The sequence below is a fragment of the Pipra filicauda genome, unplaced genomic scaffold (genome assembly GCF_003945595.2).
Source record: "Pipra filicauda isolate LSUMZ 115617 unplaced genomic scaffold, ASM394559v2 scaffold154_size2910363_pilon, whole genome shotgun sequence".
In the NCBI taxonomy this organism is placed as follows: Eukaryota; Metazoa; Chordata; class Aves; order Passeriformes; family Pipridae; genus Pipra; species Pipra filicauda.
The window spans coordinates 2,326,152-2,391,278 of NW_024104040.1; the positions used below are offsets into that span (position 1 = coordinate 2,326,152).

General features: G+C 38.9%; 1 protein-coding gene across 5 annotated transcripts; it reads right to left on the reverse strand.

Annotated features, from left to right (window-relative positions):
* Window positions 1-9,633: 9,633 nt before the first annotated feature.
* Window positions 9,634-58,472, reverse strand: MTR (5-methyltetrahydrofolate-homocysteine methyltransferase). Of its 5 annotated transcripts, none has more exons than XM_027750458.2 (33): window positions 58,400-58,472; window positions 52,557-52,768; window positions 49,973-50,062; window positions 49,091-49,160; window positions 47,982-48,074; window positions 47,787-47,893; window positions 46,467-46,526; window positions 45,866-45,960; window positions 42,083-42,183; window positions 41,670-41,731; window positions 40,799-40,866; window positions 39,683-39,759; window positions 38,457-38,569; window positions 36,971-37,111; window positions 36,150-36,335; window positions 35,390-35,569; window positions 34,292-34,408; window positions 34,055-34,195; window positions 31,357-31,446; window positions 30,566-30,718; window positions 29,891-29,998; window positions 26,155-26,255; window positions 24,121-24,188; window positions 23,142-23,262; window positions 20,124-20,205; window positions 19,234-19,332; window positions 18,439-18,514; window positions 17,073-17,228; window positions 16,191-16,387; window positions 12,770-12,970; window positions 11,908-12,100; window positions 11,072-11,184; window positions 9,634-10,939 (listed from the first exon to the last, which is right to left on the reverse strand). In XM_027750458.2, the coding sequence occupies exons 1-33, from the start codon at window positions 58,419-58,421 to the stop codon at window positions 10,847-10,849; spliced, it is 3,786 nt and encodes a 1,261-aa protein (XP_027606259.2). In that variant the 5' UTR covers window positions 58,422-58,472; the 3' UTR covers window positions 9,634-10,846. The 5 variants fall into 5 exon arrangements, with proteins under 5 accessions (XP_027606259.2, XP_027606261.2, XP_027606262.2 ...); XM_027750459.2 differs by lacking the exon at window positions 58,400-58,472 and adding an exon at window positions 54,163-58,393 and having other exon boundaries at window positions 10,847-10,939; XM_027750460.2 differs by lacking the exon at window positions 42,083-42,183 and having other exon boundaries at window positions 58,400-58,430.
* Between the last annotated feature and the right edge of the window lie 6,655 nt (window positions 58,473-65,127).

Sequence of the window (65,127 nt, forward strand, 5' to 3'; positions counted from 1 at the left end):
TCGAGCTGAATATAGAATTCTCACTCTTTCTAAAGAATATTCATGCAGCTCCACACAAGCATTGGTGATTAACTACACTGTGCTCCTCCAGCCCTGCTTTATCGAGCATAAGGCTGTGCTTGTAGGATGGCACACCTGCTAAATACATATTTATGGAACAAAATCCAATTTATGCATTCACAGTACTTACCTCATTTATTCATATATACTGTCCAGTTATCTTTCTGAAAGCAGGAAATATTTTATGCTTATACATAATTTTTTCTATCAAAAAGTTATTTCTTAAGACTGTTGTGCCTTTGGAAATATAACAAGCTCAGCAATGCTTTGTGTCTAATAATATAACATCTGCTGTTCATGCATTTTGAAATTAAAAAGAATATGTAGCAAATTTCAGATTTGGGGATCAGTAAGAATTTCCCTGGCTAATAAAACACAATCTACAGTACAGTATACCTAGCTTCTGCAGTGTAGCTTGGTAACTGTATTAAGCAACACTTCATTTCACTGTGAAAAAGCAGCATGGTTTCTCTCTACCAACAGAATATATTTTGAAGTCAGACCAATTGCATTCTAAGATGGATCAGGTTTATATTACAAATTGGAGTTCAGCCAATCTTTGAGTTTTGATTAAAGGATCAAAAGATTACAGGGACTACGTTATCTGTAGTATTTCTTTAAGGAGTCATATACATTGGTTTTAAAAGACCCTTCTTGGAGCTCAAACTGGAACACAAATTAAAGGCTGGTAAGTCATATCTCAAGTGCTCTGTTGCATGGTTATCCAGCTGTCAATTCCCCAATCCTATAAGTAGTGGTATCTTCCACGCTGTGCTACACTAGTTGCTTCTACAGGCAGAATTTTCATGACTGTTGCAGCTACTCTGTGGCAAGAATCAAGAATAAAATTCACACAAGCTATAAGAAGAAAGCAGTCTCCTTTTTGTGCTGACACTTTTCCACAGTAACTTCATAGTAAATCAAAGGAGGGGACATATGGGACCCGGATTTCACTGATCCCTAGCCATCAGACAGGATAAGTCCGCATCATTCTCCAAGCGCAAACTTGGCTCTCCTCCCTGCGTACACTTGGGCATAAGGCCATGCTGAAGCTGAGTGGACCAGAAACTTGATGCATCCTGCAGTCAACACTCAGCCCATTTCCCATTGCAGTAGTGTTCACCAACACATTCACCAGGCTGCAGCAAAATCTTGTGGTTTGTGGGGGGTTTTGGGCTTTGGGGGTTTTTAATTAGTTGGAAACAGAAGTGCTGAGGTGTGACCAGGTTGACTCCTGTTCTTACCTTTGCCATCAGAGTGCTTCCAAAGAATGTTTATCAATATAGAGACAGGTGTTTTATATATGTAAATACTGGCTTGTCATTACCAATAGCAAACTAGGAATAATTTCTTTAAAATATTCCCATACAAAGACAACTGTTACAATTTCGTGTATATTACCTAATTGCAGGTGAGGAATTAACTACAATGCAACTGGACTCAACTACTGCAGACTAGCCTGGAAATTAACATTTAAATTTACGGTTGTTTGCTGTTGGGTTTTTTTGTGTTTGGTTTTGGTTGGGTTTGGGTTTTTTTTCTAATCCAAAACTCAGAGCCATTTAAATATGTAGAATTAGAGGCCCTAATGACTGTACTCTTAAAAAAAGTAAAACATATCAGAACTCTCCACCATACTGTGCAGAACTGGACCCAGAAAGTGACTATGAAAGATGGAAATGTATCTCCAAGTCATGAATCCAGTGACAAATTACTGTTCTTAATCTGAAACATTTCCCTACTTATGTGACTGTTTCCAGGGACTGAAAAGCAGATTATGACTGGAGGACCAATCAGCTATACTGAGGAGAACTAGCAGATGACCAAAATAATTATACTTAAATAAAGTGCAAAAAAAAATTTCAGTACAATTCTTGGACAAATCTCACTTTTGATAATTTGGGACTTTCAGCCCTTGAACAGCAATATGTGGGCAGGTATCTTCTATCCTTCAGTCATGGCTGAGAAAGGCACATGGAGTGATTCTTGGGGTGTCCTGTGGAGGGCCAGGAGTTGGACTCGATCCTGATGGGTCCCTTCCAACTCAGCATATTCTATGATTCTATGATTAAATATTGGCTTTTGCCCAATAGACATCAATGCAATAGGCGTACTCCTTACAGCAAGGAAAAATATCTTCCATCACAGATATTAAAAAGCTTGTAATGTTTGAGACACAGATATATGAAGTCCTTCAGTTTCTGCTTCAGAGGAAACAGCCATGCAGCTGCACCCACAAAACATCTTATGGAAAACTTATTTCAAAGACAAAACCAAAACCACTTGTGTTTCTTCTTAAACTAACTGTTACTGCTTTTTATATGTATTAATGCAAAGAGCTACATTTAAATTTAGCAGCAGTCTCATGTTTGATGTCCTCAAACCCTGTAACTGTTATCAGCTTTGTAGTAAAAAATGTAATTCTTACCTGGGAAAGAGACAGAAGCACTGTCCAGGCATTTTATTTTTCTTTTTTTTTTAACAATCAGTGAATCCACTGTTACAAGTTTTGGAATATTAGGACTCCTTCTGGAAAAAGAGACCCCTGTAACCCAACTGCAAAGAGATAAACATTTACCTTTTACATCTTTCACACACTTGGTCTCCCTCATTTTCCAGTGCTCTCAACTCCTCAAGACAATTCTGCAAGCAGATGGCTTAGAAAGAATCCCATCAACAATAAAGCTGAGTGCACAGAAGATATCAAAACACTAAGTCTGACATCCAAGATACTAGGCAAATACACATAAATGGAAGAGAATTGTAACAGTCTAGAAGCCAAGGAAAAACTCCAGTGGCAAGACTGGAAGCAGCAGAAATAGGATGAATGAAAAATAAAAAGTTCCACAGAAGTACAGAGCCATTAAAAGTACCATAAGACAAAAACCTCTCCATTTACTTATCAAGGCATATTTTACTGACAGATCAAGAGATCACATGGTAAGGAGTTTTACATAACATTAAGAATTTCACATCATTACAGCCCTCGTCTGAGTTACAAAAGCAAGAGATTTTGTATACTTCATGCTGACAGTTCTAGAGAGAAACCATAATACAATTCTTAAATTTATTCAGACTGATTAGCAATAGCCATACTAGAGCAGCTGCCTTGCCATTGCGCAGCACTTTTTGATTATTAACAACACAAAAGATGTGACAGTACTGCAATTTTTCTAAAATTTGTAGAATTACATAACATGAAACATTTATTTAAGGAGGAAATTTAACTAAAAGGCAGCTTTTCTTTAAAAATGGTCAAATGAAACTCCAACAGTATATAGAAAGTTAGAACAATGTATATTCACGACTGCCAAGGACTACGAAGCTCAAACTCTCATTAAACAGTATTTGTTTTAAAATCACAAGAGGCTTGTAACAACAAAAACATTTTCAGAGTATTTTCCAATCCTCACCTGTTGGACCAAGGCAGTCTTAACCCTTCCATCATTGACTCTGCAGAACAGGATCAATACCCACACTGCTGGCTCTGTTCAACAATCTCCCTCAAATGTCCCTGACACATATAGTTACCATTGATCACACCAGACCCACAGCTGCAAAGTTCATCTATTCCCAGCTTGATAGGGTATCACTTTCTGTCAGGTGTTTCAGAATGAGAGTAAAAATTACTTCCATAGTCCCAGCCATCTATTTCAATGAAGCTGAGCACTGAACAAGGTTTAACAGCACATCCTGTTAGTCCTCAAGTGTTTTTGACAGGATTTGAACACTGAATATTCTTTCCAGATTACTGCATTAGGACTGATCCCACTTGTGTTTTGCAGAAGTAGTAAGGTCTCCATACACTTTAATAGCAGCTGGATCAGGCACTAGAATACCTGCTAAGAGATGTTTCACCTCACTTCAGCTCTCAAGCAATGAATATGACAGCAGACAGATGAGCTAGTCAAGAACTGAGAATAAAAGAGTACCACAAAAACTTCTTTCACTGATACTCACTCCCTCCTCCAGCATACTTGGAGCTGTGAGGAAATGCAGGCTATTTGATTCTGTTCACTGAGTGATAAAAAAATGCATCACCACCTGGAGACTTTTTAAGGAAAAACAAATATTTTTACAGTTCAAGAACTTGAAATGTTCATGTACAGTGGGGTGTTTTAAAGTCCTTCGGACAAATAATCCTGGAAATGCACATAAAAATCTTCAACAAAATCCATGTCAAACCCTTCTTGTGGAATAACCAGGAATTTGGATGCAGTAGCAGGATTCAGTTGTGGGATACACTGACAAAAAAGGAGGCAAAGAATGCATTATAATGCCTAAAATGCCATGAAATGCTGCTGATTCAACATCTGAAAGGCTAAAATCTTCAGGTACCCTTAGCTGACTGCTGACTCCTGTCTTACAGCATTTTCACCTAATGTTCATCTGAAGAGACAAGACGATAGTCGGTAAGTACCCTGTACACTCTTACCTCATGTTAAGTTTTAAATGTCTTGCTTTAGTACTTCTCACCATATAGATATGTGGTATTATAAAAACTGAACCAAAACTTTTATTCCTTTAGCTGCTCTGAGATGTGAGGAACAATATTTAGAAAAAAGTAAAAGTAAAAAAACGCTAAGTGCTTGCATTTATTTCCTAAATAAAGCACATAAACAAGGTCACGTTTTTGTAAGTAGCAAACTTCTTGACTACTGAGATTGGTCTGCAAACCCTTGACCACATAAGTAAATTTGTTAGATCAGGTGTTGATAATAAAATCTGATCTTATGGGCCTTAGAAAAACAATGTGTTTATTTGCTCTATAATAGTATTCTAAAGCCATCTATTTGGCTACAGAAAGGTTTATGAAAGCCAAAATTATAACGGCAGATAGTGTGAAGCCATTAATTATAAATGCCCGATTAAGCAAAGAGGACCTTGTGCAGTAATTAGCAAAGCATGAGATCTCACAAGTAGCCATTCCCTGAAATAAAAGCAGCTGAGTACAGACAAGATCGAGACAGCAGTTGAACACGCGCCCTGACCAGGCAGCAGTACATGTTGTACTGATGCATCTCAAAAGAACAGTTTGCTAAATAAGTCTTTTGGCCGAACGGTGCAGCTTTTTATCTCCCTTACTTGCCGTCCCGCTCCTGCCCTAATCAACAGAAAGATATGGACGTATTTGTTCTCACAAGGTCGTAGCAGGAACAGAAGTGTGTAAGGAATCCACCAACCACAGAGAACTGACACCTTTTTAGACCTCATATTTGCACTCCACTTCTGAACCTCAACCTAGATTTCCAATTGATGGCCAGATTAAAAGAAATAAAGTTGTCCACTTCCTGGGAAGAGGCCATTTGGCAAGAATGTTGCTGAAATTCAACAAACCCCCAAAATAATATGTATTTTTAATTAAAAAAAACAAACAACATGCAGCACTCACAGGCCAGTAGAGAACTCTGAGTCACATCTCCACATCTGTATTGTGAAGCTGGAGGAGGAGAAACAAGTACGGTCCAAGTATATGGAAGAGTAAAGCAAGAACAAAGTATCTAATGGAAGTTGCACTCCCATATAGAGGAAAAATTGATCTTTTAAACACCTTGAGTAAGGAAAAAAAAATCCATTACACCTACACACCCAGAGCTATTTTATCTACTAGACTGAAGTAATTCTTAGGTCAAAATTGCACTGACACCTATGTGCAGATACAGAGCTGATGCAAAGTTTGAACATCGTTGAAAATCGTGGAAACAACAGGATGTTTTATTTTCATTTATCACAATATTTTGCCAGAGTCAGGGAACACCAGTGTCACTGAAAATTCTGTCAGAAACTATAATCTAAGTAATGAATCCAACAACTCCAAAGAGGAGGAGGGGGTGTCACGGCATGGGATGTCCTTTTCTCAACAGCTTGTTACTTAACCCTAGAACAAGTTTACAACCTAATTATTATTTCTTTCACCTTCTACCACTCCTAAACTTGCAAATATAACTCATCAATCCCAAGCATGCATTAGATTAATGAAAGCTCCTTAAAAAATTTTCTTAAATTGCATTTCTTATACTCTGATGGTATACATAAGGTAAAGGTTTTTATTTTCATTTACCGCAATTACTAATATTGAGAATATCTGGGTTTTTTTAAGAGATGCATGTTTGTCATACCTGTTAGTTATTTAGTGATTAAGTTTTCAACTACCTAAAGAATTCTAAAAGCATTTGTTATAACAGCAAGGCACAAATTCTCTACTTCATCTTAGCAATTCATACCATTAACATACTTCAGTTGAAAATTACATTAGTTTTATTAGCTTATTATTAAGTAGGCTTAAAACAATACACTGATAAAGGATTAAATTAATACACATTTTGGTTTTGCTATCTATGTGAAAACCACTCCATAACTAAAGAGGCAGTTAACACAGAGGGAATTGTTTAATGCCTCTCATGGCCTTCTTCTTAGTTGTTTAGGAATGATTAATATACACAGTACAAGGCTCCTATAGTCTGAGCTATGAACAGCATTTATTATTAATATTTCCCAACACTTGCTAGGCAAAAATTCCTCTTTCTGGAACAGTTAACTGGTTCAGACTGTTGCCTTAAGGGACCACAGAAAACAGGACTCCGAGCCAACTCAGCGTATAAGATAAGATAAAGAGGGTAGGTCCTTTAATTTCAGGCCTGAGGCCCACAGGAATACATATAACGTGCCTCCCATGTCCACGGGGTTCTACAATTTAAGGTGTTAACCCATCCAATCCCAGATTTATCCACCCCCCGGCACCTCCCCCCGGCACACCCCTCTGGAAATTGAGGCAGGGGCTCTGGGACCCCCTCTTCCTCAATCTCCTCTTCATCACAGCACATACAGTCCTTGGAAGCCCTTCAAAGTTCCGGGCTTGAAGGTCGCTTTGCCTGTGTGATATCTTGTTGTCCAGGCCAGGGTGCAGATGTTCTTAAACAGAATGAAGGGAGGGAAGTCTAAACAAGCTGACAGAATTAACGGAATTTTGAGGGAGTGATATGGAATGGGGTAACAATGTTGGGAAAATGTGTAAACTACTGTGCTAAAGGGTGAGGGATATAATACAGCTACTTTAAAATCTACATTCACTACATAACTACTTCTAAAGTCTATAAAAATTTAAAAAGAAACAAAAACTCTAAGGCAACAACTCTTTAGAAGAAACTTATTTCAAACCTTCTACAATTCCATTTTGGCAGAACCTACAAAGGAGCCTGACATGCAGCTAAGGAGCATTGCTGGAGGGAAAAGGAGGAAGAAGAGGCCAATTTGATAGGGAGGTGAGGTAGAAAAGACCATGAGCTAAGAACTAAGATGGGGTAAGCTTGAGTTTCCACGCTCCCTCCACTCACTTCATGCTCTTTCTGTAGAAAGGAATGGCAGAGCCAACCTATCTTGCCTCAAGATCGCTCCTCATTAGCCTTATCAGGAGCTGTAGGCACAGGACACATTGGTGGCTAGGGCACTGAGAAGAAAAGGAAGCCTTTCATTTCGTAGTTGTCATGGTAGCTTCAGGCCAGCAAGGATAATTACAGTTTGCTTTTGCCATTCTGGCTGAAAATGAATCACAAACCCAAGACACCAAGTTTGGTAATCTCTGCTGAGTTCTACTTTGTACAGCTATTTATATCAGGCATGTGGCATGGTCAGAAACCTCAGGATATTCAGACATGGTGGTATTATTAGAACAAACATGGAGGAGAACTCCATTGTTTTTTCAGTTCTGCCTTTAGCTGGACAGTTTACAAACACTGTGGGAAAGCAGGATCGACATGTTTGCGTTCTGTTCACAGTGCACCTTCACTGGCACCTACAGAAGCCTGACAATCAAATCAAACAACTTTGTAGTGGGGCTGAACAGGCTTTGCCATGACAAGGCTATGATAAATTGAGGGCACAGGAATTCATTTCTCCAGTGACTGAGAACACATGCTGTTTCTGTACGGAACCACCCTCCTAAACTAATTAATTATTTCTTTTCTTGCTCTTCAAACTCTTTTAAGACACTGAATCCACTTTTCCAAGGCACACTCAGGTAAATCAGCCCAATATTTCAAAGGGAATGTCACGAAACCCAGCCACAGTTACTAGTAAACAAACCCCTTTCTAAAAGGCAAGGCCCTCAAAGGGCCTATTCCCTCATTTTCTGGACATCACTCATGTTTTCAGAAGCAAAAATTCACTGAAAGGGTGTACTGAGGTTTATGTTAATGAGCAATAAAAGCAGAAGATTCACAAAAAATGCTCAAATATTTGCATAAAAAATAAATGTAAGGTTTGGGAAATTTTCCTGAGGAATGGCATGACCTTGGTAGCACCCTCACCTAAAAATAAACTGCACTAGAATCTTCCCAGGAGTAACAGCAGCACTGAAACAGACCTGATAATGAAGGGGCAGGCTTAGGGGTAGTATTCCCTGACAGTCATAAAATATGTGCCTCAAAACTTAATCTCTGGGCTGCTGGCCTGACTTACAAGAAAAAAATCAGTAACCAAAGTAAATTACTCTCAAGAACTAAACCAAAGTTGTTTACAAAGCATTCTAAATTTTTCATAATTTCTTACATCTTGGATTCTTCTTAGTAGTACTTAGAAAAGTACTGCAAAAAATATTTAACGCATTCTAAAATTGTCAAATAGTCTTACCTGGTACAACTAGGAGACCCTTCTCCTTCACAATTTATCTTTGTTCTGGAGAGAATGAAAACTTGTCTTATCCAAAGTGTCAATTGACGATTTAAAAAACCAAAGTTTTAAAGAAATTGTCCTTGGTAAAAACATTTGCATAATAACAATAAGTAATTCTTCCAAATAGATTCTCCCAATGACAAGTTTTGTAGGCAAAGATGAAGATTTTTCTCAGTGTATGATGCCATCTGTGAAGGGCACACCATTTGAAACCCTCTGTTTTTATGCAAGGTAACACCACCACTGTGAGACAGCGGGACATCTACAGCTCTGTCACTCTGATGCTGCTAAAGCTGTACTCACTGAGCTGTCTGCCACTGATTTCAGGAAAATAAATCAATAAACAAACAAAACTGTGCAAGTCAAACTTTGACCCCATTCACACAATCAAATTTTCAAACTAATATGGCACTCTGCTTCCAAATGTAAGAACATGGAAGAGTGCTGGAGAGGAGAGCATTAAATTGATTTACAAATGTGCAAGGACCAAAAACAAAGCAAAGAGGATTTCAATTTTCGCAAGCTATGTGTTTCAGGAACAAAGTTTCCTTTATATTAGGAATGTTTTACTGTATTTTTGGTAATCTAAATGAGTGTTCTACCATCCCCACAACAAGAATCAGCTGATCAACTAGGACATGTCTCAAGTCCCTTGACATGGATTTGGGGGAAGGTGGGAATCCATATAGAAATTATTTTTGTAAGTCATTAAAGGATGAGCCATTCTAAAACATTCAGTTAAGAACACACTTATGCAACTACTTTACCCCCCTCCCCAAAAAAGCAGCCTTTATAATTTCAGGTTCATAGTACAATGTGCATATTCATTTTGACATTATTTGTTTAGATTATTGTGCACATTTTATTGTTGGCATTTAAAGGATTCTAATGAGATAACACCACTGACAGCTTAACCTTTATTAAACTGTTGATACAAGATGATTCTTTTAGCATAAAGTCAGATGAAGACATTACAAAAATTATATAACTATTCATAGATTGCAATAAACTATTAAAAAGAACATTCTCTTTACAAGATTGGTCTTTTATTTACAATTAGAGACCAGAAAAAATGAGGGGTTTCTTTCACAACATTTTACTAAATTAGCATTTAAATAATACTTGAGGCACTTTTCAGAGATTATTAAAAGCTATGAACAATTAGATCACTGAGAGTTGAATCTGAAGAATATGTCTCTGATATTAACTGCTACATATGACAGTATTACTATTAGTTGCTTTTAAAATCCAGGTATCTGGAAGGTTAAAGAGTTTGTAAAACACTGAAGTTAGCTCCAAGCTTTCTGTCTGTCTATAGTAACAAGTATGCTTCTCATATTTTTCACATACAAATGATTGTTTATGTATGACTTAAGCCTCACAACATAACTCAAAGGCAGGAAGTGCCAGTACCCTTTATGCGGAGTAGAAACAGATTGTGACTTGCTGAAAGAAGAGGAAGCATGAAGCGGACAACTCCATGGGCTCAGTCGTCCCATTTCACAATACAGCACCTCTGATATTGATCCAGCACATTGTATTATTCTAAACACCATCGAGAACAACCTATGTTCCCAATCACAAGACCTAAACACGGAGCAGACAGATTTTAAAAAAGGAGATCTGTTGTACTTCAATTGTTCCTCATCAGTCAGTATAAAACCTTTTGTGACTTTACAGAAAAATCACATCATATTTCTGTCCCTGGACTTGCCAAACACATTAAAATAACACGAGTCAAATTCTGTTCTACGTATATCCACAGCCAATGGGATAGAAATTCTTGCTTCTGATTTCTCCTTCTCCCGCGGACAGGAGAGCTTTGCATTTTCCACATTCCACCCTACATGTAGCTTCTCTACTTTGTGCAAAAAAATAAAAATAAATAAAAGTATGCTGCTACAAGTGAGAGAGCTAAAATGCATTCATGGTCTCAAGCCAAGGGCACAGAGCAGATTTGATTTGAAATATTAAGTTCCTTGATCAAAAATTTAAAATAATCAGACAAGCTATTGGGATGGATGGATGGATGGAAGAAAGTTGTTTTCAGTGGGAAGTCTTTTCTTGTTCCTTCTGGCAAATGGACCATCACAAAAAAAAAGTTCCCCCACAAGTATCAGAGTTGTTCAGTATCATATCCCAAAACGGGTCCAAGCCATTTCTCCACTTCTGCAACCGACAATTTTTTTCTCAGTGCATAATCTTCAACCTGCAAAGAGACCACAAAACATGATGGAGATTTTGGAACTCCAGCTTTTAGTATTTACAAATTTTTTAAGACGTCTGCTAATTAGATGTTTTTAAATGTTCTAACACTACTACAATGAACAGCGTAAGTTACCTGATCTTTACATATCTTTCCAACAGCAAAATATTTGGAATTGGGACTGGAAAAGTAGAGGCCAGAGACTGCAGAAGCAGGTACCATTGCTAGTGATTCTGTTAAACCAATTCCTGGAAAAGTGAATGAGAATCCTCTTATTCTTGAGAACAATTGAGAATAAGCACAAATTCAAAACCTTTTTTGTGTTGGACAGCTTCAAGCAAACTCAAAAAAAACAAGAAGGTTTCAGATGAATTAAAACAAAAACCATTTTCCATTTGTTAACTATTAAAAAAAACCGCAGACCTTTAAATATACTGCAGACTTTCATTATGATTACTGTAAAGTAACTGTACAGTTTGAAGGAAAAAACCTGGGAGATTTTGGCAAGAGGTTTTGAAACACAGGAAGGTACTTTTGGAGCAGTGAAACATCTGACATGTAAAATAACAGAGGAAAACAAATGGAATTCATTCCTTTTTAAGAATTACCATCTCAAGGTTCCTGTGGACCAGGATACACACTGCTGAATTGGCTTTTTTTCCTGTTTATATCTGGAATGTCTTCTTGCAACCATAAGGATGCTAGAAATTTTCTCTGTGCAGCAGAACCCTGTTTGCATGTAATCTGCTACTTAGGGACACAACTCCTTCATCAAAAGCACTGACAGTGTTTTTAAAATTCTTCCTTGAATGAGGCCAAATAAAAATGGCAATGAAAAGGGGAAGAGAGCAAATCCTAGAAGTACATCAGTATTTTATGTAGTTCTGCACCACCCAATTCACTGTATTTTAGGAATGTCAATCTTTCATTCACATAAAAACAGTTTAAGAATCTTAGTAAAGCAGAGTTACCTGTTGTTTCCTCAATGTTTGCAAGTTTCCACATGGTGAGTTTTTCTGTATGGTCAGGCTGGCTTGGATATCCAGGGGCAGGGCGAATTCCCTCATATTTAATTCTGCGTAGGTCAGAGAGATTGAGCTGCTCAGTACTACTGTAAGCCCAGAATTCCCTTCGAACCCTTTCATGGAGCTCCTCAGCAAATGCCTTGGAATAGAATGAAAAGATTTTTTTGTATTTTAGTTTGTACAGAATGATGCAATAGCTATTTAATACAAACAATGTCTTAGAGACTTTCTTCCCCTTCCCATTTTAATTTTTAAGGGAGTTTTTAACATTGGTGAGAAATTTGATAGAATTAAAATTCACATGCAAAACTTATTTTGCTAACTCAAGTATTTTAGTTTCTTCTCTTATTGGTAGATAGGGGTTTTTTGATTGTCCTGCTTTAAAATCCTACATACTCAAAAGATGTGGACAAGTAACCTAAAAAGTAACCTCATTAACCTATGGTAGCAACATATCATTATAGTCACTAGGTCTTGACCATCTGTGTGTCTCATCCAGGTCTAGCTATGGAAGGCTACATCATTCTTGCATCCATGCTAGGATCAGATATAAGTACACACTGCAGCTCTTTTTAGCAGAGGTCCTTTCCTCTAGCTGAAAGTGGGCAACAACTTTTCTGAACTGCTATTTTGCCAGCAACAGTTGCCCTTTAGGAAGAATTCCAACTTCAGTAAATATCTTTAGATGGCAACTAATTATGATTTCTGAAACTGTGCTGTAGCTTGAAACACACACCTAGAGCTAACCCCACTTGCATTGCACTGCAGTGGCTGTAAGTTTGCTGAAAGTTGCAAGGAAACCTCATACCTCTGCCAACCGATCGCCGAGAGCCTTTACCATTATGATGTTGTATTCATCATCCTGTTTCCTAAATTCATTGCATAACTCATCTACACCAAAGCAGGCCACAGCAAACAGGCCTAAGTAGTCACGAATGCCAGAATCCATTGGTGCTATGAAGTCAGAGAGGCAGTAATATGGATCTGTGCAGGCAGAGTCCTTTTCAGCCTAGAGTAACAAAATCAGTGCAATAAATCAGAACACTTAAAAATACATTATTAGTGCACTACTAAGCTAAAGACCAGTATTTTTAACACTAAAGGGCTTAAGGCATTTCTGACAAACACCTAACTAGTCTTTGAGCCACGGTGGTTTTCCTGTAGTTAAATTAGAAGGAAACCACCTCTCTCAGAGCATGTTCAGACCACTGAAGAACAAAACGCCATAGAAGAGATGCTGCGCTGAACACACATATAGAGATATTTTATTTCTGTTTACAGCCAGTAAGATTTATCAGCTTATACTGTAGGTTCAATCTTTGTATTGGCCATTCACTTCAGAGTTGGACTTGATGATCCTTGTGGGTCCCTTCCAACTCAGAAGTTTCTGTGATACAAAGTATTACAAAATAAGGAACACACTTGTGCCAACTGGGTAAGAGGAGGAATAATTACTCTCTACCCCTCACAGATTCCACATTTGCTAGCAAAACTGATGGTTGATAATCAAACTGGAAATTCTTCAGCAATTCCCTCTATAGAGTGGCTGTGAGAGTTTATAAACACTCCTGGTTTCTCATGGTACAAACTATGTGCTCAGTAATCCAGACAAAACTGTGCCCACGATGCAGACCTTACAGCAGTCACACATACAAACAAACAAAATTGATCTATCACTACTGAAAAGTTGAATTCTAAATGAAGTTCAAGTGGGTTTTATGCAAAGGAAAGTGGCCCAGAGGGAAAGGACCTGGGGATGCTGGTCAACAGCTGGCTGAACATGAGCCAGCAGTGTGCCCAGGTGGCCAAGAAGGCCAATGGCATTTTGGCCTTAGCAGGAACAGTGAGGCCAGCAGGACTAGGGAAGGGATTCTTCCCCTGTACTTGGCACTGGTGAGGCCACACTTCAAGTACTGTGTCCAATTCTGGGCCACTCACTTCAAGAAGATCATTGAGGTGCTGGAGTAAGCCCAGAGAAGGGCAAGGAAGCTGGTGAAGGTTGTGGAGCACAAGTCCTATGAGGAGCAGCTGAGGGAGCTGAGATTGTTTAGCTGGGAAAAGAGGAGGCTCAGGAGACTTTATCGCTCTCTACAACCACCTGAAAGGAGGTTGTAGCCAGGTGGGAGTTGGCCTCTTCTCCCAGGCAACAACTGATGAGATGAGAAGGCACAGTCTTAAGCTGTGCCAGAGAAGGTTTAGGTTGGACATTAGGAAGAAAGCCTTCACAGAAAGGGCAATTAGACATTGGAATGGGCTGCCAGAGGAGGTAGTGGGGTCATCATTCCCGGAGGTGTTTAAGAAAAGACTGGATGTGGCACTGAGTGCTATGGTCTGGTGGTGTTGGGTCACAGGTTGGACCCAATGATCTCAAGGGTCTATTCCAGCCCAACTGATTTTGTGATTCTGTGGAATAGGAAATATACTGCTCACTGGATCCTTTTCCAAAAATGGAAAAAAGGTAACAAAAAAGAGGTGACTAAGCACCCAAAAAGAAATTTTGAATCATATCATGTGGAAACATGATTGCTATTTAAGAAGTGGCACAGATCTTGTAAATCTACCCAACTTAGAGAGAGAAAAGTTATTTCATGGCTATCACTTAGCTGAAGATTCCTATTCTATGACAATATTTTAACAATGCTTTCCACTCAATCCCAACTGCATTTTAAAAGCAAATAAAACACCTTCAACCCTGAAAAACAAAGAAAAATGGCCTTTTAACCCACTAGGTTAATACCATAAAGTACTATAAAACCAAAGAAATATCCTTTTTCCACACAGATAAAATCTATGTTAATTTTGAGGTTCTTTTGTAATTATTAGAGTTAAGGAAAATATTAAATGGATCCCCAAGTTTTAGATTTACGTCACATCCTTAACAGTGTCAATGTCATGAACTCAACTCTCTGTACTGAAAGGAAAATTTTATATAAGAAACAGAAGACAATTATTCGCTTCTACTTTGCTCTGGTGAAGACTCTGCTGAATTACTATATACACCAGACTGGAAGAGGTGCAGCTAAAATATAGAGAGTCCAGAAGAGCAGTATGCACAATAGCACAGAGTTTCATGGCCTTAACCTTTGAGAGAAGCCTGAATAACTGGGGATATATAAGATAAAAAAGACTAAGGAAAATAACAGTATTCCAATAATAAAACCCTTTACAAGAATATTATCAAACCAGATATTCTTCTTGGGAGAACCCTGGGAAAAGGCCAGGAAAAGAAACAGTAGTAAACATGATTTACATGGGATATCAAAATATTTAACTAGGCCATAAGGCTCTGGAACAGCCCTGCATGTGTGCTTGTTGAGAGCATTTTATATAAACATCTGCCATGGATTGTCACGATCCATCTCCATGCTTCAGATAATCTGTTCCAGGGAACTGGAACAGAAAAACTTGAGAGTCATGTATTTCTTAGTACAGTCCTGCAACGTTGGCACATGATTGTCCTTATAGAATATGGTACTCCAGAAATTTAGGTAATCGTTGAAATTTTTTTTCTGACCATGTTTGATGACTCTGAATATGTGAACTATGAAGAAGCCAAATCAGAAGACAAGGAAAAAAAAAGGAGAAGCAGAATATCTTGAAAGTTCCATCTATCAAATTAAATGCAAATCTAGGTAAGTATGATTCAAGCATGAATACTTAAAATAATGATTAGCTCAATCAGAATTAGCAGCCAACTAATTCTAAACTGCCCCTCCATATGGTGAATTTTACATAAAAATTAAGACTATCAAAAACACTTATCTCCATTGAGCTTTATTTTCCAGGATTTTTTAATTCTAACTGGGTTTAACCTTTAATACATTCAAGTGGAATTTTTCATCTAAAGCAGAATCAAGGGATATTAGAGAACTAAGGTTCATTAGGTTCTAATTTAGCAACACAAGATCCATGTAATGAAGTTATACAGCACATTGCTTTAGGATATCTTAAATATTAAAATTAAGATGGAAAATGCACATCATTTCGGAAAATATCCAACCTATAAAGCATTTTGTACAACTATTACAGTGCAAAACACTACAAATACTACAGTACAAATACCTGGATCACCACAAACAAGATCTTGTTATTACTGAAAGAAATGGCAAGACAACAGCTGCAGACAGATTACAATGCCCATTTTCTACAGATTTTAATAGAGCACTTCTATTACATTCTTGCAATGCAGTGGAAAAAAAATTCACTTAACAAATGTGCTGTCATTGTACCTGTTGCCTCAAGCCATAAAATTTTGCTATTGGTTCTGAAGATCCCACTGCCTCTTCCACAGCATATAAGTGGATATCATCCTGAACACTTCGAGCTGGCCAGAACCCGACCACACCTCTGGCTTGTAATTTCTTTTGATTAATCAATGTTTTCAGTAGATCTTGCGCATCGTTATAAACTCTCCTTGCTTCTTCACCTAGCCAAAAAAAAAAATTAAAAAAAAAAATCCCTTTAGAAACAGTATGTTTTCACAACTGGCTAAATAGGTTTAAGAATTGTTGAAGATTGATTCACTTTCCACATAATTCTCTGATGACTGCAGTTATCTGTCAGCTACAGCAAATAGGGAGACTTCAGTGTGATCATGTCTATATAGCTGTAACAACATATATTTTAGGGGGGAAAAAAAAACAAATGCACAAAATGTTTCAGCCAGCATGTTTTGGACCTGGTGTGTGCACCTACATTACCACAGAGCAGCAGACCCAGAAGGTTGTTTTCAGTGTTACCCTTGCACTTTCATCATGTATTTCAAGGCCTACTGACTAGTTTCAAAAGGAGGCAGAGCTCTCTTGCCATCTTCACCCACAACGGGAACATAGATATATCAAATGCTCTGCTACCATTTTCTGTCATTAAAATACCCCCCTGTGCTTTGGCAGGTGAATGCTAAATAAGGTCACTGAACATTTTTCCCCATTTATTTTTCAGCCTCACATGGCAACAGTTAGTTCATCAAGCATTGTTTTAAACAAATTATTTCAGTGACATTACTTTCCATGTGTTTTCACTATTTCTATGTATTTCAAAACATTCAGAATCTTAATGCAGCACATCAGGCTTGCTAGGATTCTTTACATGAAATAAATTTCAATACTCACCCACAGTTTTATCACTAAAGATCTTAGGAAAACTCCGGTTGGGATATTTTCCCCTAAGCTGCCAGACATCAAAGAAGGGCTTCCAGTCAATGTATTCCACCAGCCTCTTCAGGTCATAATCTTCAAAGACTTTTGTGCCGATGAATTTTGGTTTAACTGTAGGAATCAGAACTACGATTTGACATGCTGAAAATAATTTAACATTGCTCTTATATGTGCTGCATAACTGATGCTCACCAGCCTCCACCACTGCAAATGACCTCTTCCTAATTAATTGTCTTAGAATTCTCATTGTCATATTGTTCCCAAATCATACCACACTCCATAGTTACAAAAAACATAAAAAGCATATAAAGTTGAAATAGAAAAACTAAGGCCTTTTGTTTTCACATAAATCAAGACTTATTAGCTGTTGGACTTTGGAACTTACTTCAATGGTCAGAATGTCGGCCAAGACAGAACACCGAAAAAAACCTACACAACTTACCAATACCTAACATATTTTATGAGCATATATACCTTTCATATTTACAAATCCCTACACAGAGACATGTTACATGCTATGATACTGCAGAATATTTCTGTAATTTTTTATGTAATTTCTAGGAATTTCTGCAGCCACCACACACCTGTTTAGATGCATCCGCACAAGTGAAAACGTGAGACGGATATATGTGTGCAAAGCCACAAGCTTTTCACTTGTTTTCTCTGTGCTGTTCAATACTTTATAACACAACCTTTATAACACAAGATGACCTATTGAAAGTTAGCATCTTGTTGAGTCTTGTAAATGAAATGACAGAAAGCAGTGTTAATGTCACTGCAGGATGCAACTTCTTGTGGAATGCTGTTTACACTTCTAATCTTTAATTTAAAAGAAGAAAAAAATCAAAGCAACCTAGTACAAAAAACGATGGGGGAAGGGTAGGAAAAAGTGTAAGGAGGAATTTCATAGAAATGCCATGTCACAACCTGTGTGCCACGTCACAACTATAGCACACCAAGTATGGTGTAGTAAGCTTTGCAATGTAATGAGCCAGGCAGACATTATTTTTCAAAGTGGTCATTAGATTTTTCTTTGACTATATCATGTTATGCGTAACTCATTGTTTTAGGATTTTCTTTCCAATTTTTTTATGAAGTTGAAATTTAATTTTTAAATGAGCTGTGAAAAAATAAAGCAGAAACAGATTACTCAAATTTATGCAAAACGATCTTTGCTGAGACAGACCCCAATTTACTCAAGCTGTTACACTGCTATATTCTGAAGTTTAATCAAGCATAATTTAATTAAAAATGTATCTTAAATAAATACATTAAATAAAACAAAGGCACAGCAACAACAAACAACAACATATAAACTGACCCGGTTTATGGCCTGATAACCAGTCATTATGGAAACCTTTTCTTCTAGCTTGCTGTAGAGACAAGTATCTTCTTTCCTGTATAGACGTAAAGGTTAATTTCAGAAAGCCAGCCATCTTTCAGACACATAAACTGTAACTGTTGACTTCGTGGTAGAGTTCAAAATACTCTTCAGGATAAATGTGACAACCAATAATTTCAGTCCCAACAACTCCAAGTTCACAGGTGTAAAGTAAGATTACTCCACAACCATACCATTATTTTTTCCTGTATACTTCTAATAAACCTGGTCTACAAGATTTCTAGTTCCTCTGAACTACAACAGAGGTTCCTTTATTACTTCAAAATACACTAAAGTACAGGTACAGCAAGATATTCTCCTATTGCTCAGATCCCTCACCTACACAAGACTAAGACACTAGGAAAGCATGGTGTTTTAAAATACAGTGTGGCTCAGTACCAGCAAAAGCCACCGGTGCCATTTTCGTTATCCTGGCTGTAGCTTCCCATTTTCAGCTACTGCTCTAGGAGAGCACAAGTCTCCTGTAGGTTGACTGCCAGCTCCAGCCACTGATGACAATCAAGGATTTGCCAAATATGTTAGACTCATGCAGAATTTTCCCTTACAGGTTAGAAAATTTGATTTCATAAGCATTTCTGGAAGTTTTCAATCAATTCTACTGCAAGTTTTAAATGAGAACAAATACACCTGAAGTTCTTCATAAGGAGCTGAAACCAAGAGTAATGAGGCAAGTGCCAACCACTTCAAACGATGCTAAATCAATTACATTTGTACCTTGAGAGACTCATAATGTTCTTGTCTAATTTCTTCATATTCCTCTAATATTTCTTCAAAGAAATCATCCTTTACACTATTGTCTAAGAGCTGGGAGCACTGAAAAAACCAGGAAAGAGAAAGCAGTAAGTACGTACTGTAACATACTGTAATAAGGACAGAGTATGAATTTCAGACTAAGCAGTCTCTTTTGGACTCACTTCCAATTACAATTGGCAACACTAAACTAAGCCTTACCAATAATCTGCAAACTAGATTCAAACTATTCCAACTATCCATATTTGGAATATGAGTACTACTGAGAGCACTGCCCTACTTCACAGGTAGTATTAGCAGAGCCAAGTCTGGCTCTGAAAAGACGTGACAGGAAAATACTCAAAAACTTCAAAAACTAATAGTCACAGAAACAACACGCTGCTTGGCCTACTTCTTTCAAGTAAGTATTTGCCAGCTAAGACCACCCATTTCTCTGAAAGAGAATCCAGCCCAAAAAACTCCATCCGCACGTTTCTCTTTACTAATGTTGCCATCTAACTAACTTCAGAAATATATCCAAATTAGAGAGAATAGCAGTTCATATCTAACTCTATTGCTCTTCACTATGAAATATCTCAAAACTACAGTCAAGGACTCAGAGTTAATGTCACCCTCACTAAAGAAATGTGGCATTTAAATAAAAGTACCTAGTGACAATAACTGACATAAGTCAGGTGAGAGAACCACGTGGTAGCAAAAAAACAACTGAAGCAAGAGTAGTTCAGAAACTTGTCTCTGTCGTGCTTCTTCAATTTTCTGCTACAACATTAAGCCTTAGAGGAAGGACGAGAGGCACAACAGAAAAACAGGGCATGTATTTTTGCATGGATGAAAAACTAGAATTTAGAACTTACAACCACAACACTCTTGGATGCATCCAGGACATGAATTACAGGTGCGCTATATCGTGGGGCAATTTTAACAGCTGTGTGTGTTCTTCAATGAAAAAGAAAAAGAGTGAGCATTTCACAACTGATGCAAAAAAACAACAAAACCAAAAAACCCAACAAAACCAAACAAAACCCCCAGTGAAATAAATCCTGACTTAATCATAGACTAGAACTTCAAAAGAAGAAATTCATTTGTCCATCTGCTACACATGAATCATTAAACACAGATTTTAATAATAGGTACATAAACACTTTTCTTCAAAGAGTATCAGAACACTCCATAAATAACGTGCCAGCTCATATTCCCTCACTGTCTTACCAGCTGAATGAAAATCAGCAACTCATTAGTTTGAGTGTCAGAAAATTTCAGTGACAATGTTCCAAACTAAGCCTACCAAGAACTAACAATTTTTTTAATCCTTTTTGCTCATCTTACATTTTTCCCTCCCACATGCTGGGTCTATAGATTAGCATTAACCTAATTCGGGGATGATTATTCCATTTCTGCAAGGCTCTACTTCAAAATTGGAGGCTCAAGTCCTCTACTCGCCTGAAGAAGGAATTCTGCCAGTGGTCAATAAATATTACAAACTTGCATCTTGAAGATACAGTGAACCTTGCATTATAACTATAGGAGCAATAAAGGCAGGTAGTGATCCTACTTCTCCACTGTCTGTCAAATTATGAGACAATTTGCTAAAGCCATAAATATAAAACATAATAGGTCTGCTACATGTGCTGCTCTGATAAAGAAAGGAACGCTGCTAACAGCTTCTAGTGATGAGAGAACCTCTGCTCAGAGTCCTGCCAAAACTCTGCAAGCAAGTGTAGGAACGAAGACCTTATAGGCCAAAGCCCTGTTTGCTTTCTTGTATGCTAAGGTCAAACACCATTCTTTAAAAAAGATCTAAATCTGAGTCCAGGAAGCAACCTTCCACAGCTGAAATAAGATCTCCTTTTTCTTCAGGTTCTGTCAAATATTTAAAGCACTTGAACACAGAGGTTTACTGATGACTGTGCAACACAGCTGTGTAAACACTGTCCAGCATCTTCTGAATTTGCTGCTAGGAGACACACTTCTGATCTTGGCAGCAATATGTTTTACAAAGATATTGTATCTTCTGTTCTGATAGGAACAGACAAAGGAAACAAAGAGGACATGGTCCTACAATGGCACTGTATCAACCACTACATATTAATTTTTATATTTTTTTAAAAATGAACTTTACCACAGAGAGAATGTCACTATTATTTCTCAGCATCTGAATTTACCAAAGCAGCACAGTAAGAATGCAAACATCATCATTACTGTAAATTATGAAGAAACTCTATTGTGCAGATTCTGGAGACAAAATCCATCCTCTCTCTCTTTCAAACTAACCTCACCTTACACCCTTCAAAATATTTATGGTCTCCTTATTCCAAATAACAACATCTACTTTTCACAGAGAAAAAAAATTGTAGATGGTTCTTCATTAGCAACCTCTAACACATATACAGCGTTTGAGAATGTACACATGAAGTTAAGCTTAAGACTGGAAAAGTAAAATTAAATATATATTATGAATCCAGTCTTCCGTATAGAATACCTTTACTTGACATATATTTTATAGATATTGTATTGTGTCTGGGCACATGCATAAGTGTATATTTATATACAGTTGACATAAATAAAATTACTATTTATGTATTCAAAATTATGTATATATTCTTCAGTAATTTCCATATTCAAAGATAAAACTAGTGCTACCTCCTTCTTAGCTACATTCATCTCTGTGAATAAATTCTACAAAATTGTTTGATGGTGGTTATTTGACATGGATTACAAGACCACAATGCCTCGTGTGAAAACACTGAAATGATCTGAAGAAAGGGCTCTCCTAAGACCTCCACCTAGAATAAAGCCTTCCCTTCACTCAACTCCTGCTTTTTTTTTTTTTTTTTAAGGAAAAACCCTCCATGTTTGTTGTCAGTATCAAAGTCGTAGGAAGAGACTCACAGGGAGAAGAAGAATACAGTGAACCTTGCATTATAATTACAGGAACAATAAAGACTGGTAGTGATCCTACTCTCCACCATCTGTCAGATTATGAGACAATTTCCTAAAGACAGAAATACAGAATAGGTCTGGCTACAATATGTGCTGCTCTGATACCAAAAGCAACACCACTAACAGCTACACAAAAAATGACCTCTGCAGTCTTCTGAGCTGTCACCTACTCAAGCATACTGCAACCTAAAGGAGTCAGCAAAGTGTGACCCAAGGCCATTATACGTGCCCAAAACACATCTGTGGTAATGTTAAGACTAGGTGTCAGTGAGCTGTCAACACTGATCTTCAGGAAATCATAGTAGCTCTATTATTTCATTTGAACAGACCTGAGAGAACAAGATATCAACAGAAAAGCTCAGCCTATCAAATGCAACATGCTAAGTATTTCAAAGCAAGCAGCTAGACTTTATCCCCTATCAGCCTGTTTGAACAGGACTGGAGACTCAGCCCAGTCATCACCTTTCTAAACAACGATCCAGGAAAATACAGTAACTTTCTTAAAGATAATAGCTCCCTGATGTCAACATGATCATTTCTAGTCTCAAAATCCTGCATTTCTGGAATGCTTTGATGAATCAAAGTAGAACATTCAAGCTGTTGGAAGAACAGAACTATATTCACACGTGTATGTGCATGAACTTTTAGAGGAAATACAGTACTTCCACATACAATATACACTTGCAAAATACACACTTGTAAAAATTAAATGTTTAAGATGTCCATTATTTGTTATGTCCTGACTACATTTTACCTCTGTATTCTAGGATTTCTAAGACAAGAAGTAACTGTCAATCATAAGTAAATACATACCAGTATGTATGTTACAGAAAAATGGGGAAAGGGGTAAAAAAATGGCTGTAAATTTTCTTTTTCCCTAGTTAACACTATTTTTACAGATATTGCCCATATTCCCAACTGAGATATCTTACTTAGAAGTAGTTGCTCCTCCAATCAGCAAAGGAATCCTTATTGCCAATCTCTCCATTTCCTTAGCGACAAAAATCATCTCATCCAAAGATGGGGTGATGAGACCAGACAGGCCAATTATATCTATTGCAAATTTACAAACACACATACACAAGGGGTTTAGCAAATCCACTCTAGAAAGACACAGAAATTATTACAGAAAGGTTTATTTCATACATCAGATAACTTCATGTGTCAGATAGAAAATAATGAGATAAAAAGCAGGGTAGTCATGAGCCTATAAGGAAGGTTTGACCCAATTAAAAAGTAAAAGCTTTCCAAGAATGACAATGATTCCAAATCTCCAGTTTAAGATATTTCCCAGTCTTCACAGCTGGTGAACATCTACTGCTCTGGTTTCAACAGTAAATAAACGGTACTTTTGATAAGCAAGCTCCAAGCCTCAGAAGCTCAGCACTGAGGACCGAAATAAGACACAATAATTATAAGCTCTGCTCTTGGAAACGCTTTCAAACTTCACCATCTATGTTCCACACAATTTATCTTTTCCAAGATGCAGTAGACTGTTTCAAAGCAACTGCAACTTGTTTCAGAAAGTTCGTTATTTATTACAACAATTCACACTCTGCTTTCACACTCACTGATCTGGCAAGCCAAATGCCAAGTTCTTTCACTGCTTTAAGACCCAACAAGGAGTTACCTAAACCATTTCAAGGCTCCATTTATCCATCTGTAAAACAAATACTAAAGCATCTCTCATGGAATTGTCCTTTTGATACAGGGTTTCAGCTCCTCGGGCTAAGTTTCACAGAAGTGCCAAATGCTAAATAATTAATATTGTTAATGCAGCAGTTCTGATTTCTCTGAAGATAGTCTGACCAAATCATAGACAGCATAGGAATGCAATAAGCAGCAATAAAAAAATGCAAGTGTGGTTTAAAAATCAAACAATTCAGAAGTACTAATGAAATCTCTCTATACCTGCTTTGTTCTCAACAGCAGCTCTCAATATCTTATCACATGGAGTCATGACTCCTAAATCAATAACTCTGTGAAAAGAAGTGAGATGACACACGATCCTTTAAATAATAAATAAAATATCTGCTAAAGGGCAAATACATTTCCCTTACCGTAAATAACTGACCTAAAATTGAAGTTAAAATTGAGATTTTTGTTTGTTTCTCTTAAGATCACTTTTGGGAATTTTAATATAGGAAACATCTCTTGGTCTGGCAAAATTTTCAATAAGTCAGAGTTCCAGATGGCATAGTAGTTAAGAAAATTCAAGTGTAAGAGGCTTTTTTTTTAGTTAAATAAGTTTTTGTGGTTGCACTAAGTCTGGCTGAGATGAGTTAATTTTCTTCACAGCAGCTGGTATGGTGCTGTGTTTTAGATCTGTGACCAAAACAATACTGCTAACATTCTAAAATTTAACTACTGATGAACAGTGTTTTCCCAGCATCAAGTCTTTCTCTGTTTCTTACTCTAACCCTCCAAGGAATAGACTGTGAGTAGACACAACCAGACAGATGACCCAAACTAACCATAGAAATATTCCATGTCATATGATGTCAAGCTCAGCAATAAAAAAGGAGAGTAAGGGGTTTAGCAGGGGTTAGCCATCTTTGACTCGGGAACTGGCTAGGCACCAGTGTACCCATGGGAGGTGCAAGGGGATTGCCTTTGCATCACTCCTTTTTTTTTATTTTCTCTCTTCTTTCACTTCCTCTTCACTTGTTAAACATTCTTCTCCCTTCACAATTTTTCTTGCTTTCATTCTTCCTTTCCTCTTTCCCCATCCCACTGAGGTTGGCTGTGTGGAAGTGACTGGCTGGTGCTTAGCTGCTTACTAGGGCTGTCAACAGCAGTGGCATTTCTGACATTATTTGGATAACATAAAAAGGTTTTGTGGACATCATATCTTATATTAGGAATATAAGATGATTCACATCAAAGTTGTGCCTTATTAAAGTTTACATTTTATGAAATGAGACACTGCACTTCCCTTATTACCATTTTAATCCTATTAACCCTAGCCATTGCTAAGGTTTTTATTTTTTCAAGTAAGCCACCCCAGCCTGCTGTTTTCATTCAGCCTCACTCACACTACTCATGGTGACAGAAAACTCTATGGCTTCAGTTCAGTAAGTGTAAATAAAGCTCAAGAAAGCCTGAAACCGATCGACAGAATTTCAAGAGGAAATTAAACTGAATATATTGCATATACACAGCACTGCTACTGCCTTCAACACTTTGTGCTTTAAAATAAAGGGATAATTTTGGTTCTTTTTAGAGCAAATGACAACCCAAAGTCAAAGCAAAACTAAAGGAATGAATGATAAGACAGAGTTCCAAAGGTGGTTAAGCTTTGTGCAACACCTGACAGACCCTTGACAAAGGGCACTGATGGGAACGTGACCACTCCTTCCAACACTGTTGCCAACCCTGCTGTGCATAGACAGGCCATGAAAGACCTGACTTTTCTTGAAGTTCTAACTTTTGAAGTTCAGAAACTCACCTCTTATTTAACAAAACATACCCCAGCAAGTTTTTAAATCTCATAGTTAACAAACAGCTTGAAAAACACACTAGAAGTTTCATTCTAATCTTACAAGACTTTCTTTTTTCTCAACGCAACCCACACACAGTACTGCCCACTGCAATTGTTGTATCTCATTTCTTCAGACATCATACTTATAAGACATCATACTTATTACATTTAACTGAAATAAAAAAATACAAAAGTTGATGTTCTTATTTATGTTCCCACTGATGTTAAACTGCATTCACCTCAGATGCCAATTTATTAGGAAACACCGTATTAAAGGAGGAGGCAATACTCCATCTTGCCCCACTCATTAGTAAAGCTGCCATGATCTGTGTTCCCAATCACAGCTTGGGGAATAGAGGACAATTCCCAAGAAATGCCCATCTCTGCTATCACCACAGCTAAAGCTAGTCTAAGGTATTAATTATCTATGCATATACAGTTGTGTTCACAGTTAGTCTCTTTACCTGAAGTTGTTGCAGCCCAGAACAACTCCCACAATGTTCTTGCCAATGTCATGTACGTCTCCTTTCACAGTTGCTAATACTATTGTACCCTGATAAGGATCCTGCAAGTTGAAGAAATAACACAAGAGTTAAATTACTCAGAAGCCTCAGTATGTTTGTACAGATTCTTCAACAGTGCAATCCCAATCCATGTCCCAAATTCCTTTTGTAGTAATTGCAAAGCATAGTGGAGATAATATAGTAAATTATAAAAATTATTTTAAAAGATCCAGGTAATTGAAACTTGCACATGAATTATTCTTGCAAATTGCATGGATGTTATTCAAAAATCTGTGTTTAAAAAACCAAAATAGCAGATAAAACTATTTCAGATCTGGATAGCGTTTTGTGCAGTGCAATAACTGAACTCCTAAGGTACTTCTGCTCCAAATATACACCTCACCAATAAAGAGATTAAAAAGATTAAATATTTAGAACAAAAGGGCATGAATACTCATAATAACATGCCTATCTCTGCATCAAGATCTATCTTTCAATGCAATGCTGAGAAGAACAAGGAAACAGCAACATTAGAAGGAAATTAGCATTAGAGCAACATTAGAGGAATTAGCAAAAGCTAAGAGACCATTTTTTATGCAACACAAATAGCAAGGGAGACATTTCAGTGCAGTGATCACACTACTTCAGATTACCCAAGCTGAACAAATGGGCTGGAAGAAGGATCTGCTTGAAGAAGGGAAGCTGTTCTGTCACAAGAAGGTCCTCGGTTAGATGGCATTCAGCCTGACCAAGGGTGCTACCAACAGTGCAACAGTGAAACTTCCCATAGCAGTTCTCCACCAGGACACAGGACATGGCAATACATTTTTAGTTGTATAATCACTGTTGTCATTTGGAGCAGCTCCAGGCTATAACACTGGTATGTCTGAGCTGGTGCAGAATCAGATGGCAGTAAGCAAGTACTTAAATTGTACAGAGCATATTCTATGCAGAACTACAAAATATTTTTCCAGACAGTATCTCATCTCCTTTGCAGATGGCAGAACCGAATGATTAAATCCTTCTATGAAGCATGTCATATTTCTGGACATCCTGAGTAGCTCTCTCTTTCATGAACCTACATTGCCTTCTGTAGTTGCAATATTATGGGTTAAAAAAAATCTTTATATATTACCAAGAATGATATTAGTATTTCCCATGGTCCTAACACATTTGTTGAATAAAATCCCTGGATCCCCACCAATGCTGCTGTTTACTAAAATCTATTATTTTCCCAGTGCTTCTGTTTTACAGAAGACTGGAGAACAGGGAAGGGAAGATGGAGGTCTGTAAGTCAGCCATCTCAGTACATCAACAAAAATTTTGCAGCTGAAAATAAACTGCTGGAATGTAAGAGGAATTTGGGGAAAGAGATTAATCAAGGACAGGAGAAAAAACAAAAAGTGCTGCCCCACATCGTATCACACCTAATAACAAATGATGATTTAATTAGTGATTGATATAAAAAAAAATTAATACAAATTGGATTTGCATATGAGAGGAAGAAAAATCTGTACTGCGCAGCAAACAGCATGGGCCAGAGCACATGCCACTTTAAATAAACCCTATTTAGGGCACACTGTGATTTCAATTGTCTTAAGCAAGGAGGTCCTCAAGTTCTGGGCACACATCCAAAGGGCTCCTTTTTTTTAATCTTCATAGAGATCTGCAGCCAGAGCTATTTATCCTCAAATGTAACTATCAATGCTTTGCACTTCCTGGCAGTCTGTGACTAAAACAGTCCTGGAGGTTACAGTAGCCTGGGTAACGTCAGACAGATCAGTTACCAGAGTCTGCAAATCGTTTTCCTTCAAGTCAACGTCTAACTTTGGAGACAGACGCAGTTGCTTTTATCTCACTCCCCAATTCTCTACACAGTGACAACATATTTTTGTAAGAGGAAGGCATTACATCCCTTTCCCAGCAGAAGGTAGAAGAAGTAGGAGGACAGAAGTCCTGTCTTGTCCCTCCTGTTCTCCTCAGCCACCAGAACATCTACACTTTCTTTGAGAGTGTTTGCTATCCTTTTAAGAACCTCCCAAATTCCACTTCACTTCTTATAACCAGAGAATTAAGTCCCAGATGATTCAGAGAAGATCCTAATCCAGTGTTCAGGGAAGCAATGGGGTAACAATTTTCAATGACTTCAGACAGCATCAGAACAAACCAGAAGGTGCAAAATACCAGCATTGCCATCTGAATTAAAATAAAAGGGAACAGCATGAGCTGGAGAGAGATGACACATAGAAAGGTAACTCGTGACAGCCAAAGAACAGATCCACTTGACATACAGCAGAGAAGGCATCCACAAAGAGCATGGGAAAAGAGACCAGGCATTCTCCTGCTTCCATTAAGATTAGTCAGGTTTGATTATCAGGTCATTTTTCTTTCTAAATTATTTGCTGTATTTGCTACATTTATGCTGGACAATTACAAAACATATCCACAGCAAGTACAAAGATATCATGTAAGAAGATTTCAAGGGAAGAATTAGGAATCATTCAAAAATGCATAAAAGGGAACCTAAAGGAAATACACAAATATCACAGTTTAGAAAAATTCTGCTGTTCTTCCTTTTTTGTCTGTGTTAAAAACTAGGTTCTGATTAAAGCTTTTGTGTCTCTGAGAACTCATGAAGACAAGGTAAGGTTCCACAGGACTAAGAAAACATAAATGTACATCAAACCTAAATCTGATAGTCAGACAAAGACAAGAGAAGAAGAAAAACATTTAACAACCAAAACCATAAGCACCTATCACATTATAAATATAGTAAAAACAGCAGATACGAGTAATATAAATGGGATTTTGTCCAATTCATCTCAACTCTCTTTTCTACTGAATACAGTCTTGTCAGTATGGACAAACAAGGTACATCCTGTATCTTCATTTTTCTGTTGCTCCTATCACATATTCCATTTACCAAACTTGGAAGCAGTTACTTCAAGTATATTCACAGGTAGTTGATAAAACTACTCTCAGGCATCAGCAACTGGTTGCGAAACAGGAACTGCAATAAAGGTCCACAGCAATCCAAAAATCATTGGGTACTTTAAAATATATTTTACATATCAGATAAAAAGTAATTTTCAGAAACTGGTGGCAAAACACACATGAGAAGACAACTATAGTCAGACCCTGTTTTCGTAACACTTTTCCCCTGCAAGTTGGTCATGGCTACACATGCAGTGAGCATACTATTCTATCATAACAACATCTCTTGAAGTCACAATCTGTGAAGAAAACGGGTGGAAGAAATTGGTTTGTTTAGCTGGAAGAATGATAAGGGCTATGAAATAGGGAAGAGCTGAATAAAGAGAAACATGGTGACAGGCTTTGAACATGGAAAGGGAGTTACAGAGTTCAGCAAGGGCAGAAGTAGTAGAAGCAAGTGGCAGAATCTGCCATGAAGTTAGAAGTATCATGAATAAGTAACACTAGAACTAAATGCCTACAAAATTACAAGAAATTAAGTTACATCAGTATAAAGGGCCTAAAAAGGCTTATGGCACCGATCAGGAAACTTGTGATAACACAAAATCTGCACTTTATGAATTTCAGACCAACTTCAAATTATGCCAAGATTGTCAGTTTGCGTAAGACTGCATCAACTCTCCAGGCAGTAAAAGTAATTAGTAATAAATAATTCCTATATTTGTCAGAGCATGCTGTGACAGAGTTACAGACTGTATCTTGCCTCTTCCTCTATGCTGCCTCGTTTGGCTCTCCTTTCCTCTCTTTCTTTTTCCATATAGGGAATAAGGTGGCCAACTGCTTTCTTCATAACTCGAGCAGACTTTATCACCTGCACAGATAAAGGAGGGGGGGCAGAATAAACAATAAAGACAAGGTATAGGAATAGTTTCAGTTTTCCCCTAGCTTTCTCTTATACCCATTCAAGCAACAAATGAAACTTCATTTGCAGACTCAGGTTCCAGCTTTGCAGATTATTCTGTGGCAGCAGGCTGCTGGTTGGGCTAAGGATCTACATGACACTTTCTTGCACAGTGCAGCCTCCTGGACCACTCACAACAGAACTGAAAGCTACAAACAGGTCCAGACTTGGAAGGCGCTAAATGCAGTAATTTTTATTTGGATCTTTTATCTCTCTTGCTCTTTTTCATGGGCTTAGACTTAAAAGTGTGTTTCAAATGAAGCAAAAACACTCAGGAAGAAAGGAAACAAACACATAATCCTACATAAAGGAAGTCAGGTTGCAAAATAAAACATGAAAATTGCTGCTTCTCAGCAGCAACTGAATTTTTACAATTCCTCTTATCTGAAAAAACAGCCAGCATAGAATGTTTTGGCTACATTTTACAATACTAATTTTTGCAAAACAGTAAAATATATGAAATTATTTTCTCATTACCTGAGGCAGAAACATCTTCCCCGCACCAAAAAGATCACCAACAATTTTCATGCCATTCATCAAAGGTCCTTCAATTACGTTTAGAGGTCTGGGATATTTTTCCTGATTTAATCTTGCTTCTTCTGTATCTGCAGTGACATACTTCTCAATGCCCTGGGAAAAAAATTGAGAAGCTTTTATCTTGCTAGAAATACAACTTCCATTTAGTTGCCTTCTCCCAAAAAAAGACAAAAGAAATCACACAGAAAGTACAAGTAGATGCTTTAGATACTGATAGTCTTTAAGAATACCTCAAATGTGTATTGAAAATAGGCTTTTCTTAAGAAACAAAACACTACACTTCTTAGGCATATAAAGTTATTCAAAGCAAGTCCCCACAATTAACAGATTTGTTCATTTTTCTCAACCATGCCATAAGAAAAACCCAACACTCAAAGATTGCTTCCACAGCACAAGTGCCACTCAGTGCAGTACTACTAAAGGACCAAAAAAAGCCCTAGGAAGTAAAAGCAGTATGTCACAAAGTAAAAGCAGTATGTTTCTACAAACACAGTGGAATAAAATACTAAAGATCAAAGACTTCAACTTGTGAAGTTTAAAGATAAACCACTATAGTTTTTTCTGTTATTGAAGTTAAACAGAGCAGTTAAATATATTATTAATTATTAATTAATAGCTTGTTAAAGAACAGCAGCTGAAGAACTTTTAAAGGCAAGTATGTCCCTTAAAGTCTTAGCTGAGATCATGTCTCTGAGATCTGGTGGGTAGGACAGTTTTCTGCACAGATTTACCTTTATGAGAGCGTATTCCAGCCTTTCCTCCACAGAGCTTTTACGCCACTCATCAGTCTGTACAACTTTCTTTCCTCCTTGGGCATGATTCTGAAAAAGAGAGACATCCAGAGGAGCTTGCAAGCACAAAAACTACAATTATGGACTTTACTTTTAGAAAAATTTAGGTAATTTCAATACTGAGTCATAAAATAATTTTAGACTATTCAAAAGGTTTCTTATATACATGCAAATCACGCTGCAAACACCTGAGATGTACTATAGGCACTTAGGGGGATCTACAACCCAAAGGGTATATACTTCAGTGAAAATGTAAACAAAATAAAGTAAAAAAAAAAGTTACTAAAAAAAAAAAGAAAGAGAGCAGTTTGATAATTTTTTACGCTCCTAAAAATGATGAAATTAGTAATCCTAAGGGTTTCACTTCTGGGAACATAATTTAAATTGATTCCTCGCCCGCACACTACACTTAATTTTAAAATTCTAATTAATTTGGCTCTAATTCAGTTTCTGCTGGAATAGGTTATGTTACTGCATATCACAGACGTGTTTTCAATCAGGCAGCCCACAAAACTACTGTTTGTCATGCACACAGACTGTCCCAAACCACCACATATTCTCTTTGTCTCACCCTCATGCTCCCCTTGGCTATGAACGCAGAGGCCAAAAGGGCTTCACAGTGCAAGAAAGTTCATGACCACCCACCTCAGAAAGGCTTATGGAAGAGCACCTTATCCATTAATTCAGCCATCACACTTCAGGCAAGTAATTGCTTTCCCTCGCTCAGTTACTGGACATAATCTGACATCTTTCAGGCTTTACGAACCTCATATACTTTTGAGTGCTCATCAGCAAGTTTTTAAAGATAAAGCCATGGAAACAATATCACACTCATGGGAACAGAAACCAGAACAAGTTTTCATTCATGTTTATATGAACGTTAGCTAACTTCACAGCTTCTTGTTGCCTGATTTTATTCCCCGCATACATCTAGTTTATAAAAAGGGAATGAAAGGAGGAAAATGTTGCTTGGAGATGTTGTAAAGTCCTCATTCTAAGTTAAATTAAAATTTGACTGGACACGTCCGTGGCTGGCCCTGCTTTGAGCAGGAGGGTTGTACTAGATGACCTCCATAGGTCCCTTTCCACTTCAGCCCTTCTGTGATTCATTGAAACGGTACCAAGTGCTCCTCAACCTCTGGCCAGACACTTTAGCAAGGGAACCATTCCAACCTAAAAATAACATGAAGCTGTAGGGTCGGACCACAGTGACAAGCATTATATGCAAATCTTTAAAAACAGGATGATCGTACCAAATAATGAGGATGAAAAAACCTGCCTTTGGAAGCACAACTCTCATTGTCATAAATGGAACGAAGTTTCAGTTTGAGAATGTCTGAAGCTGTATACTTTACGGAAAATGTTTTTTATTTCAATCTTCAAATGAAGACTGATGCCCTAAACCTGCAAGGATTAAGCTCCTCTTTTTTGCAACTGCGCTATTTTACTCCCACAATAAAACTACCACCACAAATAAAAGCAGAGATTCCAACAACAGCTTCCCAAACTTATAGACCTGGAAGTCGTCATCCACTTTCATTTCTACTTTTAAAGTAATCATTTCTCCATTTATTTGCACCCCTATGCCTGCAGAAACACTGCTTAAGGAATCCCTTTCTAATTCTCCTTTTTTTTTTCTTCCTCTTTATGCAACCTTGAATACCCCAGTGGTGCCACTCCACTTAAACAGACAAGATCACTCTCAGGTGAATTGCTTAGACACTACGAGCACCATCTAAAACAGCCTAAGTACAACATACAGAGAGTGTCTCCCTGTACTGGTTTGCAAAACGCTGCCACTTAATATAAAGCATGCACCACCATAGGGCAAACTACAAAGCAAATGAAACTCTGCACAGAAATAATATCTCCAGGAGCTACAAAACAGACATGCAAACTTTCTTGTGCACTTCAACCTAAGAGCCACCTAACCGAGAGAGATTTTTGCTGTATCTTCCATTCAGAACAGGATTGCACCAGTTGTCTTACGAATGATAATCTCGAAACCTTCAGTTGTATAATCTTTGTCTTTTATCACCACCGTCATTACAACATCTCAAAAACACTAAATAGCTGATCCTCATCCTGACACGTTACATGAACTGGAAATCTCTGCCACAGCTACAAACCACAAGTAACTACTTCACCTTTTACCTATACTCCAAACAAACCATTACCACCAGAGAGAAAGGTTTACTCTGTCTCCCACAGAGCACTTGTCAATTAAGTTCTAGTACCAAGACTAGCTTGGTTGGGGTTGGCCTCTTCTGGGTTTTGTTTGGGTTTTTTGTTGGTTTGTGAGGGTTTAGTTTGTTTGGGATTTTTTGCTTCTTATTTTTGTTGGGTTTTGGTGTGGGCTTTTGTTTTTTTTAAAGAATGCCTATGCAGCTTGGTCTCCTGGAGCATATGAAGAACTCTGTACCAGATCTTCCATGGCACCTACGAAATTGGAGAGTCCCAATCTGCCACACATTTCTTTTTATTCTACATTAATAACTGAAGTATTGTAGTAAATTGTCAGTAAATTCTAACACCCACTGTTATATTGACATATGCAGTTTATATTATCATCTGCAGGGAGGTGTTAAAGCCCAGGTGCTAAACTAACTACTAGTCAAAGCTTAAAACTGTAAGTTACCTGAGCATAATGTAAAAGTTTCTCTGTTGCATCAGGATCTTTGTTCCAGATTAGATTCTCACACAGTTGTAGTAATTCCTTGTGGATATCATCATACACCGGCAGATTCCCAGCATTCACAATTCCCATGTCCATGCCATACTGAAGAAAAACAGAGAATCCCAAAGAAAGGGCTGTCAGACATGGAACTGCACACCTGCCAAGTGCAAACACATGGAAGCCAAAAGCACATCATACCTTAATTGCGTGGTAAAGGAACACTCCATGCATTGCTTCTCGAATGGCATCCATTCCACGAAAGGAGAAAGACAGATTGGAAAGACCTCCACTTATCCTGGCTCCTGGCAGTGTTTCCTATAGGAAGTGCACACAGATTTTTAGAAAAGTGTTTTCCAAAAAGGAAATCTAAGCAAAGCATTCAATTCATAAAACAGTTGGCTCCTGAGCTCAGTGCATTGGCTATGCACCCTTTGTCTTCCCTGTTCCAGATCCTTCCAGTTACTTGAACTCATAAAAAGCATTTCAAATCTCTGCAGAAAAAGATATAAGTAAAGGAAAGATCCAGCCTAGTTACGCATAAGCAGCAACCATGGTTTCCATAGACATAGGTGCTATTCTGAACGCATCAGTCCTCCCACTGCAGCTTTCCGTATTTTCCCCATGCAGACCTACTTTCGGCTCTTCCTTTCCCCACTCCTCTGGAAATAGTAGCAGCCATCCTGCCTGCTTGCATGTCTCAGGAGCAGACTGGAGCTGAGCAGCTAAGCAGCCTCCCCTTCCAGGAGACCGGTGGTGACAAAATAGCCTGCTCAAGCCCCAGACTGCTACTGACAGAGGATCTCCTGACCTATCAGTGTCTTGTGAAACCCAATAGTGCAGTTTCCCTGGCTCCATTTAGGTGATGCTCTTCGCTGCTGTACTTTCTTCGACACATTTTAGCTAAATAAAAAGTCAAGTTACTGCAAAAATCCCTTTCACAGAAACAGGAATTTTATTTAAAAAGGCAGCTTTCTGCAGCTTCAAAGAGGTCCTTCTAGATAGCACATGAATGTGATTCTTACCTCACTAATTAAGGTAGTATATTTACAGAAGAGAAAGTGGATTGAAATACAGAACTACTTGAAGTTGTTCTACTGGAAATACAGTTGTATTGGGGAATGGTTGCACTTCAGAAGAACAAGCTAAGCTTATTCTTGCTAAGCTAAAATGTGTAACATTTTGCAGCGGCGTTTTGCTGTTGTTTTTGAGAGGTGGGTGTTTTACTGTTTTATGGGGGTTTGGGTTTTTAAGTAATGTCAGCAACCAATTTCAGCTTAAAATAAGCTTACAACTCACTTTTATGGTTTTAGTAGCATTGATGAAATTTATGGCATAAAGGTTATGTTCTTCCATTCCAGTTCCTATGGTCAAGATATTAGGGTCAAATATTATATCATTTGGATTGAAGTGCACTTTTTCCACAAGGAGATGATAAGCTCTGGAACAGATTGCAATCTTGGTTTCTGTTTCTGTTGCCTAGTGAAGAAAAAGAATTCTGACATGAAACTTACAGACTACACAAAAAATAAACTCTCCAGGAACCATTTACAGCTCCAGTGACTCAAGACTTAGAATCTGAACATCACAAACATTAGAAAAGGATTATATATAAGACTTTTGTATTAAAAATATCACCACCCCTATGCCTGGAGTTTTGACTCAACTCATAAAAAACAACCTCATTGCTTAATGTTTCGTCATCCTGCAAAGTTTAATATGTGGGTTTTGACATATTTAAATTAATTCACAAAGATTCCACTCTCATGCAAAACATAGTTTCTGAACTTAAAATCTCTTTTATGAAGGAAGAATTCAGCATGGCTGAATAGCAAGAGACATGCTCTTGTGTTAGTAGAGCTACACTTAAAGTTACTGGATTCCTTAAACATGTGAAGATCATAAGAAATTGCTAGAAATCAGATTCAAAAGTATTGCTAAGACTATATAGACCTTTTTGAATCAACTTTGTCAATGAAACAAAACAACTTTGTCTTGTACAAGAATAAGGAAGCCTCACACTCCTGAAAAAATACCTCTCCTTTAAAGCAACACTCACCTGTCCCACTTCATCAAAAGCCATAACAACCACAGCTGCTCCATATAATTTAATTTTCCTTGCTTTCTCCAAAAAGTCTTCCTCACCTTCCTTCAGGCTGATGCTATTTACAATGCATTTCCCTTGGCAACACTTCAAACCTGCTTCAATCACTGAAAAATTCGAGGAGTCAATGCACAACGGCACCTGTAAATAACAGAGAAGTAAGGCAGGAGAATACATTCAAGTTATGGATTACAGTTCCATGTGCTCTTTGCCCATTTGGACATAAAAATCCCATAACGCTAATCGGCATTTATGAATAAAAGTTTCCACATGATTCACTTTCCTTTAAATGCAAAACTCAGAGCAAGTTTAACCCAAGAGCTTCCATGGCAACTCAATCACATATCATATCGAGATCTCTACTTCTCCCTGTATTATCTTGTGTTTCTGACTGAGATACTCATTTTTAGAGAATGCACATTGCAGAACTACCTTTTAAAACCATCCTATATTCATAGCAACTTTAAGTTTTGTGAAAAGCAATACTGTTATGCACTGCAAATATACAGATTATGGCTCAAAAGTGCTGCAAAATGAACCTGCATTCAGCTTTTCTAACCAGTGAAAAGGACTAGCATATACTTATCTGAAAACATACAATATTAAAGCCTCTGTTTCACCCAAAGGCCTTCCCTATTACAGCACCTTTTCCTCTTGGGGAACAACTACATTTACTTATGAAGCACCTTAACTGGTTACTAAATAAAACAGTATTAACATCTTCTGAGGCAATTTACAACTCAATAAAATGTTCTTTATTGTGACTCAATTACAACCTTGGCAATATCAGGTTCTGAAGAAATCAAGTTACAAAATCTGGTCATTGCAGCAGGGCCATCCAGCATCCCATCATCCATATTGATGTCAAGAATCTGGGCCCCCATCTCAACTTGCGTTTTGGCTACACCTAGGGCTTCCTAAAGAACAAAGTAAAAAACCAAAACAACAGTCAGTAGCAGAAAATTCTAGTTTTTCTCAGGATAAGATTTCACTTCCCCAAACTAAGCATGCAGCCAAAAATTTGTAAGACATCCCATACGAAAATAAGGAAGTGGCCTCTGATGTAAAACAATACACAACAGTTGTTAATATAGGATAATATGGAATAACTAGTTTGTTCACAAAACGTGACACCAGAGACCTAAAGTGCTGGTAGTGTCACTGCCTGTAGACTGTTGGTCATATGCTTAATTGAATGGTTTAGGATTTGCATGGTAACAAGGACTTCTGATAGCACAAGATTACAGGAAAACAGTCTCTGTGATGGTATGAAATAAGGGTCTTGCATCACAAGCTCTGTTTTTTTATAACACAGGGTACTTAACTTTTGGAGACTGACATTTCTTCCAGCTGCAAAATAATCACAACTGCTAAGAAAGAAAAGTAAAGCTTTCCCTCCAGCCTACATAGTTATCTGAACACTCATGTCTGGTCACTTTCTCTTTTTTGTCATTCTGCAGAGTCCCCAACAACCTGTGTTTAAAGCTCTCTTTATTTAACAGGTCTAACCTGCTCCATGCCTTCTATGAGCTTAAGAGTCAGACTCCCTAAAAAACAAACTAAGGCAGTTTGATTGCATCAACTGTAACATCAGAACATACTCTGAGGCAGAGTCTCAGCTCTCAAGAGAAGTTACTCTACTATTTGTTTCAGCGTTACAGTAACAATTTACACCAGTAAAGAATGAGCCCTTCAGTCTCTTCATTTCTGTCCTGCAGAGGTTTCAAGAAAGTAATTACTTTCTAAGCATCTTTTTCTATACCAACTCTCATGTAGCATGCTGGAGTCAGCAAAGTATATAACAATTAGATGCAACCACAATGCTGACCAGGATTGGAGAAGGGAGGGAAAGAGCACTGACTGCACAGTGCCGCAGTCTATCCCAAAACAAATGTACCTCATATGCTGAGAGGGGATTACACCCACTTTCTTTATTCCCTTCTCTGTAAATCAAACCATAGATGCAGTACAGACCAGGACATTTTCTAAAACCTCATCAGCCATATAACTTAATAAAAATGGAAAGTCATGTTTCCTGTAATAATTGTCAAAAAAAAAAAGTCCTTGTAAAACCCTTCTATAAGCAGCTGGTAAGCAGAGAAACAAAGAACAGTGAGAAAACAAATTCTCTGTGTTTTCTTAATCTTGTAACTGGTGTAGAATAGTACTTTGTGCCAGTAAAACAAACAACTAATAACACAGTGCAATGGAGCAATGAAAAATAAGAGCATCAGTTATAAAGATTATTGTTAAAATGTATACTTCATAGTTGCCTGCCATGATGAGTTTAGCAAACTTCCGTGATCCTGCAACATTGCAGCGTTCGCCAATATTAACAAAGTTGGTGTATGGCCCAATCCTGAATGGCTCCAGACCTTAAAAAGATATTTTTTAACATATTTTTAAAAACAGGAAAGAAAAAACTCTGTAAGAAAGACAAAATCCCTTTTTTAAGTTGTAAAATAGAGGTCTGTCTCTTTTAAGAATAGTGATTTCTCAGCATGTCAGTGCTCTAACGAGCAACTAGCAAAGCAATGCAAAGAAATGAGTTTCGACATATATGCCTTCCTCAGTAACAGTCAGTAATTTACCTGACCTGCAAAAAAACAACAGCCAACTTGTCCAATATAAAACTGAAGCTATGATTTTTGGACATCAGTGTGTATGCACATACACACCTTCTTTCAACTTTCAACTATGTTACACCATGACTCTACCACCATAAGAGAAGCAGCAGCCCATTGAAATGACTAACAAGGACAGCTTTTAACTATGTACCAAAGTTCAGAGAAACAAGGTAAGTTGGACCCTTGGGTAGCAGGCAATGCAGAAGCAAACAAACTACAGCAGAACCAACTAAGCTAATGCATGACATAACAGGCCAAACATGATTTATTTTGTTTGCACTAAACTGACTTGACTTTGAGATTAAAATAACAGACCAAAATGAAGGTAGTGTTTTACTTCAGTGCATGGCTCAAAGGCTTAAAAGAAGGCCCTGACTATGGAACACAGAGATCTAGACTTTGCTAAAACAAAAGATGTTCTAGACCTAGATGTACTGCTGGAACACAGCTCCAGTATGACTGAATCAACATCTGAGGCAACACAGGGCAGCTCTCTCACAGCAGGGATACCAGCATCTTGTCCCAGCTCTACCATTAACTACAGTCAAATTACCTGATCTCTCTGTGCTTGACCCTGCCATGTTGCAAAGTGAGGATAAAGATACTTCACCATTACAAAGTGACTGAGACTTGCAGAGTAAATATGCTGGCTTGATTATGTTATACGAGATTTCAATAAAATGTTCCATTAGTCCTTTGGCCAAAACAGTAAGATTTAGATCTGGTTACACATGCATAAGCTTGCTGGATTCAGGTAGAACTGGACATTCATAGTGTTGTGCTGGTCATCAGAAAACGGCTAATAAATTTATAAAGGAAACTTTTGTTAGTTATAAAACTCAAACTGTTACACTGTTTTACCTGACAGCAGCATGCATCCTTGAGAGAGAGAAGGTGGAACACGAGGCTTACAGAATTTCACAGCTTCAGCAATTTTCCTGAGTTACAAAAAGAAGAAAGTAAAGACAAAAGTTTTCAACTAAAATTAAATCACTTCAGACAAGAGTCAAACAGAACATACTAGACAGATACCTATATTTGCAATTTAGTCCTGTAGCAGACAAGACTAATTAGCTATTTTCACTTTGTGAGGCCAAAGGCAAAAACATACTCCCAGAAGATCCTATCATAGCTATTTGCAGGGAATGTACAAGGCTGAAGGTTTTTCAAATACAGAGATACTATAACAACGGGCCACTTGAAGGATATCAGAACCACATCAACTTTTACCATATTCATGATTTGCTGAGCTGAGCAATTGCTGATGACAGCAGCAAAACAACTCAACAAGGGACAAACACTGTTTTGTACTGAGAAAAGTTTCTCAGATGCCAGAGTGACTCATGCTGTTCACGTTCACTTTTTTTCACTCCAGTCAAGAGTGACCACACAGTGTCCTCTAAACCTTTACATGCCACTTCTTCCCGGTTTATATCAGGGTAAAAATGAATCACAACGGCCCCTTCTTTTTCAATCTTAAGTGAAAAAGGGACGCTTTCCCACTGACTTATTTCCAATAAGAAAGATATGAAATGTTCCTTCTGACTAGCCAGGACTAGCACCAGCTGTATGGCATTCCTAGATCTTCTGTTCAGGCATTTCCACAACACATCCACACAACTTCCTTCTTTCTAGCACCTTAAGCTTCACCTTGTGGTTAAGATTGCCAGAAAGAGAAAGAACGCAGAGATGGGAAGTCTATTCTATCCAACAGTATAGAGGGAGAAGTAATTCCAACACAATTTTAGATGACAAAACCACAGACGTATAATCCTTGTTTGAGCCATGCCTCTACTCATTCTTCATGATACACACAACTATGAAAGTCAGGTTGTTCCCACTCCATATATTGCTCCTATTGGCATTGAAGTGATCCATCTTTTCAGGAAACCCTAAGACAAACCATGGAATATTGTTCCACAGAAACAGCACTTAGTTTACTTCTCAGTCCACTATAAGCTGTAGCACATGAGGTACCTGATATGTGCTGGTGTAGTACCACAGCAACCTCCAACTATGTTGACCAAACCATCCAAAGCAAAAGTCTGTAAAAGGGAAGGAAAGAGAATTTTGTTCCAAGTTAATAAAGGTATCTCTTTTAATATATATATATACATTTAAATATTTTTCTCCATCTGTAAAGCAATTCAGAGAGATCACAAGAAAAGCACTAAATTAAAAAAACAAAACAATCAGCACTATATCTTCTCTTTAGGATTTGTTTTGAGACATGGATTCCCAAGGCTAACCAGCAATTTCAACATCCAATTTTAAGAAACTACATTTGAATTTGGCCTATTTTATACTGAAGCCCCAGATGAAAACTTGGATGAGTATCAAAAACTAGTCATACTATATTATAAAAGGCCATTAACATGCAGCAAATACTGTGTTCTCACTGACACACTGCAGCTCCAGACACAGATCAAGCGGCATGTGGAAGGACACCCTGCACTGGAACACCACCAATATCAGTGGTTCCTGTACACACAACTCGGTAAAATCCTGCCAGGTTCATAAAGAACGCTCAGCTTTTTGAACCAATTCCCAAATGTAAAAGCAAGAACGTAGGAGTGCAATGAGTAACACCTACAGATCAAGCTGCAGGAAAGCTTAGTGTACGACATGAAATTAAGTAGGGTTTTCAGTCTCCTAAGTAGTTTAGTCCTAATGTGATATCTCAAATCACTATCAGCAAATTGTCTATAAATAATCCAACTGACATATACAGCCACCTGAAGAAAAAAAATCAAACCACAATACTGTAACAAATATGCATAGAATACAAGCAAAAGTTCTTGTCTACTAGTATGTCAGATATGACAAACTCACAAGAAGTATTTCATACCTTTATATGCTTGGCAGTCACTTCTGGAGTTTCATCATAACCACCAAAAGTATTGGGGAGACCTTGAAACATGATTTTTTTAGTATTACAATTTGTTTAAAGCCCACAAGAACAGAATTAAATTCCATAAAAGGCACATTTAAAGTAGCTACAATTATAAGAGGACTAAAATGCCTCATCACCCTTGCAAGCCTTACTCAACAGGTTATTAGTTATTTAAGAAAGCATTCTGGGTTCACTGTCATAGAACTAACAACAGTTACTTTCAGCAGTTTAAAACATTCTTACTCTCTTTTTAAAAGTAAAAACAATCATCTTTTCAAGCTACTTCAACTCTATTTTTGCTAATGAGATGGAACAGGTTAGTTACATTTCATGTGCCTGTAAGCATAGGAACATGTGCACCAACACACCTGCGTTGGGGTAACAGATGATGTAGGCTGTGGTACATTTTCCAATTGTTTCAATGAATGGACGCATTTCAACTGCCCCTAAAGCACAATTTAAGCCAATACTGGAAAATAAATTTTCAAAAAATTATGTTGAAGTAAAAACACCTTTTACACACAAGACAGATGAATGTTAGTGCTGGCAACTGCTAACTCCCACAATCATCTAAAACAAAACCAACCTGATCTCCAATTTCTTTACTCATCATCATCAATACAGCAAGACTGCAAAAGGAGAAGCCTTCAGGTGGAAGAAAAGTATGAGAGGGAAAGGGGCTGGACTGAATTGAACTGGAAACAGTAAATCAAGATTTCATTTCAAAATCCAGGAGGAAAGTGGCAGCATTTTGACAGCAACTGCAGCAACACGATGGCTCTGTATTTTCTAGGTGAGAGAGAGAACAAGTGGAATGAGACCGACAGATTGGAAAGAAGTCTTGAGCTACAAGAAAAAGTATGAAAAAAGGTTGAAAAAGCAAGACCTGCTTCCAGCTGCTAACTCATCATTTTCTTTCGAAATTATACATAAATTATGTCAACCTTGGAAGAGACCAAGAGCCACCCCCAAGATGCCTCATGGCAGCACTAAGCCTGGGCAACTGAATCTGCTGTATCTTAGTAACCGGGACAGCACTAAGGCAGAAATATTTTTGAATGAAAAAGCTTCTTAAACAATTTTACCAGTATAAGAGATACAACCACATTTTTTTTCATTCAATGAGAGATACATAAATGAGACTTGCACTCAAAATGTTTCCACTTGTATTACATAAAGAAATTTCTCTTTCAGAAACTATGTAAGAGATCTCTTACATATGTTTCCTGATCTTTCCATACCATTCTAGAAATCACCTTATGCTCCAAAGTGCTCATAGTGCTGCTGGAAGACACAGAAAAGTTTTCTCCTTTCCCAGAATAACAGTCTCAGGCAGGATGCAAGCTAACCCACTAAAACAGGAATGGCTAACAGTCACATCTGCCAAATAACAGAGCCACAGAGGCTGCCTTGGAGGTGGCCAAGTTAATTAAGTGCCTGTATACCCTCTTAGTTTCACAGAGGTCAAAAGCAATAAAGCTCTGAACAGGACTGGGAGCACAAAATGAGTTTTGACTTTTCCCATGTTTCCAAGGAGTAGGCAGGGCCTTGGTAAGTGCTCAAGTTGTAGCAATAAATGCTTGCAGTCAGATTCACCTGTTGAACAGAATGACAAATCCTTAAGATCTGAGGGGCTCATAGGAACATCCAAACCCAGGGCCTTGAACATCAGAGTCACAGACCAAGACCAAATAATACACAAACCCCTTCTTCCAATAGCTTAGGAGTGAGGGAGTTGTTTTTCTTTGGGGGAGTTGTTATATATGTTTGTTTTTTTAAACATATATATTTGTTTGTGTCTTTTAAACAGCCAGCCTTACCTTCAAAGTGCTTTCTCTAATACATCTCATATTGGCCAGAAAAACTCGACAACAATGCTTTTATTCTCATTTCCCAATTTGGTGTTTACATATATTTGAATCCATCATACAGATCCCCTGGATACAAATAGTATGCACAAGGAATACACAATTCATTACAGCAATGAGGCTCTGGAATTTATTCCAAGTGGGAGCTCATCCCTCAAGCTTTTCAAAGCAAAGCAAGGTAAGAATGGTTAGCAAGACTATCCTTATCAAATGCAGACAAATGCAACGTATTTCTTACTGTTAAGTCATTCAATTTACAAGCTTTCAGCTCATACTCCCCCACACTACAAACTGCCTGAATGATTACCCATTACAGAGGTTGCTGACAAGTATGTCCATGACCATGACACAATCCAAGCATTAGCTGTCTCAAAACTGTAGCACAGACATGCAAATTCATTCAGAAACAAAAAGTAGCTTCTGTGGCCAGTATCATCTCCCCACAGCACTTAACAACATCATGAAAGAAGATGTGAGAAAAGCAAACTGTTAACTATGCCTTAAGAGCCAGCAGCCTTGAGCCAGATTGCTGGTATGCCATCACTGCTACCCTAGTGTAATAACCATCACACATTCATCTCAAACATCTCCTCCCTCCCTTGCTCATTTCTTCACAGCAGTCACACATCAACTCCTAAGGCTGCAGAGTGCCCTTGGGATCAATACAAAACCCACATTAGGGCCTGAAACTCAGTGTAAGTCTCCTTAAAACTACCACAGTAGAAACAACCATAGGATCTCAACACATCTGAGCATCTTTCATGGCAAGCCGCTTGCCACACATCTTTCAGCACTTAGTAAGCACAGTTCACGAGCTTCTCAGCTACCACCTCTATCAACCAGACATAATGCTCACACTTTTTAGGGTGGACTCCAAAACAAACTGACTTAAGGATGTCAAATAACACTAAAGAGGGCACAGAAAACCTAAATAGAAACATGTGAACACACATAACAAGATTCCTAGCATACTACTATTAATCAGCTTTTTTACAACCCTAAAGCCACTCTGTACCAATCTGGCCATAGAAACAACACTGAATGCAATCTGTTCCCACTAAAACCCTTCTGCCACAGTGTTGTACAGTAGCCTTTACATAAATGAGAAACATGTCCTAAGCATTCAGTCCCATACGATAGTTTTTATGAAGTATGCTTTAATAAATTCTTGATTTCTTCTCCAGTGCCCTTCTCTTGAGAAGCAAGAGTTAGAGAAAGATTATCTGAGACAGACTCATGCCAAATATGGATCACCAGGCTGTGATGCTGAGAGGAGTCAACTACTACACTGTTCCAAGAGCCTCCATATGTTACTTCTGGAACACCGTCTGGTCTGGGAAAGTGGAGCCTCAAGGGCAGTCAGGAAAGCTGTGAATGCAGTCTTCTGCTTTTGTATCACTGAGATGACAGATTGCGCAGTTTAGCTGGAATTTTGTTGTAAAAACAAACAATGGCTCATCACAATGTGCATGGTGTGCACTACTAACAGTGACTTAGTGATCCTAGATAGAACATCTTAGGAAAAAAATCTATTTCCTGTCTAAGTTTTTGTGTGAAGAACCAACTTGAGAGTAAAAATGGTAAAGTGGGAAGAGGAGGCAAGAAGACGATAGAACAGGATACAGAAACACAAAAGAATAGGGAAACAGGGAACACTATTCAAATGGGCATGCAAAACCTTGTACAATAACCAAATCTGCCACATTATCCATTTGCGCAGAACTCAACCTCATGCTTATTTCAACTTTTCTGTCTGAAAAGAAAAGAATGCAAGTAAATGAAGGCATCAGGAGCTCTCAAAATAACTATGCACATCCTTGAGAAAAATACTCAGACCACATTTTTGTAAGAGGTCAGTAAAAAGAACACTGTAATGATATCTTAACAATTTTCTCATTCAAGACACCCAGAAACATTCCCAGCTGGCACTGCTTCCCTCTAAGAAAGAGATGTAAGCCCTGCCTTACAAGTACCAGGGATTGGCTCCTCGGACAACCCAAAAATAGTAGGAGATAGCAAACTACAGTTTCAGATTTTGACTTAATTGTGATTTCACTGTAAACACAAACCCCCAGATTATTTAAAGCAATTAATTAAAAATTCAGCTGACTTTAGAAACAATTTCTGCTGAGGGAATGACAGCAGAACATGTTAGCAATGCATATGAGTAAATACGATCAGAGTTTGTATAGCTTCCATTTAGATGCAAGTAGAGCGTTAAAATAGAAAAGAATCACAATTTACAGATAACTTACTAAAAGAAGAAATGATACATTTCCTTACCAAAGTGGCTTACTGTGGGAAACACTAATGACAAATGCCTCTCCTGTCTGGCCTGAGAGGGTACGCCCACTCTTATCCACAATGGTTCCAGAAACCTAAATATCAATTGAACACAGAGAAAGGAGAATTAAATGCACAAAAAAATTAAGAACTTAAATGGTTGAACTGCTATAAGTCAAAGAAGAGGGACCTGTGCTCCTCTCAAAGGGATAAGACACAACCCAAACAGAAAAATGAAACCTCATGCTACTTGAAAATATGGCAGACTTTGCTTAATTTCATCCTTCAAGCACTGGTTCTTATTGTCCCTAAGACAGAAAGCCTGAAAAAAAAAATCATCATCAGACCTTTCCTGCAGAAATACAAAGAATGAACTGGACTGAAGTCATTCCTCCGTCTTCAGCTTGATCAGCTGGACAGAGCTACCCAAGGCTGATTTTACAAAGCTCTTCATGTAAGAGGTTTTATTTTCACAATCATGTGAAAAAAGTGCATTTTCAATACACTAATTTCCTTCATTTCAAAGCACTTTAATCAACTGCCATCTCAGCTTGTTCACAAATTAAGCTTAAGCATTTGTAAAATATTAAAATATACTTACAAATATGGGTCGGGGAGCATATTCTTCTTCAAACAACATCTGGAGTGCAAAAAGAGCTGCCTACAGAAGAATATGTTGCAAAATATTAATTATGCTTTGGGAATTCTTCAGTTTGTTGTTTGGAAGGTTTTTTGTTTCTGTGGGTTTGCTGCCTTTTTCTTTAATTATTACTTTTTATGGCTGTTTATGCAACTTGCTGCCTTATATGGCCTGCCAGAACTTACTACACTCAAGAAGTTTTACCCTTACCTCTAACATTTTCTAGATGTTCCAAAACACATCTTGGTACCAAGTAGAAAGGAAGTATCACAGGGTAACCAAATAAGACCAAGACTATTCTGAAACCAAAATCATATCAGCAAGTACTTCTCCCTCACATCTGCAACACAACCCTCGCCCCAAACATGGTTCTATGTACTATCCTCAGTACACACTCACTGCCCTTTTGTCTGTTCAGATATCCAGTTCCAAAGGGTTCTAATCTCCACAAATTTTTACAGTAAGGACTGTAAGTGACTCCTCAGAAGGTCCTGAAAATGTCCTGCCTCCTTAGGGTAAGAAAGCTGCATGTGAACAGGAGCTCAGCATAACATTAAGCCTACAGGTTCCTAGCCAAACCTCCATCATGACTGGTCAAATCTGCAAACGATAAGTCATGCCACTGAATACATTAATAAGCCTGTGGCAAAAGTCTAAAGAAATGCCATGTGCACATCCAGCCAGACTTTTCCATGTAAAATTGCAAGACAGTTTTAAGCACCCTAACTCCACCACCTGCACTGAGCAGTTATTAGATAAAGAAGGAGGTGTCAAAATCACATGAAATGTGGCATATTTCAACATTTTCTTCCTTCTCTTTTACCCTTCTAAGCCTCTATTCCAATTGTTCTTTTTTAAACCTGATGTCAGAGTTCTCCCCAAAAAACACCTTTTAATAGAACTCTCTTACAAGCCTTTGCACATCTGCAACCAGATACACTGGACATTCCCTCTCCAGTGTGCATCACAAGCATCCTTTCGGCAGACAAGCTTATACTGAAAAATACAAACATCAGATGCCACTGGAGATGGTTTGCAATACAGTAGAGCTTCTGGGAATAAGCAGACAGCTGGCACAGACAGCCAGAACGATACAAATGGCACATATTAAAAGGCAAAGGAAGCATTCTGGAAAAGGCTGATTAAAAGCCATCTCCTCATATTCTACCCATTTGCTATCAACTGAAGAGTCTTTTCATGTATTTAGTAAGCACTAGCTGATAGCTCTTAAAAAATTTCCTTACTTGTATTACTGAGGTGGGTTTTTTCCAGAAGTCTCACCTTAGCATTGGCGGTATCAAATATGGTTTCCACTAACAAGATATCAACTCCTCCATCCAAAAGTCCTTTGGCTTGTTCCTTATAGGCTTCCACCAGTTCATCAAAAGCTGTAAAACAGGAAGGATGTTAATTTTATCTGAAGGTATCTCTTACAAGACCACCGCCTAAGTTAAATAATTCAATGGTTATAAATACTTATGTTCCTGTAATCTGGTCTCTCCACAGATGGTGACACGGAGAGTGTCCTGTTTGTTGGACCCATGGCTCCAGCAACATATCTCCTAATTCCTAAACAAAGACATGGGAGGAGGAAAAAAGGGAAAAAAAAGAAAAAAGGAAAAATAAGGAAACTAAACAATTTACTTCTGGCTTTACAATGACAGTTAATATAAAATATCTCCAAGGACACCAAGACATGCATATCATTCAGACAGAAGAACATCTATGAAAAGGGCAATTGGTTCAATGAATTTTTCTTCTAAGAATCATTTGTCTCTGACACAGGAAACTACACTGAATTACTTTAAAAGCACAGCACAGAACTGTCCTGGCATTTTTCACTAGACAACCTTATTTGAATATTCCAGCATGTGCCATAAAAAACCCTACTTTTTGAAAGCATATTTCAAATCTTACATTCTTATTGCATACCATAAATCACATCAGTAAGGTGTTATCTGGACAGCAGCAGCACTGTTAGCTTGAAACACAGTTTGATTGTAGAATACAAGCAGAAATTACTAGTCTTTGAAAGACAGCACTGCCTACAGCAATAAATGAGCTAAAACCCCCCTCACATAATGCCTGGAAGATAAAAGACTGAACATTTACAGATGACAGTCACATACTAAGATCGTTCCAGTAGCTGCTGAATAAAGTTAAACCACCAGCCATACACTAGGATTAGCAGGTAATCCATGTTTAACTACAATCAGCTATCCTAGTTTTGCAGTACAAAGACTTGTGCTGTACAAATCTAAGGAACTTCTAATGGTTCCTGCTGAGTTTATTTTCTCTAAAACACATCTGAAGATGTGTATCACCCACAGTCTAAAACAGGCACAGGACAGCTATCCTGCACAACCCATTAAGGACCAGATCCTTCAAACATGATGAAATTAGTGTGATATGAATAGAGATATAAAATTGCTGCTACTGTGCCTAACTTGCAGACATGCAAAGTCTCATGTTATGTTCCCATCATGTAAAACATCCAGCTATCCTCTTGTTAGCAACATTTCAAAGATTGTAGCGAAACAGCCAAAACCACAAATGAGTAAGAAATTAAAATAAATACTGCTTACCTGTCTGAGCAGTTACAGTGTCCGCTGCTTTTCTGGCTACCTGTGCAGAGACTCTGTTTAACCGATATGCCTGGAACAATTACAGAAAATTACTGAGCAACATTTAGTTGAGCACAGCCTAAGTCATTCTCAAAGAAACACAACACTTCATTCAGTAGCTCACTGTACAATCTGACGGGTCCCCAGGTCACACAAATATATATAAGCACTATTACAGTGTTTCAAAAGGAACAGCTCTATACATCTCAGCAACACAGTTACACGGCAGGTGTCATCCCACACATGCCCCAGCCAACAACTGCTAATCATAAAATTTCAATCTGTAAGGTACTGATTAAATCCTGCTGAAGACAACAGAAGCTGAAGAACAGGACTTTGATGATAAAAGTAACCTACTTTTAAATTCACTTTTTATTCAAGCAGCATATTTCCAAGTATTTTCTTTCACATATTTCTTCAAATTCTCAAAACAACAAAGAATAGGTATGACAAATGTAAGCCAGAAAGGACTTCTACACACACCAACACAAACAACACACAAATTGTGCTTCCAAGAAAAAAGTAGATCCATTGTGGTATGTCGGAAGGACTGAAGCAAAATATCCCTGTTCAGAGAACTGATTCTGTGAATGCTCAAACAAAATCTAGGACTAATTACTATTGCCTTTGTCAACGAGAAGTACACTATATCTGTGAAACAGCAAGTACAATTGTCCACAGCAGTGCAAATGAGTTACAACCCCATCGCATGGCTCAAGAGGCAGCATGTAGCCAATAAACACAGTAGCAAATGAACTCTGGGGCTATGCTAATCTTGGCTGCTGATAGCAAAAAAAAAAACTTTTTTAATATCTTAATATGTAAATAGTTCAGCATTCTTACCAAATACTCAAGGCCATAGTCAGCCTGTGCAACTCGGGTGCTGCTGAAAGTGTTAGTTTCAATGATGTCAGCGCCTGACAGCAAGTATTCCTGCAAGATATGAAAGAAAAAAGCTCCAAAAGACCTCCAGACATGAGACACAGAATGAAAGTAGCCCAATTCCTTTGTCCCATTCAGTTGATAAAGTCACAAATCATCTCCTATTTCAAGGTAGATCAAACTCTAAAGGCCTTATTCTAAAGCACAGGGCCAAAGCTATGGAAATGTTCCACGGAAACAATTTTCAGAATTTCAGTGTCAGCCACACTTTTCTATTAAGAAGTGACATTTATAGAGTCACCTCTGCCACGAAGTCCAGCACCTGGAGCACATTCTAGATTTCTGCACGCAGTCCAATTCCCACTAGCAATCAAGGGTTGCTGTGGGCAGTCTCAGAATTCCAGTTAAACAACAACAGAATACAAGCTTAGAAGAATTAGGTTTTGTGCAGATCTTATTTAAAGTTTAACTAATGGCCAAGATTCACAAAACATTTAAGTCTTCTGCTCCACTTTGTCTAATTCCCACTGAAATAAACTGAAATCAATGCAAACTGAAATATTTTTGCAGATTCTTTCCTGCATTTTTATAACCTCTATCAGTTGCCCTCCCCCCTCCCTAACTTCTCTTTCTGATCCCTTTGAATGCTTACATGATCCTTGCATATTCAAGGAAATTAAAACACTTGAAGTGCTAGTAAGTCAAAAATACTGATGCAGCCATTAAACATAAACCACTCAGACTTTCCTATAAGAGTAAGATGAACTCAGTGAGTTCAACACTGCAAATAAAGTCTTCATTCAACTGACAGCAGAAAATAATTAAACTTGCTTTAAAACATATTTTTCTGCAAACAAATATGCTTTCTCACAGCTCCTCCTGAAAACGTACGAAAGTACCTACAAATAACTATACGAAAATATACAAGCTCTTACATGTCCACTAATAATCAAGTAATTAAGTTTCTGAAAAACATCTAAACATGTTAAATGTGTCCATCTTTTTACTAGATTTTGTTTAGTTCATATCTGTCATTTTAGCAAAAGCTCTTTGACTTTACTGTCTACCACCGTAGAAGGAAATATGCTCAAATCAGGAAGATAATTTTTGCCTTTGAAAATATATCACATCTCTTACCTCTGAATCTGTCTTTGCCAGACAAGGTACAGCTAACACTTACTTTTCAAGTTACTGATACCTCTGAGATCTGACTCACTGAGTCATTAATTAAATTTAAAAAAAAAAATCCACCCACCATACATATAGCGGGATCATAGCTACTTTGTAGAAATATTTTCATCTATTATTTCAAGTTCCTTCTGTCCAGTTCTCAGAAGAAATAACCACTGGTAGCTGTAAAATATGAAGTCATCACCCACTGCTCAGAAAGCACCTGACCAATAGCTGCTGCAGTGCTGTTACAGGTACTCTCCTAAAGCACCTGTAACTGGCCATCGGAGAGATAACAGCAGGCTATCTGGTTTGACTGAATACATACATTCTCAAGTCACATCACTACTACTCCACTAAACCTGCAAAATTCAGTTGTTAAAGCAGTTTATCCTATTAAAACCACAAACTAATATAAAGTCCAAGGTTCCTGACCACTATAGCTCAGTTGACAGTGTAGGGACAGAACTCAGTCTACAAATACTTCCTCCTGAAATTTTTATAGGTCAAAGGCTGATTCTTTCCAGCTCATCATTCTTAAAATCCAAAGAATGACAGTTAGGATGTAAACAAAAACATACAGATTACCTACTAAGTTTAACAAACATAAGCCAAATATGACTCTCATCAGTGAATTACAGATCTTGTTAATAAATAATTGGAAAAACCCAGAATAGATGTGAACCTTCAACCGAATAACAAATAGATGCATCCAAGCATTTCAATTATTACAGTAAGACCTACAAATACCTGCAGCTCAATAAATACAAGACTAAGGAAGTTGCTTTTTAAAGTCTAATTGAAGACAGGAAAATAATGAAATCTGTTTGCAAACTCCTAATCATCAGCAGTTTAGACTGTTTTATCCTCTGGGCCACACATTAGTATTCTAGGGAAAACCCAAGAATACGGAAGCACGAATACTCATTAGGAAGCCCATACATTCATTAACTATGGAGAGGCCTTCAGGCTGCCACATTTAACAGCTCTTTAACACGCAATTATAGAAATGCATCTAGAATTCCGATATGTCCTAGTTAGATGCATTTCTAGTGCTGGCTGAGGAGAAGAAAAGGAAATAAAAATGAAATAAAACAGAATCTACAATTAATAGAAATACATTAGGGACATAAGTCAAAAAGGGATTTAAAAACAGCACTGCCTGGGTGACATCAGGAACCAAGACACGAATGCTATGCTCACACAACCAGAACAGTCAAATCTGCTCATTCTTTTTCGCATGGTTACCTAGCACTCTCTTCCCTATTCCCAACAGACGCAGGAGAGCCAGCAGCCTGTGGTATGGAAAAGGGGAGCGCAGAGGCCAAATTCTCCCTCCTTCTCTTGTCAAGAGACAGAAATCAGAACCACCTACCTTGTGTATGTCACAGATTATATCAGGTTGAGTTATACTAAGAAGGTCATTATTGCCTTTTAAAGGCCTGGAATGATCTTTAAATTCATGCCCTCGGAAATCCTCTTCTGACAGGGCACGTTGCTGAATCATGGTCCCCATGCCTCCATCCAAAACCATTATTCGCTCCTGCAGAATGGATTCAATTTCATCTTCCACACTTTTCTGGGGATCTGTTGTAAGAAAATTAACCAAATATTTAAGTAGTTCTGAGATGCTCTATCTATACACTTGCGCAACCTGAGCTCTTCCCATTCGAGAAATGGAATAAAATAACTAATCCTCCACTGAAGTCAGAAGTAATTGGTTTACTTCACCTACAGTTCCAATAACCTGATGTCAGGTAACAGCTCCATCTATCTAAATAGAATTAAACCCAACTGGTCCTTTACTTAAGTACAGTCACCTGCACACAATCAACCACAGATAAAATTATTATCAAAAGTTCACAAGGGCATATGTCAAACTCTCTATATAAACTTCCACCAGAGCAACATTTGAGCAGCAACTCAGAGCTGCCCTTTGGTACAGACACCAGACTGTAAGTGCTATGCAAGTGCAAACCAGAAATTACTAAACTTCATTAAAAAAGAACCACACCTACTTTAATTGTCTATATCATAATGATAGAAAAAGAGAAATAAACTGAACAAGCAAAAACAATTCAACTGAGTCCAAAATTCACTCGAGTCCCAAATAACAACGTGGCAAACGCCAAGATACACCAACAGATAACAGCCAGGCTTTACTTTCTTTTGCACAAACACAGCAAGACATTTTTCTCCTCCACAAAAACACCAGAAGAAAACAAAGCAGGCAAATCACATGCTAATTACAAGATACTTGACAGGGTAAATCTAACCATGACTGAAACAGAAAACTGTAGAAATTTCAGCGCTATCATTAGGAATGAAGATACAGTACTATAATGCTTCAAGATCCCAAACAAAGACCATTCCAAACATTAGAGAAAAAGTCAGAACTATAATCAGAGGCATAAAAAAAACCAACCAACCAACCAACCAACAAAAAACAAACAATAAAACAAAAAACCCCAACCAACTACAAAAAAAGAAAACAAGACCACGACAAAAGTAATTCCACTTTTCCTCTTTAGAACATACACAGAATCATTTCAGAATAAAGACACACATACAGAATCACTTAGTGGGTCAGGTTGGAAGGGACCACGGTGGGTCATCTGGTCCAACCTCCTTGCTCAAACAAGGTAATCCTAGAGCACGTGGCACAGGACTGCATCCAGACAGTTCTTGACTATCACCAGTGAGGGAGACTCCCACAACCTCTCTGGGCAACCTGTTCCAGTGAACACTTACTCACACAGTATGGAAGTTCTTCCTCATATTGAGATGGAACTTCCCATTCATCAGTTTCTGCCTGTTGCCTCTTGTCTTACTGCTCAGCACCATCCAGAAGAGCCTGGCTCCACCCTCTTGGCACCTTCCCTTCAGATACTTACAGGCATTGATAAGGCTGTATATATCACAAAATAATCAAACAGCCTCTTTATCAAAAACCCAAACTACAAGAGTAGGACCCCACTTACCTTTCACAAACATGTAGATGAATGATGTGCTATTCTTTATCTGTCTCCTTCATTCAGCTTGGGCTTACTCTAAGTAAAGACCTGTATTGCTTTCTGGTTATGAACTATCATCAAAACCCTTGTAAAAAACTAATGATTTCTGAGTCACAAAAATATCCTTATGTCTCATTACAACTTAAGTACAACTTACTACTACACACGGTAGTACTTAAAAATCACTGGCAACTGCTAACTCATTTGACTTTTTTCCTTTTGCATTCTTGCAATGCAACTTCTGTTTTGGCAGCAGTACAGTTAAAAAACAATGTGATGAAGAGAAGCTGAGGCTAAGAGGAAAGCATTACAAGGTTACATTTATACCAATACTCTGGAAAACAGCTCTAAATCAGATAAAGTCTCAGCATGAAGAGAAGCCAAACAAAATTTGCTCTCTAACAAGTATGAAGCATTTGAAGGGAGATTAAAATACCAAAAAGCAAGCCACCCTCATTTCAAGTTGAAAGTTTTAACACCACACAGGCAGGCTCAGCAGGTTCTTACACAAGAGCTTAAACCTACTCACGTTAAACCATCAAATTATTCATGAAAATAAAATTGGTCCTTGAGCTAAAGGCTTTTAGAAGCAAGACACAAAAAATCATATCTGAAAGTAGGTCTGCAATGCAGGCTCCCATGGCGCATAGCCCGTGCTTTGCAAGAGCTACAGCCCGATGAGACACACACATACATTAGAGCTTGCTGTTGTTTTAATGAGCCTTCTAAGTCAACTCCTTGGCCTCAAGAGCTGCAGCTGAGATGGGCTATCAGAGCCCTCCCAGAGCAAGTCCTGCTTTCTAGAGGCTTCTATTCCTTTTACCTACATGCTTCCTAACTATCTTCTCGTAGACACAGGGAAGGAAAGATCTACCCTTTGGTTGTAATCCTGCACCTCATCTAGTCCATTTTGCTTTCTCTACAGCTTGCCTTGCTGAACAGATCCTGCTCTGGTGCATGGTTTTCTGCTCACAGGAGCACATATCTCTGCTTCATCGCTGCAAAAGCATTATTCTGAAGTTTCCCAAACCCGTGCTTCTTCATCAGCATCTCAAAAAGCTGAAGAAATAGGGCAGGAATCATGAAGGTGGCCATCAGCACCAGAGACATGCAGAGCCTATGTTTTACAGATGGATGGCATAGCTCCAAGCCCACCAAAACTCAAATTACCTGTCCTTGCTATAGATAACACTTGACTCTTCTTCCATCAGGAGCTTGCACTACTTGAGTTGTGCTCTGGCACACTTATGATGCAATTTTCAAGTTGGAAACTAAGTCTACAGACAGGTCCAAAACCACCCCAGAATTCAAAGAAGATTGATTCATAAAGCCATGCTAGGAAGTGCTGAACTCTGCCCTTGGAAGAAAAGCAGGGAGGAGGCAGGGAGGAGGGTGGGAGGAAGCTGGGAGTCAGGTCTGCAAAAAAGCGCACCATCACCTTAATTCAGCATTCAACTCACATAATTCCTCTCTCCACCAAACAAGGTGCAAGAGTTTGTTACAAAATAAATGAAAAAAAGGTCTGGAGAAACTCCTAAATTGGGAAAAATCAGGTCAGCCTTTTTTTTGTTGTTGTTTTTGTTTACAAACCCTGATTCTACCTCTGCTCAGGCAAAAAACTATTAAAAGTAACAGGACCTAGGACCAATTACCTTGATTTTACACTCTTCTGAAACTCAAAATATAACACAGAGTGCTCTAGAGCTGGAACCATACCAAATAGCAGACCATACCAAATGAACAAAAATGTCCCAACAGCACTGGCCTGAAAGTCAGTGGGATACAGAACCCTGCTTCACTTTCCCAAGGTAAGTGCTCTGGCTTGAGATCACGTGAACAAGGGAATTACTCATCTGCAAAAGAAAATTATCTGAGCTACAAGAACTTTTACTCCTTGTAGATCTTTCCAAGTAAATTTGCATAGCGCACAAGGTGTCTCTTTGGTAAAGCTTTTCACCCCTACAGTCATTCACTAACAATTATAAACTTTGCACAACTGTATGTAACCTTCCATTTTTCAAAACGTAGTAATTAAACAGTCAGGGAGCACGGTAGATGATGTTCGTTCATCTCCTTATCCTGACCCAATGACACACAGGCCATATATGAAAAATTAAAGGGATAAATGCATGTTCTCCACAAGAAATAGGACTTCAAAGGTTGCAAATTCCTCAAAAATACATTCTTCTGATGCCTGAAATGATTCTCAAAGGTGTTGTTTTTTTATTATTTATGCACTTCCATTACAAATTTATTCTTAGTATAAAACAGTCTGGTATACAAGTACTTGGAAGGGAATAAAGGACTACAAGTTTCTTCCAAAACTTTTATAGAGAATTGGCCTAGCTGTGACAGTGCTGAAGCCTTTTCAGCACGTTAATGTGCAAGAACACAAACTGAAGAACCACATGGAGGGATAGGCACTTAGTACCCCCTATTTCCTAGGCTGACCAGCTCCTGTCTTAAAGGGCAACAGGGCCATACCACATTTGCACATTCTAATTCAACAAACCAGCGTTGCCCCATACCAGCTCCAAGCACAAGTTTGCCCATCATTCAAAAAAATCACTGCACAGCGGCTAGAAAGGATGCTCTTGCTATCAGTCTGCCACAGGCAGCTCATGATAACCTCAGCATTATTTGCTGTTTAATTAATTAAGTCTTCTTCCACTGGGTGCCCTCGGGCAACAGTAAGAGTTTCATGAACTGTAGCAAAGGACGGCACACAGGTCCTCTGCAACAGTGGGCAGCAGCACCCCATTGCTAAGTTATTTGTTACCCAGTCTATCCAAAGAGAGAAGCATTGGATTTTACCACTTCACCTTGGGCAACTGTGTGCACCTTGCTAACATCTTCTATGTTGGCACTTGCCTTCAGAACCATTCAGGTCTTAAAATAACAGACAGACAAGATACCTCTATAGCCAATGTATTTACAAAGTTAGCTTGAAAGGCAAACAACTACCACTAAAGTCACCGAATTCTTAGTATAACAGTTCTGTTGTGTCCACTATCTCTAGCCAAACATGCAAAACCCATGCTTACAAAGCTCCCTGTGTTATAACCACAACTGTCCATCTTCTGACATTAAACTGTTCAAAACAGATATTCATTACAGGCAGGAATCACCAGGAAACAAACCCTCTTCCAGATCAGCACAGCCTTGCTTTGTGGCATGCACTGCCCCTGAAAGGCTAGGGAGAAGCACTGTGCTCAGCTTCCCGATGGCCCACTCCTGAATGCAGGTCCTTTGTATCACTGCCAGATGGACACACCATTACCTACTGCCTTGTGCCTGCTCAGTGGGGCTCCACAAACATCCCCAGCACACAATTTTTGCTTCCATCTACACAGAACTTCTCTTCAACTGCCACCACTTCTCCAGGTGCTGCTGAAATACCTTCCCATAACTCCCATTTCAGCCAAACTCATTCCGTTCTGCAGCAGGAGGACAGTCATGGCTTGACCCCAAACGACACGGGAGAAACGGCAGGGCAGGTCAACACCACCATCTTTGCCAGAGGAACCTGGAAAAGCCTCAGACCACAAAAGCTGAGTATGGAGTCGGTGCCGGTGCAGGCCTGTTCGACAAGCCAAGGGATGCAATCCTGAGCGAAGCACAGGCTCAGCAGCAGGCACTCCCTCCGAAATATTAAAAAGGAAAGTGCTTGGGATCGCTTCAGGCAGCAGCTGCCACTGATGGAGCTGTCCATTTCAAAATACCAACAACGATAATCAGCAGTTACAACTTTACTTATCCTCCCTTACTTATCCTTACAGGACTTCTGTTCAACCCGCGAAACGACTCTTTTGGCTTAGAGCCCCGGAGCAGCTGGTACACACCCAGTCCCTACTACCGAGCTCCGGTTTTTATTTTCCCGACATAACTGTGTCGGCGGACAGGGCGGTGCGGGTATCCCTGCGGTACCTCCCGACCCGTTCCAGGCAGGGCGCAGCTGCTCCAAGGGGCCGGCTCAGCGCCGGAGGCTCCGCCAACAAGAGCACTCACTCACTGCCAACACCGACCCGCCACAAGCGGCTTCTGCAAAGGTTACGAGCGATGCATAAGTGCCGCCCCCGCCTGCACCGAGCCGCGGGCACCCCCAGAAGCCGGAGGGAGGGCGCGCCCGCCGCACCCTCACACACCGCACCGCCCGGCGCCGCCGCCATTTCCCCCCCGCGCGCCTGGCGCTCGCAGCCGTTACCGGGCGGCCCCGTGGGCGCCATCGCTGCCGAGACGTCACCGCCCGCGGCCGCGGGGCCCGCGCGCAGCCCGTGACGCGCGAGCTCCGCCCCGAGCGCGGGCAGGAAGCGCGCGCTGCTCTTGGCCCGAGGGGAGCGTGATCCGCCTGTCACACCCCCACAGACAGACACACAGACACAGGCAGACACACGGACACAGATCGGAGTCTGGTCTGCGAACTAACTCACCGACACAGCTTTAGATGGCCCCGGGGGGATGATTTTGGACCCAGGCAGGGATCAACAAAATGCTTAAGTCATTGTTCCTCATCTTGGGGAGAAGTAGGGCGGGAATGCGTTGTAGGGGAATAATTCTTTCGAACGCAAACGACAAATGTGCTGCAATTATAGGCAAATGTAGTGTTGAGAGGAAACATGTAAATATGCCTTACATAAACTGGAAGTCGGACTTGGCAGCGGTGTATGGATGCGTGTTACTGGCGTGTAAACCTGGAAACAAGTTTACACTAAAGGAATTAAGCAAATTAAAGCACAGTTTGCTTGACAGTCGAACAAAACAAATAAAATGTGCCTCGTTTTGACACAGGAGTTTCACTTCTGGTGATACATCCTTTCAACTTCTTATATGAGGGCTCACCTTCTAAAAGAAATACCTGCCTGCCAGAGTTGCAGAGCGGCCTTGCAATCACGACACTGTGTAGTGAATGTGTGCTTGCCAAGAGTCGGAATAGCCCAAGGGGATAACCATTGCTCTCATTTCATTTTAGTAATGCAAGTGCCAGTAATAAACATGAACAGCATTGTCATTTAAACGAGTTCAGTGATCAAAATGGGAAAAGAAGGGAGTCTGTAAAATGGGTTATCGACCAGCCTTTCCTGTTTTGCTTGCAATATTATTGCATTGCAATGACTTAAGCAAGCAAAGTAAATGATGCAGGTGAAGATGCAGGGACTGCTGGTTCTGTGTTAACAGGAATGAAGGGAGGTTGCTTCCCTCCTTCAGGTGCCTGGGCGTCAGCTCTGTGGGGCAACAGTAAAGCCTTCTATCAGCTCAGAGTATGGGTTACTACTTAATAATGGCTTCTGCATTTTCCCCAGAAAGTCTTTAGGGGACTGAAAATGAATTAAAAGCCGCTAGTGTAGATGATTCCTGGAGGCTAAATATTTACTCTTGAATTTTCTTTTGAGACACAGAAACGGTGGTTACAAAGTCTTTGAGTACAATGTGATCTAGGAACTTTTATAATCAACTGTCACTTTGGTCAATGGTGATTTAAGTGTACAAATTATTGAAAGTTTGTTTAAATAAGGTATATGCCTAATTCATCTTCAAAAAAAATACAGGCAGCCCACAAATTAACTAGACGGTAGTCCAACTTCAGTTGTAGAGGCCATGCTCTGGTTTTGAATGACAGGAGAGATTGTTGGAGAGCAGACCTTGCCTCTCAGCAAACCATTGCAGTGATCAGCTTGAGCTCCCACTGCAAAAATGTGTCCCAAAATTCCAGTGTAAGATGTGGTAGTCTGGAAATGCAGTCTTTAAAAGCCTAACAACAGAAGTTGAATACACTAAGCAGAAGCAAAAGTTAGGTACTCCTAGAGAGTTCTTGATTTCATCCCTTTTAAACATAATTTGCATATATTACAGAGATGGACAATGATTTGAGAACCATTCATTGTGAGATTTTAGGGTGTGTATTTCCTTGCTTGACTTTTGGACAGTTTCCAACCTTTTTGTCATGCCACATAATACTATGAAAATTTCCTCTGGCAGCAATTCAGGTTAAAAAGTTCACTGTCTCCTCAGTTGCTTTGTGGTGACAGATCTTTGTACCACAGCTCAGCACGTCCTTGCGTGTGCTGATGCAGTTGTTTGTGTAACTGCTGCAAAGTAGGTCAGTGGGGGAAAAAAAATGCTGAAAATTTGAAGGTGCTTTTGAAAAGGTTCATTTCAGATGTCCCATTTCCTTTGCAGTTTCACAACCAGAGTGAACCAGTTTGACTGTGCAGTGCTATGAAAAGTCAGTCCTAGATTCCACCCTGTGCCATCCTCCTTATTCCATCCTTTTGCTTGTGTGGGTGCTAGACCTTGACCACAATTCTTCTGTAAAGGTCAGTTTTCAGTGGAAACAGGTCTCTGATCCAGTTCATCTGCAGCAGAATGCTCTGCAGAGCTGACACAGAAGCAAGATACACTCGAGAGGCTGAAGGGAAGAGGAATGAGTGGTTAAAGGTAGCGTTCGTCAAACCAGACAGTCCAACAAAGAAGTATCAATACAGAACTTCAGCCTGAAACTGTTTTGCACTGTTAGTGAATCTCACGTCCCTTTTCTTGGTTTAGTTTCAATGCTGACAGTATTGCACAGTGCAGGGAACCTGGAGCATATCCCTACCCTGAGGCTGACACACACCTGCAGTTACCAAAATTTTTGAGCTGTTTCTTTGAGAAGCTCTAATACATGGTGCATTTGCAGGAAACGTTCAAGGATTTGCAGTGAGCATGCCCTGAAAGTTGAAAAGTGCTTTTTCTTTGTCGTACAGAGCATTGTTCTTATTTTGCTAAATTAGGCTGTCAAAATATGTTTAATACATTTAAAGCAATACCAGGAGCACCTTAGAGTTGCGGAGCAATGGAGTAAAGCAAGGGAGAACACAAAGATGCCAGCATTCCCATGTGTGAGAAACCTGACCTTAACATTGTTGGGAATTAGTCCTATTTAAACATCAGATGCAGACATGGTTTCACTCATGCAAACATCTGTCATCATGGTGAGAGTCTGGATTGCTGAAGGTGGTTATAAGTGGTGGTTCAGTAAAGCTAACATCTTCTTACTTGCAACAAGATTAAATCCAAAGTAATATCCTTAGCAAAAAAAATTAAAAGTCTCTACGTGAGATCAAGTCCTGGTATTTCAAGTATATTTGAAGGTATTTTCAAAACACCGCTTTCCCCGACTCCTCCCACACACAGAGTGAAACTCACAGATCTTTTAAAACCAGGTAGCGTTAGAAGCAAACAAAGCCATCTTCATATTTTAATTTTTTTTCCATGCCAAGGATCTGCTTCACCAGTTTGTTACTCTACTTGCACACCCATGTAGTTAAATAGCATATTCACCTTATGCATGTGTAAGATCAAACACAGGGGTTTAGCCCACTCTTTCAGCTTTTGGGGTTGTGTTTTAAATATCTCCATAATATTAATTACAAAAATATGCCTTTCATTCCCATATTATCTGCCTTTATTCCTAAGGATGCAGTTCCCATGGGTTATTCACACAAGTAATCCTTATTTTAACAAGAACAGGGGGATTATTCATGTTACTAAAGAACAGTCGTATTTCAGAGAATTATATACAAGCAAAGCGTTCACAACTCCATGCCAAAGTCTGAAGAAGAAAACAGATTAATCTGATTTCAGAGCACAGCTCTTGGACACTCTGGTCACTTACCACTTGTGTTGTTTTGCTGCAGCTGGATTCTTGCCCTATTTTGGCTGACTAAGTTACACTATGTGTTTTTTATTTTATTTTCAGAATTTCCTCTAAGCTTAAGAATTACTATTTCTTTTTAATAATTTTGTAGAGGGTGATTTTTTTATGATCCAAATACAAATTATCTCTTCCATTTAAGCCAAATTATGATCTTAACATTTTTCTTCCAGAATCAAAATGTTACGAGAAACCAAAAGAAAGCTGAGTGTTTCAAGATCAATTCTAAGCACACTCCAAATGCCAAAATAGCCTGATTAGGATGCACAGCTCAGAGGAATACCAACAAATTTAATCTACTGTCATAGGTTAAAATTGGCCCCCCCTTGAGAGTTCGGAGGGGCTCAGAGGTGCCAGGGCAGTGTTCCCTGGAGAGCCAATCACCATCCATGTTGTTCACTTCTGCTCAAAATCATATATCACAGCACCGGAAGCTGTTGGCACTGTTGTGCTGCTGGTGTCTGCTGCTCAACATTGAGCTCAGAGAATAACAAAATGTTTTGTCGTAGATGTGCATAAGATCTTGGTTTCTTTCTCCCCATTAGATCAGCTGAGCTGCGCTGCCCCTGCCCAGGGCAGGACAACATCTGCCCTGGATGAGTCCAGAGTGGTTATGGAAACAGGTTTCTGAAGGTACCTCCTGTTCTATTTCTTGCTGGCAGAGCTTCTTGCTTATGTTGCCAGACATGTACAAGCTGAGGGTCTAGAGCAGGCCATTTCATGCAGGCATGAAGTTCTGCATCCAACAGACAGTGCCTCAAAAAACCAGTCAGGGCTGCAGCTCTCAGTGAAGGAGAGCTGAAAAGCCTTGGTGACAGAGTAGGTGTGAGGGTCATGGCAAGGAAGGTGGGAGCAGTAACCTCACAGGCAATGAGGCAATCCTGCCTTAGCCAAAACAGAAGAGCAGGTCTGTCGATGCTACCAGGTTCAGCCCACATTCCAGTGATCGCTAAACAATCCATCAGCAGGAGATTATAGATTAGACAATATGTTCATACAACATAGCTCAAGCAAGGAGTGAGGATAAGGGCCTGAGCTAAATGCTAATGGATGGGAGGTGCAGGGGTGGAGGTCTGATATGTAGCTGCTGAGGGCAGTTGGAGCCTGATGGTGTTCTTAGGGCTGTACCAGTAGATAGATGAGCTCAGAGGTACAGACACAAGCAGCTGAGGGGGACTGTCAGAGCACAAGCCCTAGGCATACTCTTGCTGCCTGTGAACTATAAATGGGATTACACTCCTCCTGGCAAGGACATCAGTTTGTGTTCAACACAGCTTGAGATCTATGAAAATGTGTCTGATAAGAAGGACTGTAGAAGGTTTAGCCAACTTGGAAAGGTGAACAATGAAAAGTACAGACATAGCCAAGTAGTGCAGCCATCTGCATCCTGGTAGCGCAGACACAGCACAACAGGGCAGAGAAGAGGGACATGTGCAGGTCACATGATGTGTGAGTGGCCCTGGAGAGCTTCCAGCAGTGCCTCCGGCTGTCAGGCATGACTCCATCCCAGGGAGTGAGCAGCCTCCGTTACATCGCTTTCTTTCATTGAACAGCAAACCTTGTAAGACTCTTTTGCAAGAGTATTGAAAATCCTTCTGTGTAAAATACCTTGGAAGATCCTCTTAGCTTTCTCTAATTTACACATACAAACAATCCTGTATGTCATCAACAATCTGCTAGAAAAGCATGTTTTATAGGCAATTCTCTTTCCTTCAAAGGACTTCAAAACTGCACCATTCATTCAGTTTGTTTTAAAGTCTAACCTGCTAGCTTTCAACACTTTGTGGAAATTGCATATGACCACAGACATAGCAGTGACATTTTCCCTACCCTTTCTACAAGCAGTCACCATCTCCCTGTTCTTCAGAGGGGTTTGAGCAATGCTATCTCCACCCAGGCAAACAATTCATTCTGGGCAGAAGAGCAGAAATAGAGGGGAGAAGTAAGCTGGTGAGGCCAGGAGCAAGGAAACAGCAGCAAGGATTTAAGTCCCAGACATGAGCTAGGAAAGGAGTTCAAGGAACCACTTCCAGAAATATGAATCCTTCAAGAGAACTGTTTTTGCTGGAAATATTAACAATGACTATTCAAATCAACATATTAAATGAAAGAAATATGCAAGTGGCATAATGATATAAACTTACCAGACAGAAAAATAAATTAATGCTGAAAGTGTTGTGTGTGAATGTGAATGAAGAAATGAAGAAACACTCAGATATGATGTCGGTTTTAAATCTTGTCCAAGCTTCAGGAATTAAATTGTGAGGAAGAAGCAGCCTCTTACATCTGCAAGCACTAGCAAGAGCGTGAGCAAGAGACAGAGAGGGAACACTGCCTTAGGGCAGAGTCCTTCCTTAGTTATCAGTAACATATATTTACATTAAAAAAAATATGCCCAGAGTGTACTTTTTCATCCTAAAGGCCTAATATTTCCACCCTATTCATTACTTATACCAGTCAGGTCTTATTTTTGGTCAACTTTTCAACTTGGAAGTGAAAAGTTTGTTCTGTAGCCTACACTTATTCCCTTTGGGTTTTTTTGACATCTCTTTTTTTTGTCTAGTCAAGAGACAAAGACTTAGTTTTGGGCCTTTATACTTGTAAAGCCTGAAATATGTTAAGCAATTTAAGATCTGCTGACAAGTCCTCAGAAGTATCTATTAGCATTGCTACATCCCATTAGCATTTTCCAGGTACATTTCCCAACTGTTTCTTGGATCAGGAGCAGTCTTTATACACCCTACAACCCCTCATATCAGTGACTTGAGCTTGTAGGTACCATTAGAGGGTTGCAAGAGAAAGTAGATCTGAGTTTCCCTGTATATTCTGGTGCATGAAAATACTGTGTAGTATCCTCCTCTTCTCTCCTATTTGCATTTCTACATGCAGGCAGGGCAGGGACATTGGGAGCTGACAAAGCCACCAGGAGGGTATGAAGAGGGTACAAGCTGGGGAATAGGTTAATCAGGCTAAAGTCTCCTGTCCCTCCCCTCTTTATTGCGTAGAGCTAAACTCACTGCAAGCTCCTGGATTTTGATGCCAGAAGGTGCTGGTGGAATAATCTGTGGTTTATATCTTAAATTTTCATGTGGTATACAAATGTCTTTCAATATGTAGCTGGTGGCTGGAGAGGCATACTATCATTCCTGTCTATTGAAGGGTCTAATAAGGACTCCTGGAGTAGCAGGTAAAGCTGAAAGATACTAAATAAAAACAAATGGAATAGTACTTCATTTATT

Coding starts and splice junctions, on each gene's coding strand:
- MTR (XM_027750458.2), bottom strand. CDS start 58,421: ATGGCGCCCACGGGGCCGCCCG. Junction 36,336..36,970: donor CAGAACCTGATATTGCCAAG/GTTGTAATTGAG, acceptor TGTTATTTACAG/GTGCCGTTGTGCATTGACTC. Junction 23,263..24,120: donor TGCTGTTGAGAACAAAGCAG/GTATAGAGAGAT, acceptor AATTTGCAATAG/ATATAATTGGCCTGTCTGGT.